General features: G+C 36.1%; 3 protein-coding genes across 6 annotated transcripts; 2 read left to right on the top strand and 1 right to left on the bottom strand.

Annotated features, from left to right (window-relative positions):
• Positions 1-11123: 11123 nt before the first annotated feature.
• LOC122047044 lies at positions 11124-25210 on the top strand. Of its 4 annotated transcripts, none has more exons than XM_042608074.1 (14): positions 11124-11175; positions 15268-15411; positions 16615-16657; positions 18256-18282; positions 18355-18453; positions 20686-20864; positions 21626-21812; positions 21899-22006; positions 22138-22239; positions 22402-22422; positions 22579-22637; positions 24530-24620; positions 24735-24851; positions 25008-25210. In XM_042608074.1, exons 1-13 carry the CDS (start codon positions 11132-11134, stop codon positions 24804-24806), a joined length of 1176 nt encoding a protein of 391 aa, XP_042464008.1. In that variant the 5' UTR covers positions 11124-11131; the 3' UTR covers positions 24807-24851; positions 25008-25210. The 4 variants fall into 4 exon arrangements, with proteins under 4 accessions (XP_042464008.1, XP_042464009.1, XP_042464006.1 ...); XM_042608075.1 differs by lacking the exon at positions 11124-11175 and adding an exon at positions 11189-11427; XM_042608072.1 differs by lacking the exon at positions 11124-11175 and adding an exon at positions 11191-11427 and having other exon boundaries at positions 15158-15411.
• Positions 25211-31212: 6002 nt separating this feature from the next.
• On the bottom strand, positions 31213-35163 carry LOC122047045 (malate dehydrogenase-like). Its single transcript, XM_042608076.1, has 7 exons — positions 35029-35163; positions 33649-33807; positions 33377-33552; positions 32951-33228; positions 32711-32846; positions 32521-32632; positions 31213-31529 (listed from the first exon to the last, which is right to left on the bottom strand). The coding sequence occupies exons 1-7, from the start codon at positions 35069-35071 to the stop codon at positions 31435-31437; spliced, it is 999 nt and encodes a 332-aa protein (XP_042464010.1). The 5' UTR covers positions 35072-35163; the 3' UTR covers positions 31213-31434.
• A 10561-nt stretch (positions 35164-45724) lies between these two features.
• LOC122048664 lies at positions 45725-46195 on the top strand. Its single transcript, XM_042610202.1, has one exon. It carries the CDS (start codon positions 45725-45727, stop codon positions 46193-46195), a length of 471 nt encoding a protein of 156 aa, XP_042466136.1.
• Positions 46196-72089: the final 25894 nt, after the last annotated feature.

Below are 72089 nucleotides of genomic sequence, written 5' to 3' on the forward strand. Positions count from 1 at the left end.
ATCTTGGTCGAGTTAGCATTGTTCTTTTGGCTCTTTCTTTATTCCATCGCCTTTACTCTTTCTAATTGTTTTAAAACCAACATGAAAGACAAGAGCTCTATTCACCCCCCCTCTAGCGCATCTCGATCCTACAGAAAAGTCCAAGTGGTTCAAAGGATTGATCGAACACTTGGTGGAGAAGTTTAATAGGTCAAGAGTGACCGGATACTAGGTAATAAAGAGTCTGAATATGTTACAGTTGACTGGATATTGGGAAAGGAACTCTAGGACTGGATTTAGGAGTTAGGGTTGCCAAATATCGATTGGGATAATCGATTTGGCAGAGCTTCAGTGATTAAGCTGGAGCTTAATCACTTAATGATCAAAATCATGATTACAGAAGTGACTTGAATTGCTTAAGCTAAGTGATTCAGGATGACTTAAGCGGTTATCCTGATCACTTAAGATATTTTTTTTTAAGGAAACAGAAAGGGTGTTAAGCGATTAAGTAGGGTAGCTTAATTGCTTATGATGTTTATCATAATCGAGTAGAAGGGAGTGAAATTGATTAGGCTAATTGATTCCGCCCCTCTTAAACGATTGGGATAATCACTTAGGTTTAAAAATATGGTCATTCTGAGCAAGTTGTAGAGGTGGTAATCACTTAAGGAGAACCTTAAGAGATTCAAGGTGGTCGAAGAGCCCTAGAAAGGGTTGACGCGGACACTATTTATTATCTCTCTCGCTCACAGTTTCTCAACAACACTCAACGTCAGTTCTTGAGAGTTCTTGGAGCTTAGTGTTGTTGTATTTCTTTCTATCAAGAGGCAAATTCGAATAACAAGAAGAGAGCAAGCTAAGATTTCATTATTATAATCTCGTGTAAGATTTCATTGTATTTATTCTTGCTCTTCTTGGTGTATTTATGTTGTGAGCGTGTATAAGGTTTCTTCACTTCTGAATTGTTTTCGAGAATGAGTGCTTTTATAGTATAGATTTGTGCACTATGTGGATTATTGGATTAGTCACCCTAAGGAGATTGATACTAAGTAAATCTTCGTATTAACATTAAAAAGTTTTTCGCTTTAAATATTCTGTTGCAACTCATCTTCATCGAAGTGAGAGAAGCTATTTATCCTCCATCTAACTTTCCTTGATCCTAACAAGTTCGAATATCAATAAGATAAATAATTTACAAGTTGACTTGTGTACGTATACTCTGATTAGAAGAGAAGCTTTAGAAGCTTATATTATTGAGTAACTTTCAGCTCTTATACTGTTTAATAATATGAAAGGGATGGAAGAGACTTAAACTAACTGTGGTAAAGGATTCATATTATAATTCAGTTGACTATTTGTTGTAATTGACTAGGTTTTTTCAAAGACTAGATAATGAGAATTCCAATGCTAGTCTACCTAATCATGATTAAAAATTATTTTGGAGAGGTCGTTAATTTCCTTTTACGATTAATAATCATGATTAAAATTAAAATTTACATATATGCATGCTTTGTAATTAGCATGTGATACTCATATGTCGATTAACATGCAAAATAAGGACAAAAATATAAAAAGTTGTTCAATATATCCTACTAAATTTATCCTGGTAGATTCATTATAATTTGATTTATTCATTAAAAAAAATTAATTGATAGTCCAATCAGTGCATCTCTAAGTAATTTATTAAAATTATTATATATTTTCCACCTTATCTCAGTTTGTAATAAACAATAACATATGTTGTCATATTCAGAAAGAGTCTCTGCTTAATAAACGAACATCATCTCTCCTATTATGATAACCAATAAAATTTAGCTACATTGTCACTTGACTGCACAAACATAATAAGTTACAACTCACAAAGCTAGAATCAAAACAACAGCGGCTTATACAACACATATCACATAAAACTAAAAATCAACAGACTGCATGTCGGTATGACTTACACTACAATAAAATTCAAAAATGAATAAAAGTGGTTACAAGACTTAAAATCATAAACAAGACAACTTATTATAATACTAAGTCTGAATACAAAGTACAAATAGCACAATGCAAAATAGCAAGGAAAATCGCTACCAGATGTGACGTGGGACTAGCAATTAGGATCCTCCATGCAACTCCTCAAACATCTACCTATTACCTGAGGAAAAGTAAAACATACATAGGGGTCGTGAGTCAGGGTGACTCAGCGGATAATAGACAAATTGTTGGGACCTCTTTGAGAGCTAGAGGGGGGGGGGGGGGGGGGGAATAGCTCATCGCGCTTCGATGATATTGGTTTTACAACAGACTAAACTCGAAGCACACTCACAATGCTAATACTATGGATTTATTTGGTATCCACCTCAACAAGAGGTGACTAATCCAAGGATCCGACCCTCACTCACTCATCCACTATCAAATACCTCCTCGGAAACACTCCGGAGGCGGAGAAGCCTCGTACAAGCTCACACACAAGAATATACAAGAAGAAAGAATACAAGCTAATACAATGTCAACTCTTACAAGATTTATAATAAAGAACCCCTAGCTTGTTCTTCTTCTTGCCTGGGAACACCTCTTGACCTTGGAAGTGCAATGACACTTGTCTCCAAGAAGCTTCAAGAACTGGTGGAAGGCTGTGAGCTCGATGGGAGAGGAGAAGTTGAGAGCAATGTCTGAAACAATGCGTCAAAACCCTTTTATCAGGCGCACAAAGGCTAGATTTTCAAGCTTAATCGACTAGCCTAGTCGATTAAGACATGCTGAATCGATTAGCCAATCGATTTAGCAATATTCTGTTCGATCGTGAGAAATGGCTTAAGCGATCAACTTGATCGCTTAAGCTTCGAACAGAAACATTCTATTCGAAGCATAATCACACCGTAAGTGATTAACCTAATCGCTTACGGATCTAATTGATTAAACTAATCGATTAGGAAATCTTCCTTGCGATTTTAACCTTAAGCGACTGATCTAATGGCTTAAGCAATGGTAATTGACTAGGCTAATCGATTACCACACTCTAACTTCCAAAATCTAAGTCTAGAGTTTCTTGCCCAACATCCGGTCAACCATAACTTGTTGGGACTTCACATTGCCTAGCATCTGGTCAACCTTGACCTACTGGGACTTTTTCACCAAGTTTCCAGTCAATCATTTGACTCACTTGGACTTTTTCTCCTTGTGCTAAGTATCTGGTCAATCCTTTGACCTACTTGGACTTCCAAACACCAGATGTCCGGTCAACCTTGACCCACTTGGATTTCTATATGCATGACTTCACTCACCAAGACTTCCTCACTGCCTAGCTTCACTCACTAGGGCTTTTTATCACCTAGCTTCACTCATTAGGATTTTTACCTGACTTCACTCACCAGGATTTTCTCACCTGCTTGGCTTCACTCACTAGGACTTTTACCTGGCTTCACTCGCAAGGATTTTCCAACTGCTTAACTTCACTCACTAGGACTTCTAACTACTTTATTTCACTCACCAGGACTTTTCAACACCAAGTGTCTGGTCAACATTGACTCACTTAGATTTTCATCATCTGCCAACATCTTCGTTAGACTTGCCCTTGTCTAACCTTAAGTTAGGACTTCCCAGTCAGGTATCCGGTCAACCTTGACTTATTTGACTCTTCTTCACATAAAACTGGTCAAACATTGACCAGAGGGGAATTGCTTCAACAATCTCCCCAAACGGACGATTGCACCTGCAATCTTCATACATTGTCAAACATCAAAACTCAAACATCAAGACTCAAGCTTGAGCCAATTCAAGCTTAGTCAACTTGGTCAATCTTGACCTGGGGAAATTGCACCAACATAAATGATAGTACATGAACAAATGTATAAGGAGATCCAAGTATACAATCTTAGTAGGGAAATAAGAACATGATAATATATAACATAATAAGTGTGCATACTAATATCGATCTAACACACATGGTATAATAATTAGTAAATGACTAGGGATCAACAATAGACCTGCTCATAACACCTAAGCAATATATATGATAACATATACATATATAATAAATGAACATACATGAATCATGACAAGATCACAAATATATGCAACATGCATTTGTAATATAAGCAACTTACTCAACTGTAAATAATGCAATGATGAGCAGAGCCATATAATGATCAACACGGGTACTACAAAGCCTAAGCCTGTGCAAGTACATATAACAATAATAAATCATCATATATGGGAGCAACGCTTCATCACAAGTAATACATCATACGTGGGAGCAACGCTCCACCACAAGCAATACATCATATGTAGGAGCAACGCTCTACTACAAGCAATACAAACGACCAAGACATTCAGCTATCTAGTTATGGACTGCAGGAGATCACTCTACCACAGATAGGGTTGTAAATGAGCCAAGCTGAGCCGAACAGTAAAAGGCTCGAGTTCAGGCTCAGTTCGTTATCCCTAAGCTCGAGCTTTAGTTCTTAAGCTCGAGTTCGACTCGTAATAAAATTAACTAGGTCGAGTTCGACTCGAGCTTGACTTGAAAAAAAACTCGTTTAAAAATTAAACGAGTTTAGTTCAAGCTCGTTTAAAATACTTAGCTATAATAATTAATAATATATTATTATATTTATTATTTATGTGATTATATATATATATATATATAAATAAATGAGTCACTTAACGAACATGTTGGCGAGTCTCTAAATGAACATGTTCGCGAGCTCATAAACCAAATATTACTAAGCTCGACCTCGACTCGATAATGTTTTTGAGCTCAAAATCAGGCTTGAGCTCAGCTTGTTAACTTAATCGAACAAACTCGAATAAACTTTTTTTCGAGCCGAGGCCTGAATAGCTCACGAACAACTTGACTCATTTACACCCCTAACCATAGATCACTATGGACAGTTCGAAATGTCAGAGTCCTTATCTGTGGGAGATCACTCTACCACATATTACTATAGGTAGAGAAGAAGTAGCTATCTAGCTACGAACTACGGGAGATCTCTCTATCACAGATTACTGTGGGCAGCCTTAGGATATAACAACCTAAGGATAACATAGAAATCATATTACAACCACTGTCAACTCTCTCAGCATCGTAATGGAGACACAATCATCAACCACTAGTAGGAGACTTAGTTGATAGGGTATACTAGTCATTGTCAACTCTTCTTAACATTGTAGTGGAGATACAATCATCAACCACTTGTAGGAGACTTAATTGACAGAATATACATATCATAATCTCTGTCAACTCTCTCAACATTGTAGTGGGGATATAATCCTCAACCACTCATAGGAAACTTAATTGGCAGGATATACATATCACAATCATTGTCAACTTTCTCAATATCATAGTGGGGACACAATCGTCAACCACTTGTAGAAGACTTAATTGATAGGTTATATATATCAGAATCACTATCAACTCTCTCAATATTGTAGTGGAGATACAGTCGTCAACCACTTGTAGGAGACTTAGTCGACAAGATATATATACAACGACACTGTGTAGTGTTACTTGCATAGTAACCAACTACAACAATAGGAGTATATGAACTTTATGCAATGATACACAATCATATCTAACATGATAGACAGAGGTATATCCAGAAATATAATCCATCAATCATATATATCTACATGTATGAAAAGATCCAGTAGGCGTCTACCAGACAACTTATACAGTAAGTAACAACACCTATAGTACACACCAGACACCTGTGCACACAACAATATAGGTATAATCAACATGATGCATCCAATAATACACGCTAGATACGTGTGCACCCACACAACAACATAGGTATACTCAATATGATACCTCCAATCATACACACTAGACATGTGTACACATACAATATAAACATAATCAACATGATGCCTCTAATAGTACACACCAGACATGTGTGCACACTTAACATAGGTTAATCAATAAGATACCTTCAATAATACTCACCAAACATGTACATACATATAACATAAGTATAATCAATAAGATACTTCCAATAGTACACATCATACATGTACGTACTTACAACATAAGTATAATCAACCTAATACCTTCAATAGTCATCAGACATGTATGTACATACAACATAAGTAAAATTAACATGGTATTTCTAATAAAATATGCTAAACATGTGTGCATATACAACATGGGTATATCCAAAAATATGATCTATCAACCACATATATCTATATGTATAAAAAATCTAATAAGCATCTACCAACAACATATACAATAAGTAGCAACACTTATACATGTGTGCACACTAACATATGCATAATCAACATGATAACTCCTACCAAATGATCAAACATAAGTTTTGATTATGACAAACAATCTAAAGTCAAGGTTACTTGTTGTTTAACAAGTGTGATTGAGCTTGCAAGAAAGTCCTAAGTGTTCTTACGCAAAAGCCCTAGTGGATTCTAGGCAAGTGAAAAATCTTAGGGGGAGTTAGCCCTAGGTCCTAGGGGGAGGTAACCCTAGATAAAGGAAAGTCCTACCTATAGTTAGGCAATGAAGTCTTGACGGGTCAAACACTTTGGGCGAAATCTTAGAGTCGGAGACTCTAGGTGAAAATCCTAGTGGTTGTGGACTAGGTGGAAGTCTGGATGGGTCGTGAAGCAGACGTTCAACATGAAGACCTAAAGTCTTGGACGCTGATCAAAAGTACAAACGGTCTGGAGGACCGGTTTGACAAAAGGTAACTCTCCTGAGAGAAGTATGTGAGGATGTGTTCCCTGAAAAGGAAACAGTAGGCGTCAGTTCGACCTAGAATTTTAGCGAGCCTCAAAGTCAGAATCGGATAGTCGGAGGCTGTCAAATTCATATTATTTATATTGTTTATTACTTGGACTAACTTTATTTTACAGAAAATAAGGTGACTGGAGAAAGTTGGTCCGGATGCCTAGACTCAGGGAGCTCGGGGTACCTAGCAGGGGAGATTTCAACTGGGTGAGGCGCCTGGGCAGGCGCCTTCGCGATCCGGGCACCCGGAGTAGGTCTGGGCGCTCGAAGCCACAAACTTCATCCCTTCGCCACGCTGGAGCACGCTGATTAGACAACCCTATGCCACGGTCCAGACACCCGGAAGGGATCCAAGTGCCCAGAACAGTCTATAAAAGCAGAATTAGACCAAAGGCTAAAAAGTAACATTCCAAGAAACTTTCGCTTCTTTGTGCTGTTGTGAAAACGCTTCCTTGATGCTCAAAAGTTGCCCCGATGACCACCATCGATCTAAATTTCTGAGTCGTTGGTATTCTTTATTTTTTATAATTACTTGTAATCATTGTACTTGTACTCCATTCGATTAATTAGTGATTATCCATTGAAAGTACTCTCACGTGTGAGTCTTGAAGTAGGAGTCAAGACAGGCTCCTAACCAAGTAACTCTTGGTGTTTGCGATTGTTTTGTTGTGTCTTTATTCCACTGCTTTTACTTTTTTCGATTATTTTTAAAACGAATGTGAAAGTCACGAGCGCTATTCACCCCCTCTAGCACAACGATCCTACAACATATATGTATATTATAGAGTAAGAATATTCAAAGATGAAACTATATAGATAATAAATAAATCATCTTTAAAATCAAGTATGTAAGTATTAAACTCAAATAAAATAAGAGTAGAGTCAAGGTAAAACAACCTAATTAGTCAACTAAATCCATGCACTAAGATAAATGAACTATCGAAGTCAAGGAAGAAATACCAACCTAAAAAAAGCTCGTGTCGGAATAAATCCCACATCAAGATGCTCGTTTCAAATCATAGTCCCGCATCAAAATGTACAGTTTAGCTACTCCAACATGTATCAAATAGCTAAACCAAATTCCTAAATTGATTAGGAATCCTAATTATTAATCAATCTTAATTAATCATCGATTAACTTAGATTAATCTAACCCATTTGATTAAATTAGGTTTATCCAAACCTCAACCCCCATTAATCCTTCCAGTTAACTCAATCCAATTATAACATCATATTCATCAATCTAACTCATAACTAAAACCACAAATTAAACCATTGTTACCCTTCCTCTAGGCCTAAGTTCATTCAATTAGCATGTTCACTCATTTGATTGGGGTTGAAGCTAACAACAAGCATTAACAGGGTTGTCACGCCCTTCCTAATTAGTTATCTGTTTCATTCTTATCCACAGAGATAAATTTTCATATCAATTGAAAGAACCTAGCTAAGGGGGAAAAGGGGTTTCGTTACCCAAGCTTCTTCTTCTCCCGTGCCCACCCATAGTCAAGGGAACATCTAAGTCGGGTTTAGGCTATCGGTGATAGTACCCGCAACAGCGGTAGCAGCAGCTGCCTTTCGCGGTCGCAAGGAGAGGCATACATTCTCCAACATCTCAAGGTTCCAGTGACTTTGAAAGGGAGTGGACGTGATGTTGGCAACTCCCGATTGGAGGTGCCGAGGTTAGATGCGGCGACGTAAGTTGTGTCAAAGGCAGGGTGCAATGGGTCTGTTGCGTAACTTCGGATGGAGAAATCCGATGGTCGACACACAGGGAGAAGCCAAGGCAGGGGATTTACCCGTCGGGGAGTGGAGAGGGAGAGGCAACGGTCGGAGTTGGGCAGACCATGGGAAAGGACTGGCAGGCTGGGTTAGGAGAAAGGTAGTGCACGGAAGGCATAGGGGATGAATAGGGATTAAAACTTAGGGTTTTGTATTTATACTTAGGTTGATTAATCAATCAACTCTCACTTAAGAGATATTTCAAATAGACTTTCTTGTAGTCCAATAGATTCATCCCCTTAAAATGTATTATACGAACTTTATTTAAATTCTGAAAAAATTCTAAAAATTTCTAGAAAATTATGTAAGGTTATTTCTCAAATCACATTTATTATTTAATTATCATATCTCACATTCTCTCCTTTCTCTCCTACTAATAAATATTTGGTTTTTAAATTTACTATTCAAACTAAACTAAGGGCTATAAGTTAATTTTATGATTTACTTCTTTTATATAATTTAAAGAAGAAATATTTGGGATAAATATAATTATTTTTTACTACCATGTTTGAAATTAAAATCTACATATATGCATGGTCTGTAATTAGCATGTGATACTCATACTTGGATTAACATTTAAAATAAAAGAGGCACAAAGAGTACAATATTTAAAAGGAAATTATGTTTTTTAGGACAAAAATTAACACTACATAAAGTGTTCAGAATATTCCACATGGCGTTTTCTACTAAATTTATCCTTTTAATCCATTACAATTTGATTTATTCATTAATATAGTCCTCTTCCATTGGCCAATTATAATTTCCTAATTTACTTTGTCATCGATAATCATAAAACTGATTATGTGAGGCAGATGAGTGACATATTCTATTTTTCGCTATCATAAAATTATTATAGATTTTCTACCTTATCCAAATTTGTAAGAGATCCTTGAAAGTTAATATATGCTAAGATCTATGTATTATTTATAATCTTATTGCCCAATTTTGAATGCTTTTGTTTTTTTTCTGTTTTTAATTTTGCTGCTTTCAAAGAATGTAAAGTGTGGATGAGTATTACAACACTCATCCATATTGATTGTAATTTGTACTATTATTTGAATCTTATAATATCTATATTTTAACACTAATATGGATACTCTTATAAATAGTAGTTATAAATAGTGGGATCAAATGGGACAACTTATGATAGGATGGGTTGACCCATCAAAAATTCATTGTATGACAGGGTGGGGTGGGCTGACCCACTATCCTGGCGGATTGGGAAATCTTCAACCCAATTTAAAACGGATTGCGGGTTAGAAAACGTTGAAAATTTTAAATTTGGATGGTGGATTAGATTGTTAGTACCCGAGGTAGTTTTGATGTGATCAACCTAGTTAAGTTAGATCCTCTATGTATTTGATACCTTATGTTTAAGTGTGCAGGAACTTAAGAGCACAAGAAGTCAAGTGAAAGACGCAGCTAGCGAGAAGGACGACATGAGAGAAGTCGACTGACTCGGTGCATTCGAGGGACGAGGTATTGTGGAAGAGTACGCTAGCATACGAGAAGGAAGCGTGCGGTATTTTTGAGGGACGAGAAACCGAAGCCGAAGCCGAAGCTTGCTCAAGGAGAAGGTCGGAAGATGAGTTTGGGTGAGCTCAATTCCAGATGAACGAAATCACCCAGGCTATCGGAGCAACAGAAAAGCAAACAGAGTGTTGTGGAGCTGCTGGAGGCGCCCTTAATAGCGTTGAAGGCGCCCTCGCGCCTTTTTGGTGGAAGACACCTTCAATCCCTTGAAGGCTCCTTTTTGTTGGAAGATGCCTTCAATCTCTTCGTGCCTTTATGGAAGGTGCCTTCACCCCTTTGAAGGCGCCTTCGACTGGGTAAATAGTAATCGTTAGCGAAGATAGAATTTATCTTCGCACGGATAAAACTTGCCACGCTGGAGGCGCCTTCAAGCCTATTGAAGGTGCTTTTCAGTTTCGAATAGAATTTTCCAAGGATTATAAAAAAAATCCTAGAGGTAGGAAATATTCAACAACTCAAGTATTCATTTCCTAATAACTTTCTGAGCATTCAACGAATGTAAGAGGCTTCTCCGCCTTCATCGAAGAAGATCTTAGTGCTTTCTTTTGTGTTGGATTAATAATCACCTAGGTTGTAACCAAGTAACTTTCTTTACCTCTTTATTTTATTAGTTGTTAAATTACTTTAAGTTAATTGTGTTACTAATCTTGTTTGAAAGATGGAGAAATGCCCATTTTAAATTTATAAGAAATCCACTCCTCTCTTGCTGACCGCACGAGTCCTAACATAGATACATAGATAGCTCAAGCCGACGAGGCTATTAATTTTTTTTATTTTAGAAGATTTTTTTTCAACTCACGTGTCAACCCAAGCCCACTCTAGATCGATCTGCATGGATCGTGGGCCTAAGCTAATTGATCTGCTTAGACCCATCTTAAAATACATTGATAAAATTTTAACTCGATTTATTTAAATTATTTAGGATAGATCAATCCCATATTTTTTTTTTGATTTAAATCATTTTAGAACACTATGGTAGTTTTATTAATCCAAATTAATTTAAATTCACAAAATCAATTTAATTTAATTATATACATATACATATTTTTTTAATTTTTATAACTAGTGATACATATTATTTCGAATTCAAATTCGATGGCCACATGTCATGTTCGAGGATGGCAGGCGGTGGACACGACTACACCTGTGCAGGTAATCGCCACCTCCACCTCTTCTTCCTCCCAATCCGTTGCAATATTCTAAATCTCGTCGCTTCTCGATTCATCTCCTATCCTCTGCGTGTCATCGCCCTCTGCTAAGATCCACTTTCACGATCTTCTCCATTCCAAATCAATCGAGAAAACCCTTGCGGAAACCTCGGTCCGGAGCTTCTTCTCTATCTCTAAGGCCGTTGGATTGGAAGTTTTTTTAGTACGATTCTCGACATTTGGATAGCAACGCCAGGTAGTCTTGATCCCTTTGTGCTTGTGTTTTCTCGATCGTTGGCTGAAATGTATTTGTTATCCTGACACTGAAAGTTCTGGGCGATAACTTTGCAGATAGTATTGTTATGGTTCTTCATTGTGCATGTTCTTGATCTTTGATCGATAGCGAATTCGGCATTTGCGTTGCCTTTTCTTAGTTTTTTTTTTATTCTTCTAAAGGGCATATGAAAGAACATAGAGAAACTTGTTTTATCGTTTAAAAGGTTGGGATAGTTGGATACTTTGTTGTTTTGTTTTTATAAACTTTGTTAATAATTTGGTCTCAGCAACTCGAAAAAATAAATTAAAATAATCTTTATGTTATTCTCTTCTCGATTAACTATACTCGTTAATCGCTAATAAAAACAAAACAAAATTTCTATAAGCACCTCATCGGCTCTCGAACCGCCCTTCCCGTTACAGTTTTTCTTCCTCCTCACCCTCAATGATTCTCGGCGGGGAAGCTGGCCCGAAAGCTGCCTTCCCACCTTGCAAAGTCCGCGAGCAGTAAGTGTATCATTCCCTTTTATTTAATTTCCTATGACATAGAATGCAGGTTTCTATCATAATTCTTCTATTTTCTTCAAGTAGCACTGCGACTTTAGGAGGAGAGCTCTGACTACAAGGGATTTGTTTTTCCTCTTGTTGTTCAATTCACGTCTTGGTAAACTACATTTGAATGGAGAAGCAATTAATTTTGCTAGCTGTCAGTGCCCAATTTTAGTAGTAATTTGGTGTCAAGCCTCTCAGGCTTGAGCAGGGATCCTCTGGTCCGCATTTAGCGAATCAGTGCCCTGGTCCATTGCAGTGATAGGTAGAATTCAATGGGCCCCCACCTGCTAAACAGATGGGGGCCATTAAATCCACCTATCACTGCCCTTGGTCCAGGAGCGGACGAGGGCAGACGAGACCATAGGATCCCACCTGCTCAGGCGTATGGGTAGCATCTTTTCCAAGGGGTTCATAATTTAATTGTGATCTATCATTCTCATTGTAATTCCCTAAAACACTTGTTTTTTTTGAATCCAGAAGCAATGTTTATTGAAATTTGCTAGCTGCCAGCGCCTACTTTGAGTAGTGTTTTGGTGTCAACAGGCTCCTAGGTAGGATCCTTTCCTCCCGCTTGAAGGGTGATTTGGGTTCCAAGTGTAGGCAATGGCTATCAGAGAATATGATTAGAGTATTACTATCTTGTATCAAGTCGTCAACACAGTAGAGAAACTGTGCTTATGGTAGCTATATGAGATTGCAGGGTGTCATGGCCGTGTTTTGTGAACCTTGTGTAGATACTCTGGGATAGTTTTGATGTGGTCAACCAAGTTCAGTTAGGTCCTGTTGTGTTTGATCCTTATGTCTAAGTGTGCAGGAGCTTAGGAACACAAGAAGTCGAGGAGAAGACGTAGCTAGCGAGAAGGATGACACGAGAAGGGAGTCGACGGGCTCAGTGTATCCGAAGGACGAGATGCTGCGGAAGGGTACACCAGCGGATGAGAAGGACGTGCGTGGCGGTCCGAGGGACGAGAAGATAGGAGGAAGGCTGCTCGAGGAAAAGGCTGGAGTTGGGTTCGGGTGAGCTCAATTCTGGACAGCCGGAGCATCACCCAAACGAGCAGAGCAAAAATGGTTGACAAGGGATGCTAACCATTTTTGGACGAACATTGTCGAAGGCGCATTCCATGAACAGTACGAGGGTGCCTTCAAAGGCACTTGAAGGCGCCTTCAGTGAACAATACTAGCCTAAAGTAACCGTTTGTTGTCGTTGAGTTGTGGATAAAACTTTATCCACTTGAAGGCGCCTTGAACCCTTTTGAAGGCGACTTCCACCCACGGATAGGATTTTGCAAGAGCTATAAAAAGGCCCCTGGAGCTAGGAAATATTCAACAACTTGAACAACAAGTATTGTACACTTTCCTAGTCTTTCTTTTGAGCTGTCAACTTCTGTAAGAGGCTTCTCCGCCTGTAACAAAGGAGAATTCTAATGGAGCTTTCTTCAACGCCTTGGATTAACAACCACCTAGGTTGTAACCAAGTAAATAGTCTTGTCCTCTTACTTTTCTTAATCGTCAAGGTTATTATTATTACTTTGCTAGTCTAATCTATTCAAAGGATTGAGAAATGAGTTTTTATTTTCGACAGCCATTCCCTCCCCCCCACCCACCCAAATCTTCCTTTTCCTGTGGGTCCCGCTGCACCAACACCTTGTACCCATTGCATGGATAAAGTTTTAGTGGGGAAGCTTTACGTTAGATTCGAGTATAGGTCATGGGTGGGTCGCGCACATCCTCTTTAGCGTCAGGATGAAGCGGGTCCTAACATCATAGGTCAGGACTCGTACTTGAATTTGGAGTGAAGCGAGTTAATGGTACAATGTGTTGTGGTAAGGTAACTACACCTATTTACTTAATGTACAGCGTGTTGCACCTATCACGGAGACTTGGACATCGAAGAGACAGAGAAAGACTTATGTTGAGTTTTGAGGTGAGCTTGGTGTTAAGCTTTAGTTGTTACGAGTAAGCTTGACTTGTCCAATTCATTTAATCAATACGATCCACTAGAGATTGTAACGTCAGGATGATGTTAATACAATGATGAAAGTTCAATTAAGGCAAGTTTGACCGGTTAAGATGGTGTGACCTTGGGGATGTATTTGTTTAAGCATAGGGATTGAATTGTGCATATGTGCTAGAAGATTGATACCGTCTTACAAAGTGAATGAAGTGATATTATGAATCCTTGTACTATGTTTAGAATTAAAGGTTGTAAGGTGTTTAATGATGTTTAGGATCAAAAGTAAGTTGAGTATTATATAGTTAATTCAATCGGGATGTTAAGTCCCATATTGACCCAATTATAGTGTGTTGGGTAAATTTTGGTTGAAACTGTAACCTGGAAACTCTTTTTAGCCTTTTTGTTCTTTACCTAGCATTTTTAATTAATTCTAATTTGGATTCCTTATGCATGTTATATCTATTTATCTTAGATTCCTTTGCACGTATGTATATTGTATCTATTTATCATGCTTAGGGAGAGAGAGATATTTTGGCCAAATGGCTGAAGTGACTTTACTGGGTCGATATGGGTTGCATACCCTTTTGATTGTATAGTTTCTCTACTTAGACGTTGGCATATAGATTCATGCTAGAGTTTAATACTGATGTAATGATGGATAAACTTAAGAGAGTGTAATGCATTTATCTTATTTATTTTATTTTTGCCAATCCTTGTTCTTTGTTATCTTATGGGAGGCTCTCCTTTTAATGTTACAATTCTTATATTCATCCTTAGATTACCTTAAGGTGAGTCGTCAAGCATACTATTGCTATTGTTGCTCATGGATATCACTACTATTAGAATTGAAGTTTTGTGCAATGTTTTAATTTCTTTCACTTTGTTGTTTATTTACTATCGTTCATTTTTTATTTTATATGAAATAACTTGTTATAGATTTGTTTATTTATTCATTCTACTTATAGTTCTTAGGATTCATATTGTGACGTTTCTTTTATTATGATTGTGTTATTATCATTTCTGCCTATTGATGATACTATATGAAGATATGTTGCGAGCACTATCTAGTGTCTCTGTAACATTTTCCAACAATCAGCACCTAGCACGCCTTTGAAACTATGCACAACGAAGAAGAGCTTATTTGAGGTGTGACACTTTGACTAATGGATAATCTGAAATAATTGTTTTTGGAATTCTCTAGGTTGGATATTTGCTTGCAATGGCTCATTCTAAAGCATCTTCTCGACCCGCTTGTTCAAGTCAGCACTGCTCAGATTGGGCTAGAATTTATTTGAAGTATTGTCTTTGCAGTGCAAAAGATGGTGTAGCTATATTTCTTGGAACTGTCAGTATCATCAGTTGGGGAGTTGCAGAGGTTCCTCAAATCCTTACAAATTTCCGTGAAAAATCTACTAAAGGTCTTTCAGTCGCATTCCTGATGACATGGGTTGTTGGGTAAAGTTTTCTTTTCCTTCCCCTTTTCAGTGTAATATGTTATTTACTTCTAATGTACTTTTTATTTTCAGTACAATATCTGATTTACTTCATGCATATTCTTTTTTTTTTTGTATCCAGTTAGCAAACTCAGCATTATACAAATGTTTTATTTGCACTTTCTCAAAACTGGAAAAAATTTTGGTGTGCCCTCTCTCATGTTTGAGATTTTATCACTTTTAACTTCACCTGGTCTTATTTTCCATTCTCAATTCACTTGTGTATTGGGGTTGCCGCTATTGTAGCATTTCGTAATGTTTGGATTTGTGCAATCCAGTTGGGTAAGGATACTTGTTGATTTACTTCCTTTTCAGTGCAATATCTAATTTACTTATATATCATGCATATTTAATTCTTTTTATTTGTTATCAATTCAGCAAACTTGAAGATGGGCAATTTTTTTTTTATCAAAATTTATCAATCCTGGATACTTTTTTTTGGGGCTGTGTGTGTGTGAGAGAGAGAGATTGGTTCCCGTTTAGCTTTACTGGCTCTTGTTTTTCATGCTTACTGCAGTCAAGCATATAGGAGTATCACTTGTTATGGGATTGCTACTGATGTAGCATTTCTTTGTGTTTGGATTAATCCGATCTAGTGGGATAAGGATATGTATTTACCATGATAATTTACACCTGAAAGAACAAAAAATTGTGCTACTCAGTTTTACAAGTATTGTACCAAAATTATATGGAACTCAACTTATGTGCATATAACCTGTCTCTCAAATGATGAACAACTGTTTTACGAAAAGAAGTTGTGGGCCAAAAAAACAGAGGATCATTTTCCTTCTTTTAAGGAATCCTTCTGCATTTCAAATTAGAGAAAACCCACAATTTTGACTAAAAGAACAAATTAGTAGTTTCCTAATTTGTCTGTTTAATTCAATACTAAGCACTGCTAAAGGTTAGGCCCTTCATAATTGACAGTTTGGTATTGTTACAGCAGTATGTTCTGTAGATGCCATCTTGGCTTACAAAATGTAAATAAAGGGTTAAACATGTTGAAGCACAGCCAATATTATGATTTCAACTGTTGTGCAGCATGGCCAATTTTTGTCATGGCTTTGTCATCATTGTGTCATTTGGAATATAGGCACTAGAATTTTTGCAATGCCCTGTCATATTTTCTTCCTTGTAGGTTTATCAGGGATTTATGTTTTTGCAGGGATCTGCTTAACCTCATTGGCTGCATTCTGGAACCTGCTACTGTAAGTCTATTTTACCATATTTATGCAACTTTTAAGTATTATTTTTAGGGAGTTATACCTTGTTCATTTTTGTTTAGTATTAAATTCAGGCCTTTGTTAGAAAATCTGTTTGTCTAGACTCTGGGGCTTTAATTACGAGCCAGTATTTGATAAAATCTCACCTTATAATCAATTCAAATTATTTGCCCTATATGCAGTGCTTCGCTTATAGTCATATGCATAAACATTAGTATGTTCTCTAAATCGACCTCCGTATATGATGCTGCTTTTTAAAGTTCAACCCTAGGTCATATCTTTAAGAATAGGCTAAATGTGTCACAAAGGTTCAAACGTATGTTTTTAGATTTTTGAGTTCTACCCATGTAAGATCATGACAACTTCTTAATACAATTTACCTTTATAAAAAAAAAGAATAGGCTAAATGTGAAAAAGCCTTTTCCTTTATCAAGATTTAATTTAATTGAATCACAAATAATCATTAAAAGGAAATATAAAGAGATTCCTTAAAAAATGCTATCGGTCAAAAGAAAAGTGTTGGAATCTTGGATTTGATTGTATTTTCAAGTCAATTGTGTGCCAACATTTTAAATCATTCTTATGAATTTCATATTAATTGACCTTCATCTCAGTTAAAACTCAATTTTTTAGTATGCGGTTGCATAAAGTATATGCATAAAAATAATGGTGACTTGATTGCAAACCACTTCCATGCGCCTTTTTAAACTGGTATAACTTTCAATCGAATAAATGTTTAATTCTTCTTATGTCCGTCTCTATCCTTCTATTTTTCTCTATTTCTATGTTATGCATAGTCTAAAGTCTAAACAAAATGGTTACTGCTGCTCCAATTATTTTACCCTAACGCCTCTTCTATGGACCAAGCTCTTCAGCATCCATATGCTGTTGGTTCAATGTCTTTTGAGTCCTTGTTCTATTATCCTTCCAAACAGATTAGAAGCACAAACATCACAAGCTAAAACATTATTTATCTAAATATCATCATGCAAACTATGACAAAAGGTTTCCCGTAGCCTTCACCTTCTACATGATTGTGCCCCCGCTCACAGGGTTAACCTTCTTGTTTACTGACATGTGGCATCTAGTTTCAATGTGGGCGCAGAGTTCTTAGATTTTGGTTCATGGAAAAGCCGACCATATCATGAACTTAGATTTTGGTCTGACTAGCAAGGTGGTGGATCAGGGGTTAAAAAAGATCCTTGTATTTGGAAGTTAAAAAGAGCTCAATTCAAAATTTTGACAATATCATAGTATTGGTATGAACAAATATTAATTCCGGTTTAATTTCAAGCGTTAGTTAGTGTAAATACTATTAAGTCAATGTTACAAAGATCAAGATCATCCATAGGAACAATGAGTAAACATAAGATCCTAACTTAATTATGGTCTTACTAATTAGAATATGGTTATCTAGGCAAATTTAGTTTTTAGGATGATAAGGCGTTGAGGGTAGGATCACAATTTTGACAACTAGGTTAGCATTTACTCATAGTTACTTCTTACCATATATAATGTCATTTAAAATTTGATGGAAGTTTGTAGGTTTTCAGAATGGCTTAACTTTACTCTTGTTCTTACAGTTGCCAACGCAGTTCTACGTGGCATTGGTGAGATTACCAACTTTTTTTTTAGAATATCCATTTCATATTGCTTATATTGCTGATTAATTGGCATTCCAGCTGTACACAGCTACCACAGTGATTTTGACAGGACAGACTATATACTATGGCCATACTGATCGGAGGCATAAATCCAACAAAAATATTATATCCAGTAAGGTAAGACATCAACCTGCTGTTCAAACATCCATCAAATAGGATAGTAATTTGATAAATTTTGAGTTTGTGTAGGATGCTTCCATATTTTTATGCTTAGTTTTATCTAATATCATAGTCTGTCCTTGAATAACACCGAACAAAGTTAGATCAAGATGATTAAGAAACTTGGTCTGATAAACCTTGCCTGAGGTCTCAATCTACATGGTGATAAATATTGCTTTGTCATTCTTAGCTACTGCAACTTGCTACAATAATGTCAGAGTGATACATATACAATTAATTGCATAAACGCCAATATTTCTTGAAACTTTGGCAAAGGATTGATTACCAAAAATGCTAGTTGGAATATAACAATATGATAATATAAGCAAGAAAGGTAAAAGGATTACATGATAATATAAGGAAGAAAGGTAAAAGAATAAAACCCAAAAATACCTCATGCCTATCTATATCTAAGATGTGCTAAACTCTATTCTAACACCCATCTAAACTCTCAAGTGTAAACTCATGCGTGACACAATTAAGTTGGGTGAATCACCTAAAATCATCTTAAAGGGTTCGCTTTAGCACAAAGCTAAGACTATTAGCCCAAGGGGTCACTTTGGTGAATATTGGAACTTTGTGGTCTCTCGCTAAAGTTGGTAGGGTAAATGGTAGGCCAAAACATGATCTCCCAGTAGATGTTAGTGGTTCTAATAATCTTAGGCACATAGTATCTCACAATGATACACATAACGTTCTTATGAAATAGGTATTAGCAACTTTAATTGCAACAAGTCTATGATATCTCAATTTGTGCAATCTCTAATCAGGTATTACCTAATTTCTATACATCCATAAAACTTCATGTGGTCTTAAGGCAGGTATCGACCAATACCATAAACCCCACATGCCATGTCATCAATGCACGGAGGCCACTTTTGTAATCATTTGCCTAAAAGCTCCTCAAATAAGTCTTAGCATGCATGGAAGACACTCTTCATACCCTAACCACCCATGTCTCTCACCATTTGGATGTCTAATGTGACATGATAGTATGAGTACTGATCATACCATTATATCAATCTCTAATGATGAAGCACTGATTAAGCATTTGTAAATTGAATTTATCAAATACTGGAAAAAATCTTAATGGGTCTGGGGTTAATATGGACGAGGCATTAGCACTGGGACTTAACTACCACCAATGAGTGACACTGTGCAAATCAACTCTAAAGGTTAGTCATTGTAACAACCTTTAGTAAGGAACCACATCAAACTTCCCAGACAAACACCATTGAGATCTCTGAATCAATGGACACAACTAAGGAAAAATCAAGAAAGCAACATCATTTATAGCATAAACACTTGTAAGTTGGCAACATGACTGTTGTTCCAAATTGGGAAGTGGAACTCCGACTCAGGTTGGTCTGTTCATGTTCCAGGAGGGAGGATATTCCTGCTGTTTGTTCATGTATGAGGGGTAAGACAAGCAGAACCCTGCTCACAAGTCAAGAAGAAGAAACATTCTCCTCACTGTTGAGAAGGGGAGTTCATCTGCTGCTAGACTGAGCACTTAGGGTTTCTTGTCTTCCTGCTGGGGCTCAGGTCAGGGTCAGGGTAAGTCACTCGGTTGCCAAAGGAAAGGAACATTAGCGTTAGCAGAAGATAGGATACATCATCCAACTGTTCTGCTTGCTTTTGATGAGGAAGGATAATGCTGGAGCTTGTGGGGAGGAGTTGGTTTGCGAGTCATGAAGGAGAAGAGAAGTCACTGCTGGAAAGAGAATTTGCAAGGCCGAAAAAAAAATGAGGGGATGGGACTTGGGCACAATAGGAATAGGAGTCGGCTAGGTCTCCACCTGTTAACCATTTTAAAACCCAATTCTCCACCAAACCAAACTAGAACCAACTTGATTCACCTTCTGTTCAGCTCAATTATAGCTAATCTGGCTCCTATTAGAATTTATTTTGATTAAGATCAAAACAAACTCACTTTGATTCCCACCTAACTACAACCATAAGGAGCCAAACAAACCTCAAGTTGAACAGCAAACAAATCAAACAGCCCAGCCCCATACTTATTGGTTCAATTTTAAATCAATTGGATCTACCTCAGTCCATTAATTCTTAATTAGCCACAATCATGAATGGTTGCTAACTCAAATACAAACAAACCTCCTAATTAAACATTGAGGATATAGTGTGATTCATTTTGAGAACTAAAAATTTACATATTTAGCTTAATTGCAGACCCAAAATTTTTGTCAGGAAAATGAAAACCTTTTAGGCGATGCAAAGAAAAGCAATGTTGGTGGTTACAAAGGAAATACTGCAAGTCTTTCTGAGGAGAGTAACACACAAAGTTCACCAATTCCTGTTACTGGACCATCAAGTCCTAGTGATTCCAATGGAAGAAACTTCTATTTTGTGTAAGTTCCTTATCTTCTATCTTTTTTCTTATACGAAGCTTTTCTCATTGACAGACTATCCTTTGAACTATGGAGTTTGTAAGTCATTACTTCAAAACAATTTCTACTATGACAGTAAGTCAACTATTTCTTGTGTTTCATATTTATTTGTGTGACAAACCTTAGTTTGGTTAACTAAATCAGTTATACACAAATAACCTGATGTCCTATTAAGAACTTCTGATGGGTTAGAATGATTGAGTTAAGCCGATAATATATGAGGTATAGAATTTTCATTCATAAATGTAATTTCAGATCAAGTCAACAACTCTGCAAAATCTTTTCTTATAGATACTCTATTGAATTTCAGCAGTGTAGTATGTGATAAACTGTTCATCAAAGTAAATAGCTAGATGGATACCTTATGTTTCAAGCTGTGTCGTTGTCCTTTCACTTGCCAAAAAAATTAGAATTGATTTTTAATTGTCATTCTCCGTTTCATGTGGCAGAAAAATCTCGCAGTTGATTTTTATTCAGTACAAGGAATCTTGTCATAGTTGAATTTGGAGCTTGTGGGTTTGCATTATTTGAACAGGCGACAACACAGAGATTATTAGATAATTAACTTTGCTAAAATTCAAATCTTCAAGTTATGGTGCTTATTTTTTCAGATCTATTATGAATCCCCTAATTTTTGTTGCATGTGTTGGTGTGTACTCTATGCACTACTAGTTGCTCCATGTTTTATTAGTTTTAGAAGGTTACCACTCTAATGATGCCAGGTCAGCTCGATCTTTATCAAAGAGCCCTGTGCCTATTTTTGGCACTTGGTTGGCATATTCCCATGAGGATGGAAGATCACATCACCTCAATGATGGCCATCATGATCAGCAGTTTGCAGCAACAGAACCTTTACTTTCATCTCAGTCTGCTCCAACCAAATTTAGTACTAAAAATATGCTTTCTTTGGTAAGCATAAAAGAGCTGCTTGAGAACCTTGTTTTGTACAGCCTGAGAGTACAAGTTCCATTCACCAAATCATTCTTCATATTCAGGTACCTTCAACTGGTCTTTTGATTTGCATTTGTGTTTACCATCTTTGCTTCCATGATAATACTGAACCACATGGGATGGTTGTACAAGTTGGCCGCAAGTTGTTACAGGTAATTCTTAATTAGTAGATAGATAACTATTAATGGACTGATGTTTCTCATTCCCACATGCATTTGAAGTCTTTTAGTTCTTAAAGATTACTACTGGATGAATTGATCATTAGCTATAAGACTTGTCATAGAATGAACTTCAAGGTAATGAAGCTAGTGGAGCAGGCACCTTGCTAGGTTGGATGATGGCAGCTATTTACGTGGGGGGAAGGCTTCCTCAGATTTGCTTAAATGTGAGAGTTGCATGCATATTTTTTTGAAGTATTCTGCAATCTTTCCTTTTGCCTTTATCTCATAGTAAAAGAACTAGGGAGTAGGAGTTAGGAGAGATGGTGAAATTTAGCTACATTCTTGTCATCAACATGAATTTTCTGACTCGTTGTTGTACCCTGCAGATTAGAAGGGGCAATGTCCAGGCAAGTTTTACTCAGACATGCACGTGTTTGCAACCTAATAAACCACCATAAGTGCTGGGTGTCAATATTCCTTCAAATGCTTGGATCACTCGGTTATTCTTTATGTTACATATACTCATGTCCTTGGGATTTTATTTGGGTTTTCTCTTGATGCAGGGTCTCAATCCGTTGATGTTTATATTTGCATTGGTTGGAAATATAACTTATGTGGGAAGGTATGATTCCCTTATTGAATGTTTTAGTAACATATGCATAAGTCTCGTTGAATCTAAATATTTGGTGAAGTGGGCTTGGTCCTATGCAAGTGTTTTCTCATCAATAAACTAAATGTACTAAAATAATTTTTATCCACAAGATTCTCATCAACAAACAAAATGTAAGGTTTTCTGAAGATGTAATTGCTAAGGGTGGTGACAGCTGCCCTCATCCATCTATTTTCCTTTACTTCTCATTAGAAATCCTTCCTGCAGCAAAGCCTCCCCTTACCCAATCCCATGCCATGAGCTCTAATCAAACTCCATCCACTAAAAATTTGCTCATCTACATCACACTTGAATTCTGACGACCACCTAAACCACTTCCATGTGGCAAAAGGCGATCCGCTAGCCCCCGCCAACCCGTCCCTAGGCCAATACAGATGAGGTAAATCACGGGTGACTACTAGCCATTACTACAGGTGGCAAGGCATGAGGGGGAGGCATGCTCGGACACACCGAGTTTTGACCCCAAGACCTCATGTGGCAACACCCCATGCCTTAACCACCGCACCGCCCTGAGGGGACACCTTAACCACTTCCATACAACTAGTATGCATTGCTCTCATACATGGAAATCATTGTACGACCACCTCCCAAAATTCTCACCATTAAGCACTGCCTTTTCCTCGACTCACTACCTGATCTCATGTTTTCAATTGCCATCATGCTTGTGTCACCACGAAAGCCTATTTTATCTCTCTTCCTTGTTTTGCGTCACACAGTACCTCCAGATCACTGTGCATGGGACTGCAATTGGATTGGCTTCAGCGCTAGGTAATAGCTGGATTGACAATGTCTGTGTTCTTGTGACTTCTGTAACTAGAGCTAAGATCAAACCTCTAGATTGTTTTGTGGCTGCTAGCAAAGCAGCTCCTCCATGGATGAGCAGGCCAAGGTCATCCATTTGTTAGATCCTCCCATGGCCCATGGCTGGTTTTTCTTGCCACATGGTTCTACTAGTCTAGGGAGATTCATCATCTGAGCTTGCCTGCATCTCCTTTCCCTTCACCCTAGCACAATTGGTGACCTTGCTGCTCTCTGCTATCAGTCTCTTGCACTAGTTTGGGAACAAGCAAGACTTGGGGATGGGATATGGTTGACTTCTCCTTTAGGCATCCTCCTCTCGAGGATACCTCAGACCAATCTCTCTTTGTTATAAATCTTCCAACTCTCTAATAAGGGCAACAGGAAATTTCTTCCTATTTCCTCTGCACCTCATCAGCATTTGACCACCTCTTCTTCTCCCTTTCTTCGTTTGACAAATTTTTGTTTTGTTTTGTTTGGTTTGTTTACTGTATTTGTGCTGTCTAAACTTCAATGAAGACTTCAACTAGAAAACATCTTCTTTTCCTTTTATTAAGACTAACAAATGGTTTTGTTGTGCTATTTCTTTTTTCTTGTTCCTCAAGGTACTGTGTGATGTTGTATGCCAACCTAGGGAGAATCCCACTCTAGAGATTAGATCCTGAGATATTCTTTCATCCGTGTATTACTGTATTTTCTCTCTTTATCCTCTCTTCAGATGCATTTGATTTGAGGTCAAAGATAATGTTGGTTGTGTGTTAATATAAGCTCAAAGGGATCCTTGGTTACATCCTTTGTTAACGTAAGTGTTAAAAGTAAAAGAACTATTAAGCATTAGGTATAGTGGGTTTACTCCCACACTGGTAGTTCTAGGTTCCTGTTTTATCACGAGTCCTATAAGTGCTTCTTACAACAAAAACAAAAAAAAGAACAATAAAATCATTTGTTTCTCTCCTAACTCTACAAATGTAGTACTAAAAACCTGAAGATATATTGGGTTTTTGTTTTTTTTTTTCTGTGGTTATGATTTGCTTCTGTTCTTGCAGTATCCTCGTGAAAAGTTTAGCTTGGTCTGCAATCAAGCCTAATCTTCCATGGTTAGTTGATGCTGGAGGATGTGCCATACTGGATGCTTTCATATCCTTTAGTCATGCGGATGTTTCCTTGTTTTTTCCTTAGTATTTGTTTGGGAGATATGATCGAAGCTATTTTTTTCTAGTTTTGATTATTTGTGATCTTTAACCGTCACAGATTGTCGTCCAGTTTGTCTACTTTAGATATCGACAACCCAATAAATCTGCCTCGGACAACAATCAAGCTTAATGGAGAAATGACATGCATAAATATCAGCAATAAAATTCTTTTCAGGTATCTTCACTCCTTCCTGTTTTGTCGTATATCTGCTAATAGATATGACAGCTTAATCTGACAAATGTTAAAGATAAAAAGTTTTGATAGAATTCCGGTTAATGAATTGGAAATAGTAAATATTGTCCTTTGTTTGTAAAAAATCTTATTCTACAGATGCTGAACTGGTATCCTTGTGGATTCTACGTATTCTCAATGATATGTGCTGCCTCTGACAGTCTCTGTTTGGAGTTCTGATAAATGTGTACAGATGCTAAATGTCTTTGGTTGTGGTTGAGCCAGAACCCGTAGACTCAGCCGGTTTTGGTCTCTTGTAGAAATAAGTAATTCCTATATTCCTTGCTTTTGGTTTCTCTTCATATACTCCTTTTTGCTTTTGTTTTACGTTCGTGCCAAAGACTGAGTTGCTTCTCAGTAGCTTGGTGAAAAAAGTTTATTCATTTATTTCCTTTTTCTTTAGTTCCTCCTAGAAACCAAGTTACTACACGTTGCTTCTACGGTTGATTCGATGTTGCAGTGCCTCACCTCTCTTTATAGATCCTACGTGGATGAGAGAGGGGGAGGTGGGGAGGAGAGAGATAGAGAGAGGAGGTACTGCTGATAAGGGGATGAATATTTAATTAATTCGATTTATAAATTAAGTAAATTAATTAAAAATTAATTTAATATTTACTAACGGAATCGAATTAATCTAACTTTGAAAAATCTGACAACACTTTGAAAATAATTTAGTCATATTTAGTGTACGGGTTCTTTATTCATAAGAAATGAGTAACAATAAATTAGAAGGTTCATTTACCCTACTCAATAAATTAGGAGTGATTTCTAGTCTATCATTAGTGATGCAGAAGAAATCTACTCACACCATTGACATGATGATAGAAATTCACCTTGCATTAGGGAGTGATGACCTTGAAGTTTCTCCTCGTGACATAGTCAATTTTGCGAAGAATAACAATAGCTAAAGGGTTTGCCGGGAGTTATTCGGATGAGGTATGTTTAAGTCATCATAATGCCTTAAATAGTATAATAAAGAGAAGAAGTGATAATTTTTTTTTTCTTTTGAAGTAAAGCAAATCAGATAGATCATAGAGAACAACATCATCTCTCTTATATATGGAGAGAAGAGGTGTGAGGGATGGTGCTCTCCCGGAAGGACCCACCTCATCAAAGAGTGCACCCTTTCGTAACTATCCTTTATTGTAAGTCTCAGTCTGCATAAAGATCCACACGTATTTGAATTTGAGCTCTCGAGTCCTCAGTTTGTCAGATTTGGATCCCGGAGTGCTCTCGGGTTCTTAGGTACTCTCAAGCAGTTTGGCTATCAGTAGGTCGGCAACTCATGATCATTTCACTAAGTAATCAACTCAGATCAGCTCGATAATTAAGTTGGCAACTTGGCTTAGCTCGACTCAGCTCGACCAAGTGCAACTCGGATAATAGTGACTCAGTAAGGTAATTGGGCTAGCTTGAGATGGAACCACATGGCACGCCCTGTTGCCCTGGAACATATCGGATATAGACAGTATGTCCGTATCAGTTAGGCTATGAAAAGTAACTACAAAACAATCTCTAAGGAAGCTCTCCTTTGCCAACCAATCTGCATAATTTATTGGTTAACACGATATAGCAGCATAAGAGTGGAGTTTGTAGATCCTTTGGTCGGAGCTGATTAAGTAATTCGGCTTCTTAGATTATTGCGATAGGGATTTTAACATTTTTATATGATTCTAATTGACGAAATTTGCTTTGGAGATTAATGCGAATATAATTTGATTTTGTGAGGAAGCTATTTATCAGTTTCTTCCTCAGTTCCTTGCTCCTATCTCCTCGAATACCAGCTTTGCTTGATTGTAGTCTCTGGGACATGTGAGAGAGAGAGCTTGTTTAGTATTGTAGCAGCTGGGGTTGTTAGTATTTAAAATTATTAAATTCCAATCGAACTTAAACATGTTTAATAATTTTTTTAATTAAATCTGAATTCATAATATTTTATTTGATTGTTCACAAAACACTGCGATTTGAACTCGAATTGAACTCTGATTATATTTACATAATTTTAATTTAAATATGTTCAAGTTAAGTCCCTGAATAATAATAACTGGTTTCGAATTTACGTCATTTTAAATTATAGTTTGATTATGCTCAAATTAAAATTCGAACAATTCAAATGAATTCAAGTTCAAATTTTATTTAGCTCGAGTTAAAATTATTTTTTTTTTCTAATCGAATTTGAATACTATATATATTTTTAAACTTAAATATCAATATTTTTATATTATTGGATTCATTTGCACCTTAATTTTGGGTTAGTTTGTTTCGTCGACACGGATGATCTTGCATGATATTCGTGATCAAGAGATTGCTTCTCACTATAAAAGCCACTTTTTTGCGTCCAACCTTTTGAAAGAATGAGTTAGGGTTTGATGCTCTTATTAAGATCAATTTTTTTTATAACCTGTATATCCAATTCTTTAAATGGATCCCATGAAAGTTTTTTAATTGGTTGTTAGGATATATCAAGAACTGCTTATGCATATTCATCCAAGCGATACTTTTTTTAGGTTTATGTCTCACTGATTCAAATTTTAGATGTTTAATTAATTATTTGAAGGGTTTGACTGCTATATCTAGCTCCGGAGGCAATTAAATGCCAAACAGTATGTTAATGAGATTTTGATATACAAGGTTTTAGGGTCTAGTTACTACGGTCATTATTTGTATCTTGCATAATTTATAAATCAACTCTCAAATAAGTCTTAATTTTAATAAATTAATAAATAATTTTTTCTGAACGAAATTTGATTTAAAAATATTAAACAGATGGATTTCGCTGTAAGCGTTTTTTTAATTTAATTTGATTGTGAAATTTTTATAGGATCGAATTAATTACTGAGATTATATCCGGTTGGTATTATGTCTGACCAATTGATTTTGTTCTAATTTAAATATGCTGAATTTAAGAGTAATTATATATCCTTTTGGACTTGTTATACTTATAAAAAATGAGGGTTCTATTCTCTCGTAGCAATCCTAGCCGATTGATTGCTCGATCAAGATTGTCCAATTAATTGTCCACAATCGATTAGAGTTGCCCAATCTATCAATCGATTGAGCAATTTCAATCAATCGAGAGTCAATTAACAATTGATCGGCTGGGTTTATTGCGAGGCAACAAAAATTTTCATTGTTTATAAGTATAACAAATTTAAAAGAAGGTATAATTTCTCCTAAATTTTGTATTATTTAAAGAAAATTTATTATATTTTCTATTCAATCGAGTATAATTCTTTTTCCGCCTGATCAATTGATTGACTTAAGTTAAATTAATTGATCAAATTGATTCAACCTAAGTATCATACTCAATTAAATGTAAAATATATTAGATTTTTTTTTTAAAATGATGTTAAATTTAACAAAATATATAATTTATTTTAAACTTTTGCCTATAAAGAATAGGATAATCTGACATAGGGACTTTGGGTAAAATTTCGATTGGGATTTTAGGATAATTAGGACTCCTGATATATATATATATATATATATATATATATATATATATATATATATATATATATATATATATATCGTAAAATATCAATATTATTAATTTGAATCAACTGAATAATTTAATTATTCAAAATATTATTTTAATGCTGTGCTATTATAATATTATTTATTAGATTTTAAAATGAAATATTTTTGAACAAAAGGATTTAATGAAATCATTTTATTTAACTCTCATACTGTTATAGGAGACAAAATATTTTGGTAAAATAGCTTCAAACTCAGCCGTAATTATCTGATAAAAATTCAGTAATTCAAAGCAATGTACTCTGAATTATACGGCTCATCCTATCGGTACGACAGTTTTACATGAAAAAGGCCCAAGAAGACAAGGAAATTAATAATTTTTTAAAAGAAAAAAAATTGCTATTGTTTAAGTGCATCTGCTGTGTGAAATCTTCGATGGGCCTATTTGATTTTGATTATTGATTATTGATTATTGATTAGTTCATATTTTTTTTTAATCCACATATACAACTATTCTAATATTCTAATTTTGAAAGTGACCCATTCGGATTTATGAAAGTTTTTTACTTACCATTAAAATAAATATGAAAAAGTATAAATGAATCATACGATAGATTCAAATCTTTATTAATGGATCAGATTTGAATTAGATTCCATATTTTATCTTAATTCTCATTTATTATATCCATCTTTACCGGATTTTAAACTTTCATATCTAATCATATATGAAAACGGAGAATATAGTTGGCTGAAAATGATGACTTTGGTATTGATCAAATGAATACTCCTAATTGTCTAAAGATAGCTCCGAAGAATTCCTGTGTATCAAAAGAAGCATTAGCGACTGGGTCAGGGAAGGAGTCCCGATATAAATCCTCCGACGCTTAAGTCAGTGATCGGTAGAAGACAATGAACGTGCATGTGTAAAATTATGTAGCCTCGTGTAATGTGAGCGTACATATGCCTATAGATAAAAAAAAAAAAATCCTTTTTTATAGTGACTGTTTGTCTGTGCATAAATTTCAAAGCGTTTTTTTCAAAAAGGGCCGACTATAAAGATACTTTGAGATATTTCCTAAAATGGACATGTAATTTTTACGTTGACAGAGAGGAAGCTTTACAACTTGCATTCAGAATATTCTGTCCTCCTTGACATAAAACGTCAAAAAGGAATATGAGGTTATTGAGTTGGGGGGCTCATAATATGCTCATATGATAAGCTGATTGAGTACCTCCCATGACCCGATCGACAAACACTTATGAGGACAAGCCAATCGATCCAACTGAATGTTGTTGGGGACTCACCCCCATTGGGCCTATTTGTTTTAGCCAAAGAGTTTGATCTGACCGAGTATCCATTCTGTTCCTTCGGACCGTAGTTTCAATCGGCTGGACTATTAAACTGAGCTAGTTAATGGTGCTATCCTCAAGTGGCAAAGAAGTTCTGGTTCTAGAGAGTGCTGACTCGTCTTTAGTTACTCATCCACATTGAGCGAATAGGTGTCTGATCGGTCTATCGGTCAGATTAGATGAACTCTTGGCCATGACGATCGATTGTGCTGACTTCGAGAGTTGATCTCTCCTTAACTTTAATTGCCACGTCCATCAGCCCTCGATTTTGACCTGACTTGGAAGCTTCACATCATCCGTGATATCAATACTCATATTTATCATCCGTGATATCAATACTCATATTTATCAGAGGATGTGATATCTTTTATATTAATATTTTTTTATTCCATTCAACAATCATCCTTTAAAAAAATATATATTAAGATTAACATCGTACTAAAAAACAAATATAATTAAAAAAATAAATAAAACACTACTTCTCATTTAATCAGATCCAAAATGTCCCTTCATATTCTCCATTTGAATTCTTCGATTGGTTCGAAAAAAATTATGATCTTTAATTGGACGCCCGTCCTATCGGGAGGACAATTATTCCTCACCTTATCTTTGTTTTAAACGAGGGCTTTTGAATAATTTTGAGACATGATATTCATTTTTTATATATATATATATATATATATATATTAAAAAAATAAATTAAGGAAACTGATGTTGATGAATAGCTTATTCATCATCTTCTATGAGATATGATTTTATCTGTGTATATCTGTATGAACCTCTCTCCATATCCGTGGGACCGGCACTAGGGGGACCGCTAAGATAACGGATCTACCTTGTATGAGATATGATTGTGACATTATTTTTTTAGTTTTATATCCAAAATTAATAATATGTATCAAAATTGAGAACAAAATATTTTATTTATCACATTTAGTGTTTTAGTTAAATTATAAATATACTTTAAATAAATTTGAACAAACTTTTAATAAAATCAGCAGCAGGCAATGATACAACGAAAACGTTTGGTAGACTGACCCAGCACCATGATTCAATTTTCAACTATAGCATATCATAGGACGTTTATATTTAGCAGAAAGAAAATTTTAGAATGTGTTGACAACTAATGGAGGAGCCGCATAAGCTTCCGAATTTACTTTTACAGCCGATAGAAGCATTGTCTGTAGCCAGACAGGCCACCTCCATAACTTAACTTAGTCGGTTCGAAGGCACACATCACACGGATTAAGTCCTGTAAACCACCTATTATCATCTATTCTACGGCCCCATTATTAACTCCCTCAACCATCTTATTATAAGCCAGTCCAGACTTTCGAGTCGCATCCAATTCAACCACAAGTTGGTCGAGTCAGCTCGCTAGACTTACACAGCTTACTTAGACTTGAGTGCTTTGAAATGCTTCTTCAGCAAATCAGTTGCATAACAATTATTGTGAAAAAGACAATAATGCTCGAACTTGAGAAGAGAAATGCCCGTCTGCCGATTGCTATGTTGAAGCCAATCGTCTCGAAAGAATATTTTTAGGGATTTCCGATCACGCTCAAACTGTGCTTAACCGATGCACAGCAGTTGTACATCATAAACATTGCGGAGTTAAATTTCCAACAGCCGGTCAAGTAAATTTATTTTAAAAAAATTGAAGCACTTCACTCGCAACTACGGATGGCTCATCCATAAGTTAAGAAAGGCATGAATATGCAAGGGCCTTCTCTTCCGACAATTCCGCAGCAGTTGCATCCAACTTCTTCCTTGAGAACTCGTCGATTGAGAGCCCTGACAGGATACCAAGTAGATGGATCAATCACAAATTATCACTTTTTTAGCCTCTTTTTGTAATACTAGAATCAAACATTTCAAGATAATAATTACAGAAACAAGAAGAAAAATCATGAACTTAAATGATTGTAAAACAGCCAAATGAGAAAGATGATCGACTCCAGTTATCTCTTCGGTTTATATCATCGGTATCTGTCATTGTTAAAACCATGAACAAGAGTTCTAAACATACTCATGATCTGCTCATTGATCTCTATCCATTATTATTGTAAATGAATTGTGCACGAACTCAGAAAAGAGCATATCGCTAGTTTTCTTCCTTCGTGTATTCATGCATATGCACACGCAAGATGTAGAGAAATTCCAGATATTTTAAGGCAAAACTCAGAAAAAAAATTGTTTGTGAACAAACTCAATACTCGGTGTGGTAAGAGCACATTTTATGCTCGCTTAATCTGGAAAGAAATATCAAATAAACAAGCTTAACTCATTAACAAATCATGTAAAGAACTAATAAACAAACTCATTTAGAAGCTATATATATGATATGTGTAGTTCATTTTTGATATTTAAAAGGTTTTATATTATTTCTAAAATAACAATATAATATCCAAGTAACTTGTAAGTAGAGAGTGCTTCCCATGAGCGAAGGAAATAGATAGGGAAAGAAGCGAGCTGGGGTATACAATTTGTAGGTAAAGGATGAGAAAATGTTTTCATAAATGTTGTTCATTGGGGGGAAGATACAAGGAGACTTTCCGTTTCCACTGTTTCATTGGGGGAAAAAGAAAAGAGGGAGGTAAAAGAAAATGGTCTGTTAACAACATAATAATTAAAACAAAAAAATCAATTAATTTTTACTTAAATCACATAGCCTGCTAAAATCACATAGTCAAACTCATTTCAAAAGGTTATTTTCTCACCTTAGTCAATCATGCATTCATGTAAAGGAAATAATTAAATGGAATGTACTCCAAGAATTACACACCTTGAACAATGGTCCACTCGCCAGCTTTGCACGTGACAGGGAAAGAATAAATCAGCCCAGCTGGTACATTGTATGAACCATCAGAATAAACTCCCATGGAAACCCATGTTCCCTGCCACAAGGGTGAGAAAATGGAAGGATGTTAACCAAGTAGGAAGGATTTTATATAGAGAAGGTATAGAAAAATAACCTCAGGGGTTCCAAGAACCCAATCGCGAATGTGATCACAAGCAGAACTGGCAGCGGATAAAGCACTAGACAGCTTTCTTGCTTTGATGATGGCTGCACCGCGTTGTTGAACAGTTGTGATAAATTCTCCCCTAAGCCTGAAAACCAGAGCATAGTGATTATAATTAGGTCAAACTTGGAAAGTGTAAATAATATACAGTACTCCTGAATTACAAAAATGAAGTTAGACAATCTTTCATACCACTCATCGTCAGAAACAAGCTCACGAACAGGTTTTTCTCCACTTGGTGTCTTAACAGAAGCGTGACTTACGTCAGGATACTGGGTAGAAGAATGATTTCCCCAAATGATGACATTCTTGACATCACTAACTTGAATGTTTAATCGTTCAGAAATCTGTCCTAGAGCCCTGTTGTGATCTAGCCTTGTCAAACAAGTAATATTCTTTGCTGGAATGGATGGAGCAAACTCTTTCAGTATAAGAGCATTAGTATTTGCAGGATTGGCAACAACGAGCACCTACAAGCATCGAATGAAGACTTAAATTTGAGAAAAAGAAAGCATCAAGCATTTGTGTCATATTTGTACCATTATTTAAATATGAAGCTGAAGTATTTTAATTGAATCCCACAAGCTGAAATTGAACATGGTTTATACTAAAGCATACCTTGCAATTGGGAGCAGCATGTGCTTCTAATGCTGAAGCTTGAGAATTATAGATGGAGACATTTTTTGACATCACGTCCTTTCTCTCCATACCTTCTTTCCTTGGAAAACCGCCAACCATAACAGCTATATTGACTCCAGTGCAAGCCTCCACAACATCAGTTGAGGCAACAACACCTAATAATAGTTACAAGAATATTTTAACAAAACAACTGCCAGCAACAAGGATACACTGAGACTATAAACAATGAACAGAGAAGATTTATTCAATACCCTTCAGAAGAGGAAATGCTGCATCAACCAGCTCCATCTTGACTCCATTTAGAGCTTCTGCAGCAGGTGGAATGTCGAGCATGTGCAAGATAACAGGCTGGTCTGGGCCAAGCATCACTCCCCTGGCAATCATCGGTACGAGGGCATATCCAATTTGACCTGCAGGTACAGAAGAGTTATTTATTTTCCATACAACCTTTTCTGATGCCAGGGAAGATGGTATAAAGGATCAATTTTGATCATTCTCTTGGCCACCATGAGAGATGACCATCTAGATGCTAGGTAATGAACACAGGTAATCTAGATCAAATACGACAGAGAGCAATATAGGTGCAAGCAAGGTCAAGCCAGAAGAAAATTTTCCAATTTGCAAAATATTAATTAATAAATAAAGAGGAGTATTCTTTCAAAGTATATACATAATGACATTTGAGTATTAAAACATGTATGCAAGGCAAACAAATCATATAAGCATGTGAAAAAAAAAGACTACTAAAAATGCTCTTTTTTGAGGAAAAAAAAATCATCTCACACAGATGATTGCTTTGCAAGTGCATAATAGGATTTACAGTTAATTGAGAAGCCAACCTAGGAAGGTCAACTTAGTCAAACAAAAAACAATCAGAGAGTTACAATATACTCATGTAATATTTTTTAGGAATTTCTGCAATGCAATATGTACAGAGACATATTGATATGCAAATCTATTTGCATGTAAGTGAAGGAATTGCAAGTGATCCATTTCTTCCAACGATGATATCCCATGTGAGATAAGGATGACAAGGAGAACCCCAATATCTTTTTTTCTAATCCCACATGATCGATTGAATGCTACATATCTAGGCAAAAGTAATACAGTCGACAAATTTTTTATTTTTTCTCCTAAAACCCTTCACAAGAGAACACCTAAGTCAATGGCACTCAGGAACAAACGTCTAAAAGAGGGAATAGAATACCGAGCCATCATTCAATATGGCCTGATCTAGCCATCTTGCGCAATTCAGATAATCATCGATCAATTACGGTTTAATAAATAACAAAACCACCAGAATCGATCCAACAGAAAAAATTCTCTGATCACTATAAAACCCAAATCATCTTAGTCGTGCACAAAATCTGACGTATATTCCCAAGATCGCCAATGCAGTCAGGGAACAAAGAAGATCAAAAATCCATATCCAGAATCAGATTCGACATCGGAAACCTAGAACACATCGGATTGACATATCCAAACAGATCAAACAATTACTCGGACGAAAAATTAAACGAACCTATCCTCAGTAACGAGATCCCACATCGAAACCCATGCAAACAACAGATCTAGGATCAATGACAGATAATTAAAACCAACAACGCCCAGTTGGAAATCGAGTACGATACCTGCAGCGCCAGTTACGAGAACTCGAACGGGATCTTTCGCCATCGAGACAACGAGGGGCGGCAACGAAACGAGCGAGGAGGGGTGGATGGAGACTGCGGAGAGGATGAGGCTATAAATAGAATGAAGAGCGGATGGATAGTGGAAAGGGGATGATGAGAGAATGGGAGGATGGAAGATGCGGTTTCGAAGAAATCAACGGAGATCTGACCGTCCATGTGGGAGATGGAAGATGCGGTTTCCATCAACCAAACTAAATTTAATTGAAATTAACAAAATCAAATTAAACTAAATCAAATTAAATTTTACTAAATCAAATAAAATTAACCCGTATCAAATTAGTCATCCTATTCGGATCAAACCAAGTGAGTTAAATTAAAATTTACTAGCATTTTTAGATCTTATTACATCCATCATAATGCCTATTATCATGACCCCAAAAAATATACCATATGACAAATCTGCATTCACCCGAATTTTCTCAAATTAAAATACAAGAGAAATTATAAAAGACAATCAAGCAATACTCAGTTATAACAGCTTTAAGAAACTTTATGTGGAAACTTGAGATACTATTGTATTAAAAAACAAAGTTTAACCTATCCAGAAAATTACAAGTTTAATCAAATGACCACAAAACTTTTAGGTCTACCCCTCAAATCTCTCCACTCAATAATACTTTCACCTAAGTTTTTTTCTCATCATTTGGTACGGTGAAAAAAATATATATCTAGTCTCACGATTACAATTAATTTTTCTTGTCGCTTTATATCGCTCCAACATGCTAAGGCTAGGTAACTTTGTTAAAATCTCATTGACTTTCATTCTTTTTCAGTGCTTTCATTCTATTCCAATACTTTACTCAATCGGTTACTTGCCTTGTTAAGTTCTTCCCCAAGAATGACTGTCGTTTCTCTAATAACTCGAGATAAATCTTTAGTGCTTTTGCACTTTCTCTTTTTGGCGTAGAACTCTCTTTATTTGATCTAAACATGAAATCTTGGGCATATGAAGCAGAATCCCCATCAACACCTATATTTTCACTATCATTTTCATCTGTAACTTTGTCTAATTCTTCCACAATATCTGTAGGAACTTGAGCATCTTTCCCAGATACACGATCTCCACCAAAGATAATAGAAAATTCCTCATAGTAAGACAATGACTTGTATCTAAATTATTCTGCATTTTTATGAGTCTATTAAAAAAATTTATATTACCAACTAAACAAAAGGAAATAAAAATAAAACATTTTAATAATAAAATAAATTACCTTAAGATATTCGTCACATATGATTTTCTCAACTGTAATATTTTTTTTTTTTTAGTCCCAACCAAAATCGCTACTACCTTCCATACATCATTTCATGCACAACATTGTGGAACTTTTGAAAACTTCTTAACCTTGATTCAATGTATGATTTTGCTTTAATTTCATGTCCAGACAAACTAACCTCAAGTATTTATTGTAATTTTTGTTTATGTCCCAACCTAAAACTTTTCTCATTCTTAACTTTAAACTCTCCGACATTGTTTAATTATATATCGATATTTCGATAAGTGCCGCATCTGTTTTTAGTAGACCATTGATATTTATTTTTTACTCATCTTTTTAAATTGTAAGAGTCTTCTGAAGGTTTAGAAGTCAAGTTCGCCTATAGCACAAAAATTAATAATGTAAATAAAGAAAAATAGCTAAAAGTCCTAGAAGCTGGATTATGACTGCGTAAAAGGCTAGCATAAGTTACAAAAATAGCTAAAAGTCAAGAATCCCATACTTATAGAAATTGCTCGCATGTGATCAGTGACTCATTTGAAGCCAAATTTTCCCAATTGAAATGCTTAATGCTAGATGGTATGTTTTCAATAGTTGAATTTGCACTTGGCAGAAACAAGCAAGCTAATTTGTTAGCAAATTATATTTAGAACTGCAATTGAAAGTAAAAATGACCTGATGATCAAATTAATCAAAGGTTGGCAGATTCAATTCCAAAAAAATTTCATTCTAAACAAAAGAATATTGCAATTCAACATAATCAACATAAGCTAAAACATAAAATTAAAAATTACAGGACATGTCACGTGTAATTACAAAGAAATAAAACAAAGACAGTGAGTGGTCTTTGCCTATTTACAAAAATCTAATAATTCAGTAAGAATTATAAAAATGATTTTATCTAGATCTTTTTCATTCATTAAATATGTCATTAGCTAAATTATCTCGTCAATCACTAAATTCACTCGACGTCTTAATGGTTAACACCACGTTTTCATAAATTTCATCAACTCTATCTTGTTGACTGTCCAACATTCTCTCCAACCTTATTTTTGCAAGATCCCCAAATATTTCTCTGCTTATAAAATTGTGAAGAAGGCCACATGCCATAATAATTCAATTTTGAGTTCGGATTGGATAATAAGCTGGACTAAGTATTGGCCAACGTATTTTAAGTAGCTAAAAGCATCTTTCTATCACATTCTAAAAGTCGAATGCTTTATATTGAAAAACTCTTGAGGACTTCTAGGTCCTTGGCCTTCTTTTCATTCATTTAAATGATATCTTTGCCCCTATATGGTGATAAAAATCCTTCACAGTTTGTGCAACAGGCATCGACAAGGTAATAATATCCTATAAATTGAATAAACGTATTAAAATAGATCACAACCTCAAAACACAGTAAGATATTTAGGATATTTTGAAAAATTAATTAGCACAGCATGTGAGACTTTTAATCCATTTTTCCTAGTGATTGCATCTCGTAGTACTCTACTATTTGCTGCTGAACCATCCTATCCACACAACACATATGTAAACTGCATATCTTGGGAACAAGCAACAAACACATTAGTAGCAATTCATCCTTTCTTATCCGATATCTAAGTCTATCCTTTGCTGATACTTTAACTTTAATGCGTGTCCCATTAAAAGCTTCCAAACAATTCTAAAAGAACAACAACAAAAAAAAAAAGAAAAAAAAAAAATCCTAAACCCCAACTTAAAAAACAAATACAATAATGACTTTAAACTATTTCCATCTCTAATCTATTGAGTTTGGTGCAATTAACTCTGGATTTTGAAAAATATATTTTGTAAATGAATAACAACATTCAAAATAAGGAAAAATTGATGAAAAATTAAGTTGAGAAATCTCAACATAAAACTTATGCATTCTATTCAATTCTTAAGAAATTGTAAACGGAATATATAAAATTACGGAAGCGTACCAGAATCCATAGTATGCAATCGATTTTGGGCAAGATCTTCAATTTGTAGATCTTCCTTAGTATCCAGAGAGTTTTGTCGATAAGGAAACAAAACAAAAGCATCATCTGCAAACTGGGACCATAACCCTTATTTATAGAAACATAAGTTTGCCTATTTCTAATTTGGCCCCTCAACAAATTAGAAATTACGTATGGTATCCACATTAATTTATTCATAACAATTAAACCCTTAAGTCATATTACTTAATCATAATTTGATCACATTAAATTATGACTTCTTTGATTGATGACATTAGACATTTATAATTACAATTATAGCCCCAAAATTCTAACAATCTCCTACTGGACCATATGTGTAAACTTATAAATATTATCCTTAATGAGCTCATAACTTTTGTCATCATAGCTGTAGGGTTTCCTTAACAATCTCGTCTATTAATTATATAGACATAGGATCAATGTAGTTTTCGTTGTATCATTCACAACTAAACCATCAATTGGTATCAGAGTCTTCTATTCCAAATTCTTAAGGAAGATTTTTATTTTGGGTACAAAATTTTATTTTTGTGTAATCTCTGTTTTGGTTCATGATATATCATGTTGTGATTTTATTCATTGCGATTTTCGGCACTGTTCTGTGTCACAATCGGTTGAAAAAATTTGCGACTGCATCGCAAATTACATCGGGGAAGGAAAAGCGTCATGGGAGGTTGCTTGCAACCGGTTTCCTAGGCCACCGACGACCAACTTCATGCTAGAGGTTGTTTTTCGGGTTAGAATAAAGTGTTACAATTGGTCGGAGATGCGCCTATGGCCGGCGAGTTGGCTGTGGCCGCCTCTCGCTATTTCGTGACCGACGTCCGACGCTGGAAAGGGATGCCGACTGCTTCGGTATCCTGTCGATTGACTCTTGAAGTCGACAACCTTGGTTGTGGCAGTTCATGCGGCGTGGAGGCGTGTAGCGAAGCTGGCAAAGAAACGGTTTGTTTCTTTGTAAATGGTTTGAGAAAAAAAAAACCACGTACATGGCGTGATGGAGACATACATACGTGGAGTGAGGCCACATTTAAGAACGAACTATTTTTTTTTTTTGCCCACTTTTGATATTTTTGAATTTTGAAATAAAAAAAAATTGGTGCATGGTTTAGGAATCAAAATATTACACATCAATTATATAATCTCTCCCATTAAATGATAATCCATTAAATTTATTATTTAAATTAAATAATCAATTTATTTTATAATATTAATTTAATTGGATTATATAGGTTTTATTAATATCTATTATTTTAAATTAAATTAAATTTGAATTATATGTCACCAAAGTGACGTCTATTATTTGAATTTAATTTTATTTGAAATATTAAGATATTATTGAGGTATTAAATAAAGTGTAAATGTATATATTTATGTGAATATTAATCGGCCCAAAGGAAGATTTATACTTAACAAATTATATATTTACTTGTGATAATAAACACGTAACAATTATCAGGTTTTATTTGTTATGTTTCATGCATATAATAAATCGATCCAAAGATATGTTTATTATTTGTCATGCATTATTGTTAGTGTTTGATTATTACAACAAGAGTACCACTTGCAAATAATATTACTGTCCAAAGACTTGATATTGTTGTTGCACTAGGTATCTTTAGATGAGATTTATCATTTATTTTAATTGATTCAAAATGAGCATGTTATTTATGTTATAATCCTTGTGTTTTCTTTTTAGCAAGTGTTGCTACTATTTTTGCTAACTTAAGTTCAATGCCGATCCTTAATGGTACAAATTTTAAGGATTGGAAGGAGAACATTTTAATTGTTCTTGGCTGCATGGATCTGGATCTTGTGCTTAGGATAGAGCAACCCACTACTCCTACAGATACTAGTTCCTCTGAACTGAGGGCAAAATATGAGAAGTGGGATCGCTCTAACTGTATGAGTCTTATGATCATCAAGCGCGACATACCTGAGGCTTTTAGGGGCGTGGTGTCTAATAGTGTCACCAAAGCTAAGGAATATCTCGATGAGATTGAAAAGCGCTTTGCCAAAAGCGATAAGGCGGAAACAAGCACAATTTTGAAGAGCTTGATTTCCATGAAGTATAAAGGCAAGGGAAATATTCGAGAATATATCATGGAAATGTCCAACCTTGCATCAAAGTCGAAGGCACTTAATCTTGAATTGTCAGATGACATGCTTGTGCATTTAGTGCTTATATCTCTCCTGAACCAGTCCAGTCAGTTTCAAATCAATTATAATGATCAAAGGGAGAAATGGACTCTTAATGAGCTCATTTCATACTGTGTTCAAGAGGAAGAGAGGTTGAAGCAAATCAAGGTTGAAAGTTCCTATTTGGCAAGTACCCCTAAAGATAAGGGCAACAAAAGAAAGAATGAGGCTACTAAAGGTCCTTATGTGAAAAAACAAAAGCAAGATACAGACAAGAAAGGTTGTTTCTTCTGTAACAAGCTTGATCATGTCAAGAAAGAATGTCCTAAGTACCATGCCTGGCGTGCGAAAAAGGGTACATTTTTCACTTTGGTCTGTTCTGAAGTAAATTTAGCTTCAGTACTTAGAAACACTTGGTGGTTAGACTCTGGTGCTACTACTAACATCAGTGTTTCAATGCAGGGTTGCCTGAGCTACCGAAAGCCAAGTGATGCTGCAAGATGCATTTATGTGGGTGAAGGCAAGTCGGCTAAGGTGGAAGCAATAGGACATTTTAGATTGTTGTTAAGCACGGATTACTATTTAGACTTAATAGATACTTTTGTTGTACCGTCATTTAGACGGAATTTGGTTTTTGTTTCTCATTTGAAAAAATTAGGTTACTGTTGTTCATTTGGAAACGGTCAGTTCAGTCTATCTATTAATTCTAATATTGTTGGAACCGGTTCACTTATAATTTATGACAATCTATATATGCTTGATATAAATGCTTCTTATATTGAAACCTTGAATGTAGAATCACATGGTACTAAGCGTAATTTTAATAAAGTGACCTTTATTGTTTGAATTTAATTTTATTCGAATTATTAAAATATTATTTAGGTATTAAATAAAGTGTAAATAAAGTGTAAATGTATATATTTATGTGAGTATTAATCGGCCCAAAGGAAGATTTATACTTAACAAATTATACATTTACTTGTGATAATAAACACGTAATAATTATCAGGTTTTACTTGTTATGTTTCATACATATAATAAATCGATTCAAAGATAGGTTTATTATTTGCCATGCATTATTATTAGTGTTTGATTATTACAGAAAGAGTACCACTTGCAAATAATATTACTGTCCAAAAACTTGATATTGTTGTTGTACTAGGTATCTTTAGATGAGATTTATCATTTATTTTAATCGATTCAAAATGAGCATGTTATTTATGTTATAATTCTTGTGTTCTCTTTTCAGCAAATGTTGCTACTATTTATGCTAACTTAAGTTCAGTGTCGATCCTTAATGGTACAAATTTTAAGGATTGGAAGGAGAACATTTTAATTGTTCTTGGCTGCATGGATCTGGATCTTGCGCTTAGTACAAAGCAACTCACTGCTCCTACAGATACTAGTTCTTCTAAACTGAGGGCTAAATATGAGAAGTGAGATCGCTCTAATCGCATGAGTCTTATGATCATCAAGCGTGGCATACCTGAGACTTTTAGGGGTGCGGTGTCTAATTGTCATCAAAGCTAAAGAATATCTCGATGAGATTGAAAAGTGCTTTGCCAAGGAAACAAGCACAATTCTGAAGAGTTTGATTTCCATGAAGTATAAAGGCAAGGGAAATATCCGAGAATATATCATGGAAATGTCCAACCTTGCATCAAAGTTGAAGGCACTTAATCTTGAGTTGTCAGATGACATGCTTGTGCATTTAGTGCTTATATCTCTCCCGAACCAGTTCAGTCAATTCCAAATCAATTATAACTATCAAAGGGAGAAATGGACTCTTAATGAGCTCATTTCATACTGTGTTCAAGAGGAAGAGAGGTTGAAGCAAATCAAGGCTGAAAGTGCCTATTTGGCAAGTACCCCTAAAGATAAGGGCAACAAAAGAAAGAATGAGGCTACTAAAGGTCCTTATGTGAAGAAACAAAAGCAGGATATAGACAAGAAAGGTTGTTTCTTCTGTAACAAGCTTGATCATGTCAAGAAAGAATGTCCTAAGTACCATGCCTGGCGTGCAAAAAAGGGTACATTTTTCAATTTGGTCTCTTCTGAAGTAAATTTAGCTTCAGTACCTAGAAACACTTGGTGGTTAGACTCTAGTGCTACTACTAACATCAGTGTTTCAATGCAGGGTTTCCTGAGCTGCCGAAAGCCAAGTGATGCTGAAAGATGCATTTATGTGGGTGATGGCAAGTCGGCTAAGGTGGAAGCAATAGGGCATTTTAGATTGTTGTTAAGCATGAGTTACTATTTAGACTTAATAGATATTTTTGTTGTACCGTCATTTAGACGGAATTTGGTTTGTGTTTCTCATTTAGACAAATTAGGTCACTGTTGTTCGTTTGAAAACGGTCAGTTCAGTTTATCTTTTAATTCTACTGTTGTTGGAACCGGTTCACTTATAATTTATGACAATCTATATATGCTTGATATAAATGCTTCTTATATTGAAACCCTGAATGTGGAATCACGTGGTGCTAAGCGTAAATTTAATAATGAAAACTCAGGTGCCTTATGGCACAAACGTTTAGGACACATCTCTAGAAATAGAGTTGAACGACTTATATCAGATGCAATTTTATGTTAGAATTTTGGGACCATAATTGTAATTATAAATGTCTAATGTCATCAATTAAATAAGTCATAAAAATTATGTGATCAATTTTATGATTAAGGAATATGACTTAAGGGTTTAATTGTTATAAATAAATTAATGTGGATACCATATGTAATTTCTAATTTGTTGAGGGGTTAAATTAGAAATAGGCAAACTTATGTTTCTATAAATAAGGGTTATGGTTCCAGTTTGTAGATGATGCTTTTGTTTTATTTCCTCATCGACAAAACTCTTTGGATACTAAGGAAGATCTGCAAATTGAAGATCTTGCCCAAAATTGATTACATACTATGGATTCTGGTACGCTTCCATAATTTTATCTATTCCGTTTATAATTTCTTAAGAATTGAATAGAATGCATAAGTTTTATGTTGAGATTTCTCAACTTAATTTTACATCATTTTACACAAAGAAGTCATTAGATGACTTCTTTATTTTGCTAGAATTTTAGGACCATAATTATAATTATAAGTGTCTAATGTCATCAATCAAAGAAGTCATAATTTAATGTGATCAAATTATGATTAAGTAATATGACTTAAGGGTTTAATTGTTATGAATAAATTAATGTGGATACCATGCGCAATTTTTAATTTGTTGAGGGGCCAAATTAGAAATAGGCAAACTTATGTTTCTATAAATAAGGGTTATGGTCCCAGTTTGCAGATGATGCTTTTGTTTTGTTTCCTCATCGACAAAACTCATCGATTGTATACTATGGATTCTGGTACACTTCCATAATTTTATCTATTCCGTTTACAATTTCTTAAGAATTGAATAGAATATATAAGTTTTATGTTGAGATTTCTCAACTTATTTTTCCGATGAAATTCCAAATTTTTTTATTCTGGTCTACCTAAATAAGAAGCTCGTCGAAGGTTAATTTCCTATGGCATACTGTGACCCTTACTGTAGCGGCCATGAGGAGACGAGTGTTTGTCGAAAATCGCAGGGTTGGAACGAGTAGTTGTCGAAAATTGCTTCTGTGATTTCCAACATATTAGGTGCTGGTGACGATGCGACGGTGATCATTCCCTTATGGACTGTCGTCGTAATCGTTCCCTTATAAGATGCTGTTGTTTGATGGTGGTTCGGCCGGAAGGGAGACAGCGGTGGGTAGGGGTGTTAATTCGGGTGGGTCGGGTCGGGTTGGGTCGGGTTGAGTTTTTTTTTTTTTTTTTAACCCAACCCGAACCCGACCCGAACCCGAGTTCAACCCAAAACACCTCAACCCGAACCCGACCAACCCGATCAACCCGAACCCAACCCATATAACCCGAAAATCCGATTCAAAACGACTTTTTTGGACTATTTTCCCTATAATTCTTCACTTTTATCTCAATATTCCATCATTATCATACAAACATGATATTAATATACATAAAAATATCTAAATTTTTAAAATAAAATTTGATTTAACCCAAAAAAAACCCAACCCAACCCGACCCAACCCGAGACTCTTTTACTCTCCAACCCTCCAACCCGAACCCGAAAATGCCCAACCCGAACCCGATTTTTTTCGGGTCGATTCGGGTTGGGTCGTCGGGTCGGGTTCATTTTTGACACCCCTAGCGGTGGGGAATCGTGGTTTCAGAAAATTTGCGTATGTATTTTTTATTTTTTTGGGAGACGATGAACGGTTACATGGTTTCAATAACTTACGTGGATGAACAATTATTTCAGAAAGTGGCCACGTTCAGTTTTCACAAGTTTTTTTTTTTTGTGAATGCCACGTTTTGTGAATGCCACGTGGCGTTGCCACGTTTTGTGAATGCCACGTGGCGTTGCCAAAAATATTTAATAAATTATTTAAATATTATTTATTTACTTAATTAAATAAACGTAACAGTTAGTAGATATTTTCTTAAATTGTCTTTATTTTATCTCCTTTAATGACATTCCATTAAATTTAATTATTTGGATAAAATAATTTAATTAAATTATTTTATAAAATTAAATTTTAATTGGTTTATAGGGGTTCTATTAATATCTATTATTTTAAATTAAATTAAATTCAAATTATATGTTACCAAAGTGACCTCTATTGTTTGAATTTAATTTTATTTGAAATATTAAGATATTATTGAGGTATTAAATAAAGTGTAAATGTGTATATTTATGTGAGTATTAATCGACCCAAAGGAAGATTTATACTTAACAAATTATACATTTACAATTATCAAGTTTTATTTATTATGTTTCATGCATATAATAAATCGATCCAAAGATAGATTTATTATTTGTCATGCATTATTGTTAGTGTTTGATTATTACAGAAAGAGAACCACTTGCAAATAATATTACTGTCCAAAGACTTGATATTGTTGTTGCACTAGGTATCTTAGATGAGATTTATCATTTATTTTAATTGATTCAAAATGAGCATGTTATTTATGTTATAATTCTTGTGTTATCTTTTCAGCAAATGTTGCTACTATTTCTGCTAACTTAAGTTCAGTGTCAATCCTTAATAGTACAAATTTTAAGGATTGGAAGAACATTCTAATTGTTCTTGGCTGCATGGATCTGGATCTTGCGCTTAGGACAGAGCAACCCACTGCTCCTACAGATACTAGTTCCTCTGAACAAAGAGCTAAATATGAGAAGTGAGATCGCTCTAACTGCATGAGTCTAATGATCATCAAGCGCGGCATACCTGAGGCTTGTAGGGCGCGATGTCTGATAGTGTCACCAAAGCTAAGGAATATCTTGATGAGATTGAAAAGCGCTTTGCCAAAAGTGAAAAGGCGGAAACAAGCACAATTCTGAAGAGCTTGATTTCCATGAAGTATAAAGGCAAGGGAAATGTTCGGGAATATATCATGGAAATGTCCCACCTTGCATCGAAGTTGAAGGCACTTAATCTTGAATTGTCGGATGACATGCTTGTGCATTTAGTACTTATTTCTCTTCCGAATCAGTTTAGTCAGTTCCAAATCAATTATAACTGTCAAAGGGAGAAATGGACTCTTAATGAGCTCATTTCATACTGTGTTCAAGAGGAAGAGAGGTTGAAGCAAATCAAAGTTGAAAGTGCCTATTTGGCAAGCACCCCTAAAGATAAGGGCAAGAAAAGAAAGAATGAGGCTACTAAAGGCCCTAACCCACAGGTCCGAGGATCGGAACCTCGCTCTGATACCAATTGATGAAAAATTAAGTTGAGAAATCTCAACATAAAACTTATGCATTCTATTCAATTCTTAAGAAATTGTAAACGGAATAGATAAAATTACAAAAGTGTACCAGAATCCATAGTATGCAATCAATTTTGAGCAAGATCTTCAATTTGCAGATCTTCCTTAGTATCCAGAGAGTTTTGTCGATGAGGAAACAAAACAAAAGAATCATTTGTAAACTGAGACCATAACCCTTATTTATAGAAACATAAGTTTACTTATTTCTAATTTGGCCCCTCAACAAATTAGAAATTGCGCATGGTATCCACATTAATTTATTCATAACAATTAAACCCTTAAGTCATATTACTTAATCATAATTTGATCACATTAAATTATGACTTCTTTGATTGATGACATTAGACATTTATAATTACAATTATGGTCCCAAAATTCTAACAAAAATACATACTAATTGTTTCACTAGACCTTTTGAATAAAATTATATAGTTCTATTCTTGACATGATGAACTAGTAAATATAATGACATTGCTACTTGCTCATCTACCTCCATATATCTTGTTCCTTTTAGCTTCCCTTCACTTTCAAGCTTACAATATAACTTTGTAAAACTACTCCTATTCATTTTTAGTTATGTTATGCAAATATTGTTATTGTCATATGCTAAATTATATATTACCCCTCTCCTAGCAAAAACATCATTCACATATTATCTTTTAAAGTAATACAATCTATTATGTCATTCCACTAAAATATAACATATTTGAACAGACCAATTCACTATATTCAAGAACTACGATCAATGCATTAACACAACAACTAGTTTTCATTTTCTCATTATATTACTTCTTTTAAAACTAAGTCGAGTTATGGTTGCAAAATAAATAAGACTAATAAATGAAAAAGTTGAGCTCAACAAGATGCTTATTTTGATAAAAACATATATCACGTTTTGCACTTAAAAAAAATACTTGCATTTAAGAAATTGAATTGAGAAACCTAAGAAAACCCCTCTAGAATGAAAATCCAATTGAAAAAACAAATAAAACCCGATCATCTTATAAACCATTCATGATGTTGATCAATGCAGGACAAAAAAAGAATATTACACATTGACAAATATTATATGGGAAAAATCCTAAATCCTAAACCCAAAGAAACCTGATTTTCAAGTATCTCAAATGGTGCAAACCCTAAAATTGCAAATTTCACCAAAAATGTATCTCTAAACCCCTGGATTTAGGGTCTCCATACACCTAAACAAAAGCATACCTTTATTTTCCAAATGTTCCGCACAATGAAGAAATCGAAAAGCATTGACTAAGAAAATTTGGTGAAGGTGATGTTGAGCGCCAGATGCTGATGGAGGCGGTGGATCAAAGTCTTGGCTAGACTTTTAATGGGAAGGAGGGGGAGTACTAATGGGATTGTGGTGCATGCATCTGGACAAAGGTATGAGGCCTTCGATGAGGGAGATGGTGCTAGTGCTCAACTTCGAGAGCCTGGTTTGAATGAAAGAACCAGAAATAAGACTATGGATATATTTAATATTTAAATTTTAGTTAAATGTTAGCTTTGGAATGTAATTGGACTATTCATCTTGTAATTCAAATTATAAAATTTTGTTACCTTTTATAATTTATATTACATTATATTATAATTTTAAAATTATACCAAATAAAATAATTAATCTTGTAATGTAATCTTGATGATTCCGTTAATTTGAAATATGATCTTGATTTTTACCCTATTTTTTTTAAATTTATGCCAGAGATCTATAACATTTATTATATATATATTTTTATTTTTTTTATTTGTTTACTTTTTGAAAATGTATAGTTCATTAATTCATATAGTATTTTTTTTACTAAAATTATTATATGACTATGTTTAGATGCTTATGTTAAACCTATTGTTCTAAACATTTTAGTGTACTTAATTATTTATGTGTATTTATACTAAAACATTTTGAACGAGTCGTTCTTTAGTCACCCTTTTATAATTTAATTCAAAACTAAAACTTCTTTAGATCAATTTAAAATCAAACTAAACTGTTTAGTTCGATCACCATTTAGCTTTATTTTATTCAATTTAAAGCGATTAGTTCAAATAATAACTCAATATTATAAAAACCCAACACAGGCAGGTTTAATTCAGTTTAGCAGTTTATATAAGCTTAAATCAAAACTAAACTGGGTTGACCATCCAACTTGTCACCCAAACATCTATGATTTAAACTCCAACTATAATATATTTATAGGAATTTTTTCTCCAAATGAGGGGCGCAACTAAAAGATGCTGGGCTTCTGGGCTGGTCACTGGGTGCGCTTTCCGATTTATCCTGGTAGCCAGTGGAAAACTTTCGTAGGGTTGGGCTGGTCACCCTAGGGATAGTCAATGAGGCTAACTGGGATTATCATTTTTTGTCCTCGAGGCTATGGTGCCACGGTAGGACATCTAGGTTGTCACCCAGACACTCGCGGTTCGAACTCCAGCTATGATATATTTGCAAGAATTTTTTCTCCAAATGGGGGGCGCAACCAAAGGATGCTGGGCTTCTGAGCTGGCCGCTGCGTGCGTTTCCTGATTTACCCTGGTGGCTGGTCGGAAACTTCCGTGGGACCGGGCCGATCACCCTTAGGGATAGTCAATGAGGCTAACTGGGATTATCATTTTTTTTGCCAAAATAATTTTTTCATTTTATATTTTGTCTTGAGAGCTATGGTGTCACGGTAAGACATCCAGGTTGTCACTCAGGCACTCGTAGTTTGAACCCCAGCTATGACGTATTTGCAAGAATTTTTTCTCTAAATGGAGGGTACAACCAAAGGATGTTCGATGCTGGCTTCTTGATTTATTTTAGAGCCGGTCACCTCTAAGATAATTAATGAGATTAATTGAGATTATCATTTATTTTAAAAATCAAAACTAAACTGAAAATCAATAAGTTTACCTAGCACAGACTAAATCAATTAAATTAATAAATTAAAATTATTAATTTGAATTTGATGCGGTTAGAATCTCCCTTGCTGCCCTGCACCTCCTTTTATACCACAACACCTTAATAAGGGTTCGCACTGATAAAACTTCCCGTCTTCCACAGTCATGCTATCCTCCTATATACTCTTGGTTCGTGGCTTCATGTTCTTTTTCGATCTTTAGTGCCGTTTACGATTTGTTGCGCATCCGAGCTGTTGACCTAGCTAGCAAAGCTAACATCGGTGAGTAGTGGTTGGCGTTGCCGACTTTGCCCCTCTGATACTTAAGTTAACAACAAGCTGAACGAAAAAGGTGTCTCCCTCAATGAGAGGGCTTGAGTTGTAAAAGAAGGGCCTGTAAGTACCCCAGGGTAGTTTTGATGTGATCAACCAAGTTCAGTTAGATCCTGTGGTATTTTGATCCTTGTGTCTAAGTGTGCAGGAGTTTAGGAACACAAGAAGTCGAGCGGAAGATGTAGCTAGCGAAAAGGATGGCATGGGAAAGGGGCTGACGGGCTTGGTGCATCCGAGGGACAAAATGATGTAGAAGAGTACACCGGTGGACGAGAAAAACATGCATGGATTCGAGGGACGAGAAGCCAGGGAGGAAGGCTACTTGAGGAAAAGGCTGGAGTTGGGTTCAGGTGAGCTCAATTACGGATGATCGGAGCATCACCCAAGCGAGTGGAGCAAAAATGATTAACAAGGGAAGCTAACCATTTTCGAATAAACAGTGTCGAAGGCGCCTTCAAAAGGCTTGGAAGGCACCTTCTATGAACAGTACGAAGGTGTCTTCTAAAGGCTTGGAAGGCGCCCTCCATGAACAATATGAAGGTACATTCAAAAGGCTTGGAAGGCACCTTCAGTGAACAGTACCAGCCTAAAGTAACCGTTTGTTGTCGTTGAATTATGGATTAAATTTTATCCACTTGAAGGTGCCTTGAACCCTTTTGAAGGCACTTTCCACCCATGGATAGGATTTTCTCAAAGCTATAAAAAGGCCCTTGGAGTTAGGAAATATTCAACAACTTCTGTATTAACTTTCTAGCAACTTTCTGAGCTTTTCAAAGAGTGTAAAAGGCTTCTCCGCCTTCATTAAAGGAGATATTTTTAGTGGAGATTTACAACCGGTTTGGATTAACAACCACCTAGGTTGTAACCAAGTAAAAGTCATAGTCTCTTATTTATTTCCCTTTTTAAGTTGTTATTTTCTTTATTGTTGTTGCTTAATTAGAATTGTGCTACTAATCCAAGTCCAAAGAACGAGAAAGTTTTGTTTTATTTTTAATAGGCAATTCACCCCCTCTTGCCGGCCCCGCTGCGCCAACAAGTGGTATCAGAGCCCAACCACCTCAGAAGGACTAACATCCGACTGAAACACCGAAACGATGGCCAGACCGACGACCTTCCCACCGAAGTTCGAGGGAGAATTTGTGTCTTGGAAAAAACGCATAGAGGTATTTTTCAAAATTGATTTTGAAATACTGTTAATCATTAAATATGGTTTTGTAGCTCCTAAAGACTCCCAAGAAAATGAAAAGGAAGAACTTCAATGGACCAAGAAGGAGCAAATAGACTTCGTGTTAAACTGAAGAGTCGAGTTCCACTTACTTAGTGTACTTCCACCCTAGGAAGTAAATCGGATAGGAAATTACGACTCAGCAAGAAAATTTTGGGAAAAGTTCCTGGAGCTTCACGAAGGAACTTCCGAAGTAAAGCCCCCGAGATGGGGCCTACTTCGGAACCAGCTGACAAACCTCCGGATGGAAGAAGGTGAAACAGTCACACATCTGCACTCGAGGATCAAAGAACTTATTATCGGACTAATGAATTTCGGAGAAAAGGTAAGGAACCGAGATTCATTAAGGTACGCTTTAAATGTATTTCCTAGGACACCTAAGTGGACATCTATAGTTGACTCTTTTTATATATCTAAAGACCTCGAAGTCAGTTCATTAGAAATTTTTTTTTCCACATTTGAACTTCACAAATCTAGATGTGCAGAGACGAAAAGGGAGCCTTGTCAGAACATTGCCTTGAAGGCAAGAACAGACGATCCAGACTCTGAAGCATCATTTGATGAAGACGAAATGACTCTAATGGTAAGAAAATTTAGTAAATTCATTAAATCTAATAAATTTAATAAGTCACAGGCAAAGAAGCACTTTCGGAGTAAGAGAAATGTCCGATGGTACAACTGCCAAAGGGAAGGGCACATCAAAGATGACTGCCCAGAACTAAAGAAAAAGGAGAAAGACAAGAGAAATATACCAACAAGATCCAAGCACAAGAATTTGAAGGTCACATGGGATGAATTGTCGCCCTCTGAGTCCGAGATCGAAGTTTTCTCCGGACTAGCCTTACTAGTTGACGACAAAGAAGAAGATGAAAGCAGCTCAAAGATGAGCATCGATGAAGGGGGAGGATCATCAGAGGAAAGCTGTGATGAAGGGGGAGCATAAGATCACGAAATAAGTAAGGTATGTGCACTATCTCTAGAATAGTCTTTTAATTTTATCAAAGTGTTTTCTAAAAATTTGTTCAAATTAGAAAAAGAAAATGTGGATTTAAAAAGAAAATTAGCTATACATGTTCACTAGAATTGTTTGACAATTTGAAAATAGAAAATGTTAAATTAAAAGAACAAATAGACATGTTCATCTCCAAATTTAAATTTTAGAAATTGTAGACAACTAAATTGGTATATAAGGAACCATAGGGGTAAAATTAGGAAAATTCCTAAACATTATGTTCCAAAATTCTTAATAAATTCAGTAGATAGGAACCTATATTGGGTTCCAAAATATTTTTTTGATTAAATTCTCAAATCTTTTTGGTTTAACTAAAAAATATTTTTTGGTTGGAAATTTTTACCATGCTATCTGATAATTTGATCTACTGATAGAAAATTATTTCAAAATTTTTCTTATTTTTTTTGAATATTTGTTTAACAAAAAAATTATTATGTCGTTCGATTTAAAAAATATTTTGCAGAGTTAATTTTATAAAAACTTATTTTTCTATGAAATAATATCATTTTCTTTAACTATAAAAAAATATTTTAATTTTTTTTACCGTTGGATAATTTTCTATGAATTTATTAACGAATATGGTATTTTGCATATTAAAAATACTTTTATAACTTATCTTTGAAATAATTTATTTTTTTAGGATAAAATATGATGTCTTCTATCATAACAATTTTTTTTGACATTTTTCAAATTTTATCTGACTTATTATGAATTATTTTTCAAAAAGTTAGTTTTTAATATTAAAAATTCAAGGAAATAGAAATTGAGAACTTTGATTTTTTTATTGTTAGACAATCTGTTTACCATATTTAATAAAAATTTACAAAATTTTCAAAAGTGAAAAATTATTTGTGAAAGAATTATTTTTGAAAATTAGCTACTTTACTAAAATAAATTATTTCTGTTAAACTGAATAATATCCTTTTATGAAAATTTTTTTACTAGTCTACCGTACTCTGCTTAAATTTGAAATTTTTTTTTAAAGATTTTTTGAAACTGAAAAGTAATTATTAAATTATATTTTGTTAAAACAGATGCTTAGTTATTAAAACTAGAATATATTTGAAAATTAATTATGAAAAATACTAGCATACTAGTAATATTAGTAATGTACCCCTTAATTTTTTTTTTCAAATTTATTTATCTGTTTTTTGTATTTTTTTCTTATTTTTTTTTTTGATGTGATCAAAAGGGAAGAGATAAGAACAAGTTAAGGAAGTGTAGGGGGAGTTATTATATTTTTCTTTTGCAAATCGTTAATTCATTGAATCTACAATGGACTTTACTTATAACATTGCAATTTCTTTCTGTTTAACCCTAACTTGAACTTGGGTTGATGCATATCAAAAAGGGGGAGATTGTAAATATCCCAAGATAGTTTTGATATGATTAACCAAGTTCAGTTAGGTCCTGTGGTATTTTGATCCTTGTGTCTAAATGTGCAGGATTTTAGGAACATAAAAAGTCAAGCGGAAGACGCAGCTAGCGAGAAAGATAACACGGGAAAGGAGCTGACGGGCTCGGTGCATTCGAGGGACGAAATGCTGTGAAAGAGTACATCGATGGGCGAGAAGAACGTGCACGACATTCGAGGGCCGAGAAGTCGGGGAGGAAGGTTGCTTGAGGAAAAGGCTGGAGTTGGGTTTGGGTGAACTCAATTACGGACGGTCGGAGCATCACCCAAGCGAGCGGAGCAAAAATGGTTAACAAGGGAAGCTAACCATTTTGGGATGAATAGTGTTGAAGGCACCTTCAAATGGCTTGGAAGGCACATTCCAGGAAGAGGCGTCTTTAAAAGGCTTGGAAGGTGTCTTCCATGAATAGTACGAAGGCGCCTTGAAAAGGCTTGGAAGACGCCTTTAGTGAATAGTACTAGCCTAAATTAACCGTTTGTTGCCGTTAAATTGTGGATAAAACTTTATCCACTTGAAGGTGCCTTGAACCCTTTTGAAGACGCCTTCCACCCATGGATAGGATTTTCTCGGAGATATAAAAAGGCCTTTGGAGGTAGGAAATATTCAACAACTTCTGTATTAACTTCGCAACTTTCTGAGCTTTTCAAAGAGTGTAAGAGGCTTCTCCGTCTTCATCAAAAGAGATATTTTTAGTGGAGCTTTACAACCGCCTTGGATTAACAACCACCTAGGTTGTAACCAAGTAAAAGTCATAGTCTCTTACTTATTTCCCTTTTTAAGTTATTAATTTTCTTTATTGTTGTTTCTTAATTAGAATTGTGCTACTAATCCAAGTCCAAAGAACGAAAAAGGTTTGTTTTATTTTTAATAGGCAATTCACCCTCTTTCTTGCTGGCTCCACCGCGCCAACAGGGCCTTCAACGGGGAAGATGTTATATCTGAGAGATATCCTCTAATGATTGTACTATTTATTGGATAAATTAAGATTCACTATTTGAATGTACATATTTAATGTATGTGATTAGATCTTAAACTCACTTATTGAATATCCGCAATACGATTCATACTATGAGAGGACTTGTGATTGGATCACAACTAGTGACCATATCTACATGTATAATTATGAATGTATTGAAAATTTTCCTAGTCAACGAATTGATGTATTCAGACATCATTGATTCTGTGAGATTAACATCGGTTATACTCCTAGGTCTAATTAAGTAGTTTATCCTCACTGGCTGGACACATTGGGATGTCGAGAGTTAAATGTCGATGCTAGATATAGTAATTAGTTCATCTGAGTGATATATTGTAAGACTTCATATGGTTCTTTACATATATAGATATGTCAATAAAGCTCTTACTGTAGCTTAAGTGTGAGTTTCCTTCGACTTGAGTTATTCAAGTCATCTTGGTCATGAAGACTTATACTTTGACATTCTAAACAAGCATCTCATTGGAGGTATGACCTCAAGATGTTTGGGTATATATTGTTAGGATCTCTTCGTACGGCTAGAGAGGGGGGGTGTGAATAGCCGCCCCAAATCGCTCGTTTCTTCCTACAATTCGTTAGCGCAGCGGAAAAATAAACTAGAAACGAAAGGAAGAATATCAAACCTTAACACAGCGATGTACGAGGTTCGGAGATGATGCTCCTACTCCTCGGCGTGTCCGTAAGGTGGACGAACCCAATCAATCCGTCGGTGGATGAGTCCCCGGAAAACCGGCTAATAAAAACTCCTTCTGGGTGGAGAAACCTCGCCACACTTGTTTGCAACAGCAAACAGGAGTACAAGTACAAAGAATAAGCAAGAAATACAATAAGAATACACAAGCACTCTACCAATCTTGCTTTCTCGTCGACTGGAGTCCGGATGAAACAGCAGCTTCAAAAACCCTAACAGCAGCAGCTGTTCCAGTCGGGGAAGCTCACGCGAAGCTTTCGGAAGGAACTCAAACAGAGCTCTTATCACAGCCCACAAATCTTCAGCAGAAGAGAAGAAAAAAAAAAGAGAGCTAGCACCGAAGATGCCCTCGATCCTTTATACCTGTGAAGAAGAAACAGCGAAGAAACTAGCCGTTGCGTCGCAACGGCTAGAACCCTGATCGGTCTGTGGACCGATCAGGGAAGAAGCCTTAGCTTCTGTTCCGTCCCATGGACCGATCAGGAACCTCCTGATCAGTCCACGGACCGATCAGGAACTTCCTGATCGGTCCAGGGACCGATCAGGGAACTTCCTGATCGGTCTGCGCCTCGCTCCTGTTCGGCTTCTGATCGACTCCTGATCGGTCACCAGACCGATCAGTTATCACACAGTATGCTACTGATGTGTTACTGATCGGTCACCAGACCGATCAGAATATTCGCGGTATCACTGGATCAATCACTAGATCGATCCAGCTCATGGTTTTCGCCCAAACCAAGTCCAAACCAACATCCGGTCAATCTTGACTTGTTGGTACATTGCGCCTAGCATCCGGTCACTCCCTTGACCTGCTAGGACTCCCCGCTAAGTGTCCGGTCAATCCCTTTGACCCACTTAGACTTTTCTCTCCGTACCAAGTATCCGGTCACTCCTATGACCTACTTGGACTTCCCATCACCAGATGTCCGATCACCCTTGATCCATCTTGATTTTCCCTTGCCCGGCTTCACTCACCAGGACTTTCACCTAGCTTCACTCACTAGGGTTTTCACACTACCTAACATCCCAGTTAGGACTTTCTCACTGCCTGGCTTCACTCACCAGGAATTTCCACACTGCCTAACATCCCAGTTAGGACTTTCCCACTTGCCAAGCTCCCTGCTTGGACTTTTCCCGTGCCAAGCTCCCTGCTTGGACTTTTCCCGTGCCAAGCTCCCTGCTTGGACTTTTCCAGTGCCAAGTCTCCATACTTGGACTTTTCGCGTGCCAAGCTCCCTGCTTGGACTTTCCCAGTGCCAAGTCTCCATACTTGGACTTTTCAGGTCAACCAGGTCAATCCTTGACCTAGGGTTGGACCAATAATCTCCCAACCATCTATTCTTGTCTCACATCAAGAATAGAACTCTCTCACGAGTGTCAAACATCAACATGCAACTCAACTAGGTCAATCTTGACCTAAGGTTGCACCGACAATCTTCCCAAGTCAAACATCAAAATACAACTCGAGTCAAGTCACCTCGAGTCGGGTCAACCAGGTCAACCTTGACCTAAGGTTGCACCAACAATCTCCCCCTTTTTGATGTTTGACAAAACCCATAATCAAGTTAGGTTAACTCGATAACCTAACTTAGGTTTTCCAACCATCTTCCAATGTCCAATGTTCTTTCCTTGAACATTCTCTGGACATTCTCCCCTTAGGTTAACCCGATAACCTAACTTGGGTTCTCCAATAATTCTCCCCCTTTTTGACACACATCAAAAAGAATTCCAATGTTCTTCCTCGAACATTCCTTGACATTCTTCCCCTAGCTTAGGTTAACCCGATAACCTAACTTGGGTTCTCCAATAACTCTCCAATGAACACTCTCCCCTTTTTGACACACATCAAAAAGAAAAAGGAGGGTATCAAGGTCAAGAGTTTCTTCCTAATGAAAGTCCCATACCTTTCGTTGAAACTCTTAATTTCCCCCTTGATACTAAACTCAACAATCAACTTAGTGATAATCCCATATCACTAATCCTCAAAAATCTTAAGGAGTAAAAACTCCCCCTAAAATTCAACTCCCCCTTGACAATTAGGTAAAACTCCCCCTAAAGGTCAACTCCCCCTTTGACCATTGCACCAACAATGTCTTTGAGAGTTCCAAACCTTTAGAAATCCAAAAACACCACTTCCATAACTGAAATTTCAGACAACAAATGAAAATCAGAAAAACCGTCCCGATCAGGCCTTCACCAGATCGCACTCGTGCTATGGAACTCACTGGATCGGTCTGCAGACCGATCCACAATACTCTGGATCGGTCCGCAGACCGATCAGATCTTCCCTGGATCGGTCCCCGGACCGATCCAGCCACTGAAATCAGAACTTCTGATTTCCCCTTCCGGAAAATCAGAAACTCCTAATAAATTCAAGAAAATTCCAAAAATTACGAAACTTTGAGAATACATTCCTCATATCATACACTATCATGGAAAAATAGTTTTCTATGAAAATAACTTCCATTTTTCAATCTTGATACAAAGTTCAAAAAACTTTGAAATAGTTCAAGTTTAACTCAACTTTGTATCACAATATTCAATGATGAATGCAATCACTAAGATGGCTTCATCAAGGTTTTCCAAATCAATTTTGAAATGATTTTAAACCCTTTAATTTAGGATCATAATCTTAGGACTATATGTACATGACTTGTACACAAGTTTTCCCTATGATCCTCCATTTCTTGAATTAGGCTCATCTAGGTACAAGAACTATGCACCTTGATTCTAATTCATGATCCTAATATCTCACACACATCTAAAGTGTATCAAACACATCCATGGAAATTTTGATGTGAGATATGGGTTTAGGTATCTTAGACTAAGGTCTCATGCATTTTCTAAACACAAATTTGATCTCGATATCAAAATGTGTTTTTCATCCTTAAATCAATTCAATTGATTATTAATGCAAGAAATGATGACATGACATAAAATGATATCATACATAATAACATGTGCCAATGTCATGATGTCATGGCATAAAGTATGAAACTTAAATAAAACATGACATATAAATAACCTAAGCATTATCATGACATTTTAAATGATCATAAAATAAATATGATGTCATGACATGACATATGACAAACAATATATGGCAAATAGCACATAAAGGTATAGAAAATACCTAATTCTAGCCTTAGTTGCCATTTTTGATAATTTTGACCATTTTGCCATAATTTCTATATTCCTAAGTGTAATAGACCTAAAATCATATCCTCAAGACTTTTAGATCACTATGTGCCAACTAGATTGATTCTAGAAAATTCCTCAAATGTAGTTGGCACATTCTAATCACCTTAGGAATAATATTCACTTTCATTTTCAAGGCTTGATTGCACCTTGAAAATTCCTAAAGTGCCACCTTTTGCCATGATTAGGTTAACTACCTATTCAAGTAAGGTTGGCACACCCTAACTCATCTAGCGTGATGAAATCACGCTCCTAGGAACCCAATACCTATTGGAGCTCATTGGGTTCACTAAGTATTCACTAGGGATGACTTCCCTAGCAACCCTTCTAATGACCCTCCTAGGCTTTGAAGCCTTGGTCATTTGGGACTCATCAAGATCAACTCTAGGGGTGACTCCCCTTGTGACCTTGGTGATGGTCTTCCTAGCGCTAGATTTTGTTCCATAATCGAATGGAACATTATGATAAGTGGGCTTGACCACTTGGGACTTAGGTTTGTGACCCAAACCTTTCTTGTCCTTGGACATTGGTTTTTGACCCTTAAACCCTAGAGTCAAATCCCCAAGAGCCTTTTCTAGAGAGTCAAGTCTTGACCTCAAGACTTGATTTTCTTTCTCTAATACCTCAAGCTTTAATTTATCATTTTTCTTTGAGGTATTCCTAGGCATATGTCTAGATGATTTGGGATTTCTACCTAGATTTTCCTTAGCCTTAGATGAGTTAATTCTAGGGTTGGCTTTCCTAGTGTTATCCTTATCTAGGCTCACATGTTTGGCACCTAAGCATGTGTATCGATTTCTATAATTAACATGCTTATCATTCTTGACAATAGCAATAAGGCTACTAGCATGCATCCTACTAGAATTGCAAGAATGTGCCTTAGAGATTACCTTAGGGTTTGCCCTAGCTCCCCCTATACATGTGCTCGATCTCTTGTCCTTGTGAGATTGCCTCCCTCTCGGACATTGGCTCCGATAATGTCCCCTTCGCTTGCATTGGAAGCACACCACGTGCTCCTTGCCCTTGCGTGTTGGGACTCCGGCTTCCTTGACCTTTGGTGCCGGTGGAGTCTTTCTAACCCTCTTTGGACATTTACTCTTGTAATGTCCATACTCCCTACACTCAAAGCACATTATGTGTAATTTATTTGAAATTGAAATGCTTGAGTTACCTAGGGTTGAGGTGGGATGTATGCTTTCTTCTTCATCCCTTCCGGAGATAGAAGCTTCTTCCTCTTGCACCATTCTTGAAGAAGAACTCTCCTCCTCTTCTTCCTTAGATGTTGAGTAGCCCTCAACTTCTAATTCCTCTTCTCCATGATGTGAGCTACTTGGCTCACTTGACTCCTCTTCATGGCTTGAAGTGGAGTTCCCCTCATGGAACTTAGCCAAGTTGTTCCACAACTCCTTGGCATTGTTGTATCCATCTATCCTACACAATATATCGTTAGGTAATGAGAATTCAAATATTTTCATTACCTCGTCGTTGATTGTGGATTGGTGGATTTGCTCCTTCGTCCACTTCTTCTTCTCAAGAGGTTTTCCTTCTTTATCCATCGGAGGAGTGAAACCTAATTGTACACAAGTCCAATTTTCAATGTTAGTCATAAGAAAATACTTCATCCTTACCTTCCAAAACGCGAAGTCGTCGCGATCGTAGAAGGGTGGAATGGTGATGTCTTCTCCGAGTTGATCCATCTCTAGCTTGTGCTCCCTCGGGTGTTAATCCGGCGAAGAGCGACCTCGCTCTGATACCACTTGTTAGGATCTCTTCGTACGGCTAGAGAGGGGGGGGTGTGAATAGCCGCCCCAAATCACTCGTTTCTTCCTACAATTCGTTAGCGCAGCGGAAAAATAAACTAGAAACGAAAGGAAGAATATCAAACCTTAACACAGCGATGTACGAGGTTCGGAGATGATGCTCCTACTCCTCGGCGTGTCCGTAAGGTGGACGAACCCAATCAATCCGTCGGTGGATGAGTCCCCAGAAAACCGGCTAATAAAAACTCCTTCTGGGTGGAGAAACCTCGCCACACTTGTTTGCAACAACAAACAGGAGTACAAGTACAAAGAATAAGCAAGAAATACAATAAGAATACACAAGCACTCTACCAATCTTGCTTTCTCGTCGACTGGAGTCCTAACAGCAGCAGTTGTTCCAGTCGGGGAAGCTCACGCGAAGCTTTCGGAAGGAACTCAAACAGAGCTCTTATCACAGCCCACAAATCTTCAGCAGAAGAAAAAAGAGCTAGCACAGAAGATGCCTCGATCCTTTATACCTGTGAAGAAACAATGAAGAAACTAGCCGTTGCGTCAGCTAGAACTCGATCGTCGTGGACCGATCGGAAGAAGCCTTAGCTGTTCCATCCTGATCGGTCCATGGACCGATCAGAACCTCCTGATCGGTCCACGACCGATGAACCTCTGATCGGTCCGGGACCGATCAGGCCTGATCGGTCCCCACCGATCAGCCCTCTGCTCCTCGCCTGCTCACCGATCGACTCGATCGGTCACCGATCGATCAGTTATCACACAAGATATCGATATTACGATCGGTCACCGACCGATCGAATATTCAGATCACCGGATCGATCACCGATCGATCCAAGATGGTTTTCGCCCAAACCAAGTCCAAACCAACATCCGGTCAATCTTGACCTGTTGGTACATTGCGCCTAGCATCCGGTCACTCCCTTGACCTGCTAGGACTCCCCGCTAAGTGTCCGGTCAATCCCTTTGACCCACTTAGACTTTTCTCTCCGTACCAAGTATCCGGTCACTCCTATGACCTACTTGGACTTCCCATCACCAGATGTCCGATCACCCTTGATCCATCTGGATTTTCCCTTGCCCGGCTTCACTCACCAGGACTTTCACCTAGCTTCACTCACTAGGGTTTTCACACTGCCTAACATCCCAGTTAGGACTTTCTCACTGCCTGGCTTCACTCACCAGGACTTTCCACACTGCCTAACATCCCAGTTAGGACTTTCCCACTTGCCAAGCTCCCTGCTTGGACTTTTCCCGTGCCAAGCTCCCTGCTTGGACTTTTCCAGTGCCAAGTCTCCATACTTGGACTTTTCGCGTGCCAAGCTCCCTGCTTGGACTTTCCCAGTGCCAAGTCTCCATACTTGGACTTTTCAGGTCAACCAGGTCAATCCTTGACCTAGGGTTGGACCAATAATCTCCCAACCATCTATTCTTGTCTCACATCAAGAATAGAACTCTCTCACGAGTGTCAAACATCAACATGCAACTCAACTAGGTCAACCTTGACCTAAGGTTGCACCGACAATCTTCCCAAGTCAAAAATCAAAATACAACTCGAGTCAAGTCACCTCGAGTCGGGTCAACCAGGTCAACCTTGACCTAAGGTTGCACCAACATATATAAGTCAAAGTATCCGAAGGTGTTTGGATAGCCACAGAGGATTTATCACTCTTTACTAGAAGACGTATATCCTATGACCACTTGCCAGAATTGTTACTCAAAGTCTTTGGCTAAAACATCATATGCTAAGAGTATGGTACTCTTGGACACATGCTTGAGTAATTTAAATTCACAGAATGAAAAAATATTACCTGCGCTAAGTGTGACATGGTCAGTTTAGCAGGGACAGATACATAGACTATGTCATGAGGTAAGTGGGTATAAGATGAGTTAAAGGACAAGACACGACTTACTGTAGTTGTTGTAAGGTTCAGAAGTGGTTTTGGAGTCAACCGTATGATTTTTTGGTCAATTAGGGGTCATGATGTACCACTACGTGTCACTTATAATTGATCTAAAATTAATGGCTAATTATGGACGACCAACATAACTGGAAACCTATTGGGTTACATGTAATACAAGTTTATTCGAAGGACTTAAAATGAGTTTGAGAATTGAATTATCAGATCGAGAGAGACTAAGTCTGGTTGGACCAGACGAAAAGAAAATATGGAAAAATATTTATCGAATCGGAAGCACGGATGAACCACATATTTTGAAGATCGTTTAATTATAAATGAAAATTGGTTTGATTTTAATTAAAAGAGGTTTGGTTATTAAACCAAGTTGGTTTGGTTTTGAACCAAACCAAGAGCTTTATGGTTTGAGTTTTGATTAAGGATTATTGGGTTGGGGTTGCTTATCAAACCAATGTAAGAAATCTATAATAAGATATAGATTTAGAGAAGATTAATTAAATTAATCTTGGAGAAAACCTAATCATTAGGTTTTTCTTCCTCCCCCTCTACTCCCTCTCTTGCCGCCAAACACCAACACCAAGGAGAAGGGTTCTCCTTGGTCCGTCGTCCCCTCACCTCCATCCAACTCCACCCCTCAGGCCAGCACATCCCCGCCTGCCAGTAGGAGACCTTGGGACAGTAGCTTTGGTCGATCATCACCATTCCAGGCAACAAGAATCGGTAGACAAAATCTGTCTGCCGGTGCCACAACCCCTTTCCAGCCTCCTCTGACCTTCATTTTGGCAAGCAAACGTTGTTACCGGACTACCAAAGCCTCGGGGGTACCTCATACCTCTTCGACTATAAAATAAGGACATCAAACAGTGAAGAAAAAGGCACGAACAACCCTATTTTCCGGCTAGACAACAACCCTCTTGTTCATTTGCTCTCTCCATTTGGCATCGTCTAGTTGCGTATGCCACCGGACACCAAACTCTATCTTCACACACAAGGCTAGTAGCTTTCTCAAAGATGAAACTCGTGACTTTTAAAGCCATCTTGAAGAGTTCTCTACGTGGGTATGAATAGAGGCAAGACTTTCGAGTGTCGTTTGGTTGATGCCCTTTCCACTCCGTGTCATCCATCAAGTATACTTAGAATAAATTTATTTCCTTAAAATTTTTATATTGCGATCATGTTTGCATGAGATGTATCCTTATATGCATGTGGTGTGTGTATTGTAATAAATTAGAATTATTATTGTTTTTAATTTCGCTGCACATGTTTGTGAAATATATTTTAAGAATGCACCCGTGTTGGGCTACCCAATAGAAGGGCCTTATCTAGTTGTGGGTTACCTCCTCCAAGACTTACCTGGAGTTCACTCCTCTAACGCTCCTCATTACCTAGGGTTATCTCCTTTTAGGATTTTCCTTTGCTTAGAGTTTATGTTGGTGCAGGGAGCACCAGACAATCGAACATGAGTTCTGATTATGGAAAAGGGTTCAAAAGTTAATATGTCTTGTGATCTAACAATTATGATTGATCTTGAAAAAAAGTCCTAAGTGTTCTTAGACAGAAGTCTTAGTGGATTCTAGGCAAGTGGAAAACCCTAGAGGGGAGATAACCCTAGGTCCTAGGGGATGGTAACCCTAACTTATGGAAAGTCCTAGCTGCGGTTAGATAATGAAGTCCTGGTCTGGGGGACTAGGAAAAGTCTTAGTAGGTCAAGGATATCAGGTAAAATTCTAGAGTTGAGGACTCTAGGTGAAAATCCTAGGGGTCGTGGATACTAGGTGAAAGATTGGACGAGTCAGGAATTAGACGTCCAGCGGAAAAGTCCTGAAGTCTTGGATGCTGACCAAAAGTCTAGATGGTCTGGAGGACTGGTCTGGCAAAAGGTAAGCTCTCCTGAGAGGAATAGGTGAGAATGCATTCTCTGGAGAGGAAACAGTAGGCGTCGGTCCGACCTATAACTTCAACGAAATTCAAAGTCAGGACCGAACAATCCGAAGGCTGTCAAAAATTATCTTTACATGTTATTTGATTTTTATTCTAACTCTATTTTACAGAAATACTAACACTTTGTAGGTTAGAATTTTGGCTTGTTTGATCGACCGAACTCTCAAGTAAAAAGATCAGATAAGCAGCGACTTGATCGAATTCGACCAAGAGATCGGTCGACTGAACCTCAGGTTCAGTCGGCCGAACAGTGGATAAGAAGCGACTTGATTGGACTAGGTTGATTAGACCAGGTTGATCGGATCAGATAAACCAACTAGGATAACGAGATCGATTGACCGAATGGCAGGATCGGTCGACTGAATGAAGGCTTTATTCAAAGCTGTAGTATCAAAGCCGTAGTATCTGGACAGGAAGCTGGGCAGATGCAGAAGGTTCGGTCCACCGATCAGGGAGGATCGGTCGATCAATCAGCGTCGAGTCAAAGACCGATCCTGAGATCAATGGGCCTAGATCAGGTCAAGCTCAGCTATAAAATAAGGTTTGACCAGTAGATTCAGAGACAGACATTCAAACATCCTTTAGAACTACTTCAGCTCTTGCACACTGCTCCGGAATGATTTGACAATGCCCAAATGCTACTCAGACAATTGACGAACGACTATTAATTCTATTATTGTCGGTAACTTGTTTTTATTGCTATTATTCTTCAAGTTTGTAATTATTGTTCGAATTATCAGTGATTACCCAATGAAAGTGATCAACGATTGCGTGTCTTGGAGTATGAGTCGTTAAAGATTCCGGATCAAGTCAAACTCTACCTTATCAGTATTGCTTTTGCTTTCTTCTGTTTATTTCGCTGCATTTTGCTCCAAAGTTTTTAAACAAATGTGAAAGCCACGAGTGCTATTCACCCCCTAGCATGTCTCGATCCAACAGTTTATTCCATTTAGGGCCCTTGGCGGCCGACTTGAGGGAGTGAATTGTCTGAAAAAGAAAATAATATCTTTCTCGTTTTTTCAACTCTAATTAAAAGTAACAATAATGATAAATTAAAATAATGACTAGAAAGAAGAGGTAGAAGGTTTACTTGGTTACAACCTAGATGGTTATTAATCCAAGGCAAGTGAAAGCGCAATAAAAATCTCCTTTATTGAAGGCGGAGAAGCCTCTTACACTCATTAAAAAGCTCAGACAATTGCTAGAAAATGATGACAAGAGTTGATATATATTTCTTAGGTCTAGGGGTCTTTTTATAGCCCTTGGGAAACTTTATCCGATGTTGGAAGGCGCCTCCAACAAGCTGGAAGACACCTCCAGCAAGGTAAGTACGGATAAAACCTTATCCTCTTGCAACGACAGAATTTGCCTGATCAAAGGTGCCTCCCATAGGACTGGAAGGCGCCTTCGTACTATTCATCTAAGGCACCTTCCAGTCATGGAAGTTGCCTTTCACAGTGAAGGTGCGGAGGCGCCTTTAACTCCCTTTGAAGGTGCCTCCAGCAGTATTTCTAGCATTCTTTTTGCTCTTTTGGTGCTTCGATCACCTGAGTGATCGTGGCCATCCGGGATAGGGTTCACCCGAACCCATTTCCCAGTCTTCTCCTCGAGCAAGCTTCCACTCTGGCTTCTCATCCCTCAGAACATCGCACATGCCCTTCTTGTCCACCGGTGTACTCTTCTCAGCACCTCGTCGCTCGGATACACCGATCCCGTCAGCTCCCTTCCCGTGCCATCCTTCTTGCTAGCTCCATCTTCTGATCGACTTCTTGTGTTCCTAAGCTCTTGCACACTTTGACACAAGGATCAAATATAACAGGACCTAAATTAACCTGGTTGATCACATTAAAACTATCACGAGGTTCCAACAATCTCTCCCTTTTAGATGTGCATCAACCCAGGTTCAAGTTAGGGTAAAAACAATGCAATAAAAGTATTGTAAAGAAATTGCAATAATAACATTTTAGGAACATTAAGTATAATGTTGCAAAATTCAAAATTTACAAAATTCAAAAATTTAAAATCTCCCCCTAAACTTGTACTTATTTCTCCCCCTTTGATGACATCAAAAAAATAAGAAAAATATCATAATAAGTTAGAAAGTTTGAAAAAAATTTTAGGGGACTTAAATTTTTTTTTAATAAAGTCATACTTTGTATTCGACAAGAAAGAGTTTTAAAGAAATCTACTAATCCTCAATTAAACATTAAATTCAACAATTGAATTCCAGACTGTGGCGAGGTACTAGACTTTCTTGAATATTGGAACAACAACCACTTTCTTAGACAATGCCTTTTAAAGAAATTAATATTTAATTTTCTTTCTGATATTTTAACCCTATTTTAAAAATTTTAGTCTAAGCATGACTTTGAAACCCAATATAATTTTCTATCTACTGGATTAATCAGAAATTTTGGAGGTATATAACTTCTGGGGATCTTTCTAATTTGACCCCTGTGAAATCATACATACCAATTTATCCTATCATGATTTCTAATTTTTTATATTTGAAAGTTACTTAATTTCAAAATGCATGTTCTTTTTCCAAAGTTTCGATTTGTATTTTCAATTTATCATTTTCTAGTTTTAAACTATCTAATTGTCTTTTTAAATCAATGTTCTCTTTTTCTAATTTTACCAAATCCTTGGAAAGAATCTTAATGGAATTAAATGACTGCTTGGGAGATAGTACACATACCTCACTTACCTCATATTTTGATGCTCTCCCTTCATCGCAACTTTCTTCTGATAATTCTCCCCCTTCATTGATGCTTATTTCTGAGCTGCTTTCATCTTCTTCTTGGTGGCGGCTAGTAGGACTAGTCTGGAGAAGGCCTCGATCTCGGACTTAGAAGATGATGATTCATTCCATGTGGCCTTCAAGTTCTTGTGCTTTGGTCTGTTGCCCTTATATTTCTCCTTTTTCTTTAGTTTAGGGGATTCTTCTTTGATGTGCCCTTCCCCTTGACAGTTGTAGTATCGGACCTTTCTTATACTCTGAACGTGCTTCTTTGCCTGTGACTTATTAAATTTATTAGATATAATGTATTTACTAAATTTTCTTACCATTAGAGCCGCTTCGTCTCCATCAATTGACTCGTCGGAGTGTGGATCGTCCGTTTTTACCTTTAGGGCAATGTTCTAGTTCGATCCTTTTCTTTGTCCTGCACACTGAGATTCATGTAATTCAAAAGTGAAGAAAAGATTTTCTAAAGTACTCACCTCGAGATCTTTGGAGATATAGTAGGAGTCTACTATAGATGTCCATTTCGGTATTCTCGGGAATGCATTTAAAGCATACCTTAGTGTGTCCCGATTGGTTACCATTTCTCCGATGTTTGTTAGGTTGGTGATTAGCCCCTTGATTCTTCCGTGTAGCTGAGCAACCGATTCACCTTCTTTCATTCAAAGATTGCAGATTTGGTTCAGGAGTAGATCCCGTTTTACGAGTTTGGCTTCGGATGTACCTTTGTGTAGTTCTAGGAACTTCTTCTAAAGTTCTAGGAACTTCTTCTAAAGTTCATTTACTAATTTGTAAGCGCCAATTCTGTTGACTTCTTGCGGAGGTAGCACGCTCAGTAGATAGAATTCGGCTCATCCATTTGCCATGAAATCTACTTGCTCCTTTTTGGTCCATTGATAATCTTTATTTTTTGGTGCTACAAATCCATATTTTAATATTAACAATAAATCAAAATCGGTTTTAAAAAAATACCTCAATGCATTTCTTCCAAGACTCAAATTCTCCCTCGAATTTTGGCCGGTAGATTGTTGGTCCAACCATCGTTTCAGTGTTTCAGTCGGCGGTTAGTCCTTCTGAGGCGGTTGAGCTCTGATACCACTTGTTAGGACCCTTGACAGCTAACTTGAGGGAGTGAATTGCTTGAAAAAGAAAATAATACCTTTCCCATTCTTTTAACTCTAATTAAAAGCAACAATAATGATAAATTACAAGATTATTCTATAAAACACATTCCTAATTGTCTTCTTAAGTTACTAAATTCAACTTCAGGTAAAGGTTTTGTAAATAAGTTGGCTAGGTTAGATTTTGAGTCAATATAGTTCAGTTTAATATTTCCTTTAGAGACATGATCCCTAACGAAATGATGTTTAACTTCTATGTGTTTAATTCTAGAGTGATGTATTGGATTTTTAGTTAGATTTATAGAACTTATGTTATCAATATAGGTTTTCACATTTTTATAATCTAGATTAAAGTCTTTTAAGGTATGGGACATCCATAGCAATTGAGTTACACATTCACCTATTGCTATGTATTCGTCTTCAGTAGTAGATAAGACAACACAATGTTGCTTTCTACTAAACCAACTAAAGAAGATCCTAGTAGTTGACATCCTCCACCAGTACTCTTTCTATCTAACTTACATCTGGCATAATCTGAATTAGAATAGCCAACTAATTCAAAATGTGAAGATCTAGGGTACCACATTCCTACATTAATGGTTCATTTTAGATATTTCATTATTCTTTTAACACATGATAGATGAGACTCTTTGGCGCATGTTTGATAGCGAGCACACATACTTACTACAAATAATATGCCTGGTCTGCTTGCAGTTAAGTATAATAAGCTACCTATCATGCTTCTATAATGTCTTAAATCAATTGATTTACCATTTGGGTCACTATCTAGATTAATGTAACTAGCCATAGGTGTTTTTAATACTTTTGAGTTTTCCAAACCAAATTTTCTAAGTAGATCTTTTGTGTATTTAGTTTGATGCACATAGTTGCCTTCTTTAGTTTGTTTAATTTGAAGTCCTAGGAAATAATTTAACTCTCCAACTAAACTCATTTCAAATTCAGTTTCCATTAAAGTTATAAATTCTTTTAAGAATTTTGAATTTGTTGATCCAAACACTATGTCATCGACATAAACCTGGGCTATGAAAATATCAGAATTAAGGGTTTTTATAAAAAGTGTAGGGTCAATTTGACCCTCCTTGAACCCTTTTGAATTTAGAAAGCTAGACAACCTTTCATACCAAGCCCTAGGCATTTGTTTTAATCCGTAAAGTGCCTTTTTGAGCTTAAAGACATTGTTAGAGTTTTCTAGATTTTCAAATCCTAGTGGTTGACTTACATAGACTTCTTCTTTAATTTGTCCATTTAGGAATACAGATTTAACATCCATTTGAAATAATTTGAATCCTTTGTATGCTGCATAGGCTAGCAACATCCTAATTGATTCAAGTCTAGCTACCGGGACATAAGTCTCATCGTAATCCAATCCTTCGACTTGACTAAATCCTTTGTCAACTAGTCGGGCTTTATTCTTTATGATTTCTCCTTGATCGTCTAACTTATTCCTAAATACTCATTTGGTGTCAATAATTGTTTTTCCTTTTGGTGGAGGTACTAGATCTCAAACCTGATTTCTTTCAAATTGACTTAACTCTTCTTGCATTGTAATTATCCAGTTGAGTTCTGTCAATATATCAATTACAATATTAGGTTCAATTTTAGATATTAGTGCTATTTGACTTAAATTCCTAAAGGTTGATCTAGTTTGAACCCTTAATTCGAGATTACCTATGATTTGTTCAATTGGATGATTAGGGTTTGATTTTATTGTACATGAGTTAGATTTTTCAGACTGTTTAGTTTGTGTTATTTGTTCTTCTTCTTCTTGATTTATAGAACTATGTTGTTTATTAGTTGTTATATTATTTATATTTTCATCAAAAGTTACATTTGTTGTTTCTTCAATTGTTAAGGTAGATTTATTGTAAACTCTATATGCTCTACTTGTAGATGAATAACCAATAAAAACGCCTTGTTGAGTTTTTGAGGTGAATTTTCCTAAGTAATCTTTAAAGTTTAAAATATAAGGTTTAAAATATGTACATTACATCCAAATACTTTAAAATATTTTATGTTTGGAATTTTATTAAAATAAATCTCATAAGATGTTTTATTCAGAAATTTATTAATTATTGTTCTATTTTGGACATAACAAGATGTATTAATAGCTTCAGCCCAAAAATATTTAGGTAAATCATATTCATTTAATATTGTTCTTGCAGCTTCTTGTAAAGTTCTATTTTTACATTCTACTAGACCATTTTATTGTGGAGTCTTTGGGCATGAAAATTCATGATGATAACTGTTTTTTAAGCAAAAGTTTGTAAAATTTTGATTCTTGAATGCTCCTCCATTATCACTCCTAATTTTCTTAATTTTTATTTCTTTTTTGGTTTCTATTTGTTTGCAGAAATTATTAAATATTTCAAAAGTTTTATATTTATGAGTTAAGAATTTAATTGAAGTGCATTTAGAATAGTCATCTATTATTACTAAGCAATAAAAACTTCCATTTAGTGATTTTATTCCATGAGAGTCAAATAAGTCTTAATGTAATAATTCAAGTATTTTATTTGTTTTATTTTGATTCGTTAGTTTATGGGTTGATTTAATTTATTTTCCTTGTTGACAAGGACTACATATTTTATTTTCCGGATTTCCTAATTTCGGTAGTCCATTAACTAATCCATTTTTGTTTAAATTTAGTAAATTCCTAATATGGGCGTGAGCTAGTCTTCTATGCCACAACCAAGTTTCTTCATGGTGAGTTAGAAAACACTTGGGTAATATTTTTGGTAGATTAATTGAATAAATATTTGATTGTAAATGAATTTCGCCTGTACCAATTACCTTTAACTTACCGTTGTTTCCAAAGGCAACTGATCCTAGGTTTTTGAACTCGATATTTGTGAATTTGTGCTGATCCCCAATCATATGTCTGGAGCAGCCATTATCCAAGATCCATTTATCTAGAGCTTTGGATTCCTACACATAACATAAGAGTTGAACTAAAGTTTGGTTAAAGGATGTTCAAATTTATGAGTTTGGTTGTTAGGTAGTATTTTAAGGTAATGTTAATTAAAGTTATAAATAATTTTAAGTAATTTTTAATTACATTTTAATTTAGTTAAATAATTTTAATTAAGTTTAAAAATAATTTTAAGTTTTTAATTTTAATTAAGTTTTTTAAAAATAATTTTAATTAAGTTTTTTTTAAAAAATAATTTTAATTAAGTTTTAAAAATAATTTAAGTTAGTTTTAAAAATAATTTTAATTAAGTTAAGTTTTAAAAATAATTTTAATTAAGTTAAGTTTTAAAAATAATTTTAATTAAGTTAAGTTTTAAAAATAATTTTAAGTTAGTTTTAAAAATAATTTTAATTAAGTCAAGTTTTAAAAATACTTTTAAGTTAGTTTTAAAAATAATTTTAATTAAGTTAAGTTTTAAAAATAATTTTAAGTTAAGTTTTACAAATAATTTTAAGTTAGTTTTAAAAATAATTTTAATTAAGTTAAGTTTTAAAAATAATTTTAAGTTAGTTTTAAAAATTATTTTAATTAAGTTAAGTTTTAAAAATAATTTTGAGTTAGTTTTAAAAATAGTTTTAATAATTTTAAGTTAGTTTTAGAAATAATTTTAATTAAATTTCAAAATAATTTTAAGTAAGTTTTAAAATAATTCTAATAATTAAGCTCCTTTCCATCTTCGTTGAGATCTGATGTTGATTCAATCTTCGGCATTTACTATCATTAAAGTGTTTGTTCGGTCGACCGATCACCTTTTTCGATCGACCGAATAGAGAATTTCCCTGTTTGTCGAAATTCGCACTTAATGCTGCATTGATGAGGTATCGTTCGGTCGATCGATCTACTGGTTCGGTCGATTGATCAACTTAGCTTCCTTCTCTGCTTCTGACCGAACTAATCTGTGCCACATCGACAGGGTTTGGTCGACCAATCAAGCTCTGATCGGATTTCACTCTGGTTTGGTCTGAACTTGTGTCTGTTCTGAGTTAGTCTAGTTTGGTTGATCGATCCTCTTGTTCGATCGACCGATCAAACCGATCCTGCAAAACAGAGTTAAACAGTATATTCCTGCAAAATAGAGATTAGCACAATAATATAAAAAGCATGAGTAGTAATAATTGACAGTTTAACTGTCTTTATCTCAATTTAGAAACCTTCTCGGTTTCTTCAGTTGGATTAGCGACCTTATGTTGTTCCCTTCAGGAACACGACTTCATTGTCGCTCCTCTAGTTATTTACCTCAACCTACCTACCAAACTTTGATCCTTCAGATTTGTTTGGACTTTTCACTTAGCCTTGGTCGGCTCGCTAGGACTTTCTCTTGATCTTCGGTCCTCCAGACCTCTCGATCTCACTGCCAAGTGTCGGGTCCTCTTGACCCACTTGGTCTTTCCACCTGAGTTCCATGATTTGCTAAGACTTCTCCTGCCTAGCCTCCAACTAGGTCTTTCCCGATTGAGTAAACAACCTGTACACTTAATCAACTTGTTAGATCACAACAAGAGTTAACTTGAACCTTTGACAATATTAAAACTTAGGTTTGATTCTGGTGTAATTTTCACCAACAGTTATCTAATGGGTTGATCAAGTGTGTAGGTTGTTCAACTTGGAAAG

Source organism: Zingiber officinale, chromosome 2B (assembly GCF_018446385.1).
Source record: "Zingiber officinale cultivar Zhangliang chromosome 2B, Zo_v1.1, whole genome shotgun sequence".
NCBI lineage: Eukaryota > Viridiplantae > Streptophyta > Magnoliopsida > Zingiberales > Zingiberaceae > Zingiber > Zingiber officinale.

Coding starts and splice junctions, on each gene's coding strand:
- LOC122047044 (XM_042608072.1), top strand. CDS start 15,176: ATGGCTCATTCTAAAGCATCTTCTCGACCCGCTTGTTCAAGTCAGCAC. Junction 22,007..22,137: donor TTGGCCGCAAGTTGTTACAG/GTAATTCTTAAT, acceptor GACTTGTCATAG/AATGAACTTCAAGGTAATGA. Junction 22,638..24,529: donor AATATAACTTATGTGGGAAG/GTATGATTCCCT, acceptor CTGTTCTTGCAG/TATCCTCGTGAAAAGTTTAG.
- LOC122047045 (XM_042608076.1), bottom strand. CDS start 35,071: ATGGCGAAAGATCCCGTTCGAGTTCTCGTAACTGGCGCTGCAG. Junction 33,808..35,028: donor TCTCGTAACTGGCGCTGCAG/GTATCGTACTCG, acceptor CTGTACCTGCAG/GTCAAATTGGATATGCCCTC. Junction 32,633..32,710: donor GGGTTCTTGGAACCCCTGAG/GTTATTTTTCTA, acceptor CCCTTGTGGCAG/GGAACATGGGTTTCCATGGG.
- LOC122048664 (XM_042610202.1), top strand. CDS start 45,725: ATGTCTGATAGTGTCACCAAAGCTAAGGAATATCTTGATGAGATTGAA.